At 39.0% G+C, this 72,089-nt stretch overlaps 1 protein-coding gene, 1 non-coding gene and 1 pseudogene across 2 annotated transcripts; all 3 read right to left on the bottom strand.

Moving 5' to 3' along the window:
• Positions 1–32,338: 32,338 nt before the first annotated feature.
• LOC112205073 (U6 spliceosomal RNA) lies at positions 32,339–32,445 on the bottom strand. The gene has a single exon (XR_002938937.3). It is a non-coding gene; the product is annotated as a U6 spliceosomal RNA (small nuclear RNA).
• Positions 32,446–39,705: 7,260 nt separating this feature from the next.
• On the bottom strand, positions 39,706–64,159 carry CLEC6A (C-type lectin domain containing 6A). Its single transcript, XM_063785365.1, is given in 7 exon segments — positions 39,706–39,872; positions 40,951–41,066; positions 53,181–53,326; positions 59,117–59,218; positions 60,828–61,000; positions 62,674–62,756; positions 64,133–64,159. Coding segments are annotated over 7 exon segments (792 nt in total). The 3' UTR covers positions 39,706–39,727.
• Positions 57,520–58,218, bottom strand: LOC735532 (large ribosomal subunit protein eL15-like; annotated as a pseudogene).
• Positions 64,160–72,089: the final 7,930 nt, after the last annotated feature.

Genomic DNA, 72,089 nt, shown 5'->3' with positions numbered 1-72,089 from the left:
GAAAAACTCAATTCAAGAATTTCATAACACAATTAGAACTATTAACAGCAGACTAGATCAAGTTGAGGAAAGAATTTCGGAGCACAAAGACCAATTCTTTGAATTAATTCAGTTAGGCAAAAATAAAGAAAAAAGAATTTACAAAATGAACAAAACCTCTGGGAAATACGGGATTATGTAAAGATACCAAATCTATAACTCATTGGTGTCTCAGACAGAGAAGGAAAAAGAGCATGCAATTGGGAAAAAATATTTGAGAATATTGCCCATGAAAATTGTAACTAGAGAGGTTGACATTCAAATCCAGGAAATTCAGAGAACCCCTGCAAGATACTATACAAGACAACTATCCCCAAGACACATAGTCATCAGATTCTCCCAGGTCAACATAAAAGAAAAAAATATTAAAGGCAGCTAGAGAGAAGGTGCAGGTAACATACAAAGGGAAACACTTCATGCTAAAAGTGAACCTTTCAGCAGAAACCCTACAAGCCAGAAGAGATTGGGGGCCTATATTCAACATTCCTAAAGTAGATAATTTTTAACCAAGAATTTCATATTCAGCCAAACTAAACTTCATAAGTGAAGGAAAAATAGAATCTTTTCAGACATGCAAATGCTAAGGGAATTTGTTACCATCAGCCCTGCCCTATCAGAGATCCTTAAGGGAGTGCTAAACATGGAAAGAAAAGACCATTACTGGTTGCCACAAAAACACATTCAAGAACATAGACCATTGGCACTATAAAGCAAATACACAGTGAAGTCTACATAACAACCAGCTAACAACATGATAACAGGATCAAATCTGCACATATCAATATTAACCTTGAATGTAAACAGGCCGAACACCCTATCAAAAGGCATAGAGCAGCAAGTTGGATAAAGAAGCAAGAACCAACTGGCTGCTGTCTTCAAGAGACACATCTCACATGCAATGACACCAATAGGCTCAAAGTAAAGAAACAGAGAAAAACCTACCAAGCAAACAGAAAACAAAAAAGAAGCAGGGGTTGCTATTCTTATTTCAGACAAAACAGACTTTAAACAAACAATGATCAAAAAGGACAAAGAAGAGCATTACATAATGCCCTAGATGATTCAACTCAATAAGAAAATTTAACTATCCTAAATATATATGTGGCCAACACTGGAACACCCAGATTCATCAAATAAATTGCTAGAGAGTTAAGAAGAGACTTAGATAATGACACAATAGTAGTGGGAGACAACAACACCCCACCGACACTATTGGACAGATCATCAATGCAGAAAACTAAAAAGGATATTCAGGTTGTGAACTCAACATTTGACCAAATGGACCTAACAGACATCTACAGAGCTCTTCATCCAAAAACAACATAATATACATTCTTCTCATCACCACATGGCACATACTGTAAAATCAACCACACACTCAGCCATTCTCCACAAATTCAAAAACACTGAAATCATACCATCCACACTCTCAGTCCACAGTGCAATAAAAATAGAAATAAATACTAAGAAGATTGCTCAGAACTATACAATTACATGGAAATTAAACAATTGGCTTCTGAATAACTTTTGGGTAAACAATAGAATTAAGGTAGAAGTCAAGAAATTTTTAAAAACTAATGAAAACAAAGATACAACATACCAGAATCACTGAGACAGCTAAAACAGTGTTAAGAGGAAAGCTTATGCCACTAAATGCTCACATTAAAAAGTTAGAATGAACTCAATTTAATAACTTAACATCGTGACTAAAAGAACCAGAGAAACAAGACCAAACCAACCCTAAAGCTAGCAAAATAAACACCATAAGCAAAGTCAGAGCTGAATTGAATAAAATGGAAATGAGAAAAACCATACAAAAGGTTAATGAAAGCAAAGGTTGGTTTTTTTGAAAGAATAAATAAGATTGGTATACCACCAGCTAGGCTAACAAAGAAAAAAAAGAGAAGATCCAAATAAATGCAATCAGAAATGACAAAGGGGGTGTTAACCACTGACGCCACAGAAATACAAAAAACTCTCAGAGGCTATTATGAACACCTCTATGCACACACACTAAAAAAACCTAGAAAAAATGGATAAATTCCTGAACACATAAAACCTCCAAAGATGAATCAGGAAGAGATTGGATCCCTAAACAGATCAATAACGAGTTCTGAAATTGAGTCAGTAAAAAAAGCCTACCAACAAGAAAAAGCGCAGGACCAGATGGATTCACAGCCAAATTCTACCAGATGTATAAGGAAGAGCTGATACCATTCCTATAGAAATATTCCACAAAATTGAGCAGGAAAAATTCTTTCCTAACTCATTCTATGAGGCCAGCATCATTCTGATACCAAAACCTGGCAGAGACACAACAAACAAAGAAAACATCAGGCCAATATTCTTGATCAACTTAATGCAGAAATTCTCAACAAAATACTAGCAAATTGAATCCAGCAGCACATCATAGAGCTAATCCACTGCGATCAAGTAGGCTTTATCTTTGGGATGCAAGGTTGGCTCAACATACATAAATCAATAAATGTAATTCATCATAAAAACAGAACTAAAACCAAAAACCACAGGATCATCACAATAAATAAACAAAAGGCTTTCAACAAAATTCAACATCCATTCATGTTAAAAACTCTCAACAAACTAGGCATTGAAGGAACATACCTCAAAAAATTAAGAGCCATCTATGACAAGTCCACAGCCAACATTATACTGAATGGACAAAAGCTGAAAGCATTGCCCTTGAAAAGTGGAATGAGACAAGGATGCCAACTCTCACCTCTCCTTTTTTTTTTTTTAGTTTTTCAAATAGTTTATATTTATAAAAATATGCCAAAATGACATTGAACCATTATCTTGCAATGTGTTTTGATGTCCCTATCACTCTTTTTTTAAAAAAAATTTTATTATTATTATACTTTAAGTTTTAGAGCACATGTGCACAACGTGCAGGTTTGTTACATATGCATACATGTGCCATGTTGGTTTGCTGCACCTATTAACTCCTCATTTACATTAGGTATATCTCCCAGTGCTATCCCTCCCCGCTCCCCCCACTCCACAACAGGCCCTGGTGTGTGATGTTCCCCTTCCTGTGTCCAAGTGTTCTCATTGTTCAATTCCCACCTGTGAGTGAGAACATGCGGTGTTTGGTTTTTTGTCCTTGTGACAGTTTTCTGAGAATGATGGTTTCCAGCTTCATCCCTGTCCCTACAAAGGACATGAACTCATCATTTTTTATGGCTGCATAGTATTCCATGGGCGAACTCTCACCTCTTCTATTCAACATAGTACTGGAAGTCCTAGCCAGAGCAATCAGGCAACAGAAGGAATTAAAAGGCACTCAAGTAAGAAGAGAGGAACTCAAATTATCTCTCTTCACAGATTGTATATCTGTTCTATACCTACCAATCCTCATAGTTTCTGCCCAACGTGTCCTAGATCTGATAAACAATTTCAACAAAGTTTTAGAATACAAAATCAATGTACAAAAATCAGTAGCATTTCTACACACCATTAATACCCAAGATGACAGCCAGGTCATGAACACAATCCAATTCACAATAGCCAGAAAAAGAATAAAATACCTGGGAATACAGCTTCCCCACTGCAGAAGTGAAATTTCTCTACAAAAATCACAAACCACTGCTCAAGGAAATCAGAGATGACACAAACAAATGGAAAAACATTCCATGCTCATGGATAGAAAGAACCAATATTGTTAAAGTGGCCACACTGCCCAAAGCAATTTACACATTAAATACTATTCCTATCAAGCTACCAATGATATTCTTCACAAAATTAGAAAAAAACTATTTAAAAAGTCATATGGAACAAAAAATGAGCCTGAATAGCCAAAGCAATCCTAACAAAAAGAACAGGTCTGGAGACTGGAGACATTGTGCTACCTGACTTCAAGCTATATTACAAGGCTACAGTAACCAAAAAGAGTGTGGTACTTGTACAGAAACAGACAGATAGACCAATGGAACAGGTTAGAGAACCAAGAAATAAAGCTGCACACCTACAACTATCTGATCTTCAACAAAGCTGACAGTAACAAGCAAAAGGGAAAGGATTCCCTATTCAATAAACGGTGCTGGGATAACTGGCTAGCCATGTGCAAAAGATTGAAACTGGACCCTTACCTTTCACTACATACAAAAATCAACCCAAGATGAATTAAAGTCTTAAATGTAAAATCTAAAACTATAAAAACCCTAGGAGAAAACTTAGGAAATACCATTCTGGACATCAGCCCTGGCAAAGGTATGACAAAGTCTCCAGGAGCAATTGCAACAAAAACAAAAATTGAAAAGTGGGAACTAATTAAACTAAAGAGTTTCTGAACAGCAAAAGAAACTAACAGAGTAAACAGACAACCTACAGAATGGGAGAAAATGTTTGCAAACTATGCATCTGACAAAGCTCTAATATGCAGAATCTGTAAGGAACTTAAACAAATCAACCAGCAAAAACACAAACAATCCCATTTAAGAAATGGGCAAAGGACATGAACAGATACATCTCAAGAGAAGACATAAATGGCCAACAGGCATATGAAAAAATGCTCAATATTACTAATCATTAGGGAAATGCAAATCAAAACCATAATGAGATATCTCACACCAGTCAGAATGACTTTTTATAGCCAAAAATAACAGATGGTGAGGTTGCTGAGAAAAGGGACTGCTGATACACTGTTGCTGTGAATATAAATTGGTTCAGGCATTAAGGAAAGAAGCCTGGCAATTTCTCAAAGAACTTAAAATAGAACTGCCATTTGATCTAGCAATCCCATTACTGGGTATATACCCAAAAGAATATAAATTATTCCATCATAAAGATACATGCATATATATGTTAATCACAACACTTTTCATAATTGCAAGGACATGGAATAAGCCTAGATGCCCATCAATAGTGGACTGAATAAATAACATGTGGCACATATACACCATGGAATACTATGCACCCATAAAGAAGAATGGAATTATGTCCTTTGCTACAATATGGATGGAGCTGAAGTTCATTATGCTATGCAAATTAACAAAGGAATGGAAAAACAAATATCAAATGTTCTCACTTATAAGTGGAAGCTAAACATTGCGTACACATGGACACAAAAAAGGACACAATAGACACTGGAGCCTACTTGAGGGTGGAGGATGGGAGGAGGGTGAGGATTCAAAAACCATCTGTCAAGTATTATGTTGCTTATCTGGATGGCAAAATTATCTGCACACCAAATCCCTATGACATGCAATTTACCCATGTAACTAACCTTCACATGTACCCCTTGAACCTAAAATAAAAGTCTTGGAAAGGAATCAAAATAATGTGACTGAAACATAATAAGATACAAAAGTACGTATTCCAATACCCACCAAGAATGCACTGAAAAGTTATGCTTCAGTGTAGGTATGTTGCCAAAATTTACTGTGTGGTTTCAGCTTACGGAGTATCAAAGATCTGAATGTCAACTTGAACTTTTTTCTAGCACCCGTGAACTTGACTGATCACTGATCATAGGATCACATTAACAATGGTAGTAATATAAGAACAACATGTTTTTCCAATTCCTTATTAATACCTGAGTATTTTATTTTAAATATTCATAAATATTCTAAATATAACTTTTGGTGAAAATTCTGTTGTGTATTTACATTTTGAATTATATTAAATTATATTTTGAATTATATTAAGCAGTTAAAGTGCACATTCATTTTTGCCAGAATAAACTGCCACCATAATAACAACTGTGAGAATTTCTAATTTTATATTAAAAATTACTGAGACTTTGAATATTTAAATAAGGAAATGAAACAGCAGTGAACTTAAAGTATAGTAATTTTAAAAAATTATACAGAACCATAGTGTAAATTAAAATATGTGCATATCTTTTTGGTTGTTTTAAAAATAAACAAAAACAAATCAAACACACAACAAAAAAAGAAACAGCAGTGAATATAAACACTAAAAGAGAGTGTAGTATACTTTAGGAAGACAACGATTTTTTGCAAATGGTTTTAAACTTTATAGAATACAACAAAGTAGAAAAATAGGAATTAGATTATTTCATAATTCTATTATTTGTAGAATTGTTTGGTAAGCTAGAATTTCTAATAGTAGTCATATATTCCATTTAAGGTATGTTTCTTTCCCACTTTGTAGATTCTTCACATCTTTTAAGGATTAAATCACACCCCACAATTCATAAGGAAAAATCATGTACAAGAATTATGATAAATTGTACAATCTAAGACATATTTAAGGCCAAGTAATATCAAGGAAAAAAGAAAGTGTTAGAGGAAAATGAGGTACCCGATAGATATTTTGGTCCTCCATAAATCTCTTTGAAAGTAAATATTTGTTGCAATCCAGAAGCTGAGAGTGTTATGTAATTATTGCTGCACTATATACTCAAGTTCTTGTGACTTAACTACTAAAAACTTAGCTGCAATAATTTTTGATAAGTTTATATTTATTCTTTTATCCCAAATAACTCATTCTATGATGTGAGATTTATTTTAGCTCGGCTTTCTCCAAATGTTTATTTTAACATTTAGCCATTCAGCATTCATTTATTCAACAATTTACCGATCACTGCTGTGGTTTAATTGTGCCCCCAAAGTTCACGTATTGGAAACTTAATCCCCAACACAACACTATTGGGAGCTGAGGCCTAATGGTAGGTGATTAGGTCCTAAGGGCTCTGCCTTTATGAATGGATTAATGCTACCATACAGTCAGTTTGTTATCATCAGAGTGGGCTTCTTAGAAAAGTGAGTTTGGCCCCTTTTGCTCTCTCTCTCTTTCATGCATGTGCTCTCTTGCCCTCCCACCTTTTTCCATGGGATGTCGCAGCAAGAAGATCCTCAACAGATGTGGGCCCCCCAGACCTTGGACTTCTCAGCTTCAGAATTGTAAGAAAGAAATCTCTGTTTTCTATAAATTACTTAATCTGTGGTATTCTGTTATAGCAGCATAAAGAAACTAGGCCAATTACCTGTTTTGTGACAGGCAGTGCTCTAGCCCTTCACAGTCTGATAGAACTGGCCGTGATGATGGATCAATATGGTAGCCATTAGCCTCAGGAGACTACTGAGCATTTGAAATGTGGCTAGTAAGACTGAGGAAATAGCTTTTTATTGTATTTAAGTTTGTTTAACTTCAATTGAAATAGCCAGAAGTGAACAGAGGCTACACTATAAAACGGCACAGCTCTAGACTCTTACGAAACAGGGAACAAAAGAGGCAAAAATCACCGCCCACATAAAACTTAAATTCTAGTAGGATGAGATAAAGTAATTAAAGATAATCATATATTAACTAAATTACATAGTATGTTAAAAGACGATATGTGTAGTAGGATAAAATAGAACAGGACAAATGGGATTGGAACTACTGAGAGTGGGACAGGTATAATTTGGATCTATTCATCTGGGAAAGTCTCACTGAGGTCACATTCAAGTAAGCACTTAAAGATGGTGAGAGTTAGTCGTGTGGATTTCAGAGAGAACAACCTTCCCGGGAGAGGGAGAGGAAACAGCTTGTGTAAAACCCTAAGGTGAAAGCTTATCTGACATTTTCAGGAAGAGGAAGTAGGCCAGTATAACCACGTAACTATATATTTGAGGCACCTTACTTAGACAGTTAGAAAAGTAAGTACATGTGTTTTGGAAAAAATAATGAAGAATATGGCCTTGATATTTTACAATACCTTTAAACATAGCACCAATTTCTGTAATCATTGCATTCGTATCTGCTGGAAGTTTTTGAAGTGTTCAAAAAATCAACCATATGAAATTGCTATTGTTGTTTAAGTATTTTTTAAGAAATTAATTTTCAAATATGTAGCTCATGTATCTAAGCTCAGGAAACACTGTGTTTTAAATTTTTGTTTGTTAACTATACACTGCGCACCAAATTGTGCCCAAGGCCCCACAGGTATTAGAGATATTGTCAATAATATCTATGTTATAATATGATTTCATTAGTGGATGCTGAAAGATACAACAATTTTTTCTTCTTACTCTCTTATTAACCAATGACTTCAATTTTTCTTTTTTTATACCTCTTCCCAGGTACTTGCTATTCAATTATTTTTGTTCATATCCGTATTTATATTTTCAACCCTAGATTCTAAATTCTTGACATCTTGCTATAGTGCTTTATTCCTAATAATTCATTCCTGGGTTGGCTATGATAGTAGGAATGTAAATGAAAACCCTTGATATGCATATTGGGTTCTGTTTTCTAGCTCTATATTAATACTCTAGCTCTCTATACTGTACCTAATACTTGTGTACTTGAGTTTTATTTAAAACTATATAATTTTCTCTTTTTATCAGGTAGAAACAGCCCTAGCAATTAACTCCTAGTAGCCACCTATAAACCTGGCATATGTATACAATTGTTTAGTGAAGATATAAGTAGGAAAAGATTAAACTTTTGAACAAAAAATATATATACCCAAGCACTGTCACTTGTAACAAGTAACAGTCCATCTATTCAACTTTATCAGGAAATCCAATGTTAAATGCGTTTTTGTGGAAACTTAACAGTTTGTGAAAGTTCAACAGTTTGCAGGAACTGAAGTAGATACACTTCAATTTAATCCCTCTTTGATAAAAAGCTGTCTTAAAGCACAAAACAGAGTCCACAAAATCATAAACAGAATTATTGATTTGGAGCATGTCACTTGGCTTCTCTGAAACAAAGTTGCCCCATCTGTAAAATGATGATTGCCTCCTGATCTCATAAAGTTGCTGCAAAAAGGTAGGTCTGTGTGAAAACATGCATTTTCTTAAATATTTTAACTTTAATTTTAAGTTCAGGGATACATGTGCAGGTTTTTTATATAGGTAAACTGGGTGTCACTGGGGTTTGGTGTACAGATTATTTCATCACTCAGGTAATAAGCGTACTGCCCAATAAGTAGTATTTGATCCTCTCCATCCTCCCACCTTTCACCCTCAAGTAGGCCCTGGCGTCTGTCATTCCCTTCTTTGTGTCCGTGTGTCCTCAATGGAACACATGTTCTAAAACTGTAAAGAACTGCATAAATAAGACACTATCATCTTTGTTAATGAAGATCCTTTAAACTTTACATCCTCAGTTTGAAGATCAGTGATTATACTGGATGCTCATGCCCTTACAACCAACTTCTGCTACTTTACATAAGGCCCCCCAACTATACTTATAGCATTTCTTAGTTTCCTTCTCTTCTTCACTGTCAGGCCACTAGTGTCACTTTTTGTCATTCTCAAGAAGAATCCACATGTCTACCTCTTGCAGTCAGCAGTTGATACCTCCTAATGCAATGGTTGTTAACAATTTCAGTCAACATGCTCTTTGTGAGTATTGCTCCTTTTATCATTCTTCCTCCAAAAAAATTAAACATACATTCATTTTGTGGGAGTTTTATCAAATCCGGGAGAATTCCATAACAACTCTGCATGGCCCTTGTCAGAATTAATTTAACTAGAAGATGGTCCTCTTTTTCTTTATCTGTCTTTTTTTACAACTCCAAAATAGGATGACAAATAAATAAAATGTTTCATTTTTTAAAGCTTATAATTTAGAGGAGAAACGAGATGAATTTAACTGCAGAGGAAGAAGGGAGAAGTTGCCCTCCTGTGGCTGCTACAGGTAAAACGACATTCAAGCTTCCCTCTGCACCACTTCTTTTGCAGGTTAAAATAAAGGAATCTCCTCTGAATAAACCAGAATTGAAACACAAGACCCACAGAGAAGAAAATGTCACGTTAGGGTACAGAATACAAGTTCTAACAAGCTCCCAAAAATGGATAGATCCACCCGAAACCCATGTTGAACAATGGGACAATCAGTGGTGATCCTGATACACTGCAGATTAAAAGCCCTTCTCCCTTTGTCCTGTCCTCCTGGACAACACATAACCTTCCTGGATTCTCATGCAATTGCAATGAGGAGAAAAGAGCTCCAAAATAACTGAGATTGAACTTCCTATGAGGCTGGCATAACAGGATCTTAGAACCAGATTTCCTTGCACACTCAGGTGTGTTGACAGTTATACCCAACACAACAAAGAGAAAGGCATAGTGTACAAGAAACAGTAGATCTAAACCAAACGAGCTGGGAAGGAAAGTCCTTGGATAACAACCATGAACAGGACTAAAGGATAGTGAGTCTAGTGTGGAGTAGCAGAAGGAGGATGCTGAGAAGAACAGATCAAAGCACAATGCTGTATAATAGAAAGATTGGGAGGATTGAAGATCAAGGGTATAACAGATAATTCAAGGAAAGGTAACTAGCAATATCAGAAAAAAATTAAAGTTGTACAAGAAAGGAGGATTTAAATAGGAATCAAATTGAAGTGTGGCTTGAGTTGAAATAATAGATGGAGTCTAAGTAAATAGAGGCCATGTGATCTGAGTGATGGAAGCAATCTCCTCTGGATAAATCGGAATTGAAACACAGTACCCACAGAGAAGAAAACATAATGTTAGCCCATATCTTGGCCCAAAAGAAATGTGATTATGTAAAAATTTATTGATTAGAGTTAGCCTTTGGACAAAGCATGGACATTCGGCCATGGTGTAGTATAGAATGTAAATGTCAACTGAAAAGAGCCGGGCACATTCCTCAGCCCCGGGCTCAAAACAAACAAGCCCAGTACAAACACATCCCATCCTCCCATCCCACCACATATCACCATATATCTCTTAAACTTCCCCCGGGCTCAAAACAAACAAGCCCAGTACAAACACCACCAGGAAAGTCTCCGATAAGGGGACAGATGAGGGGACAGCCGTTCAAAGTTTTACTGAAAGAGCGGGAACCAAAAGAATTCCTTTGTTCCCCTGTAACTTTCAGGCTATAAAAAGCAAACACTCGCATTGTTCAGGGCCCTCTTGTATGCTGTGGAATGGAGGGACCAGGTTCGAACTTGTAGTAAAGATCCTTGCCACTTGGCTTTGACTCTGGACTCTGGTGGTCTTCTTTGGGGAACAAACGGTCTGGGCATAACATCTGGGGGCTCGTCCGGGATTCCCCAAGCCCACCAGACCCCTGGTCAACGGATCTGCTAGGATTGATCTACTGATAGGTGAGCTGGCTCGTCTCCGTTTGTCTGTCCGTGTCTGTTCTGAATCCGAATCTGTGACTCGCGAGGTCTGAAACTGGAGCTGGCACAGTCCTGGTGGACGCGCTATAGGACGGCCAGCGGAGACCGGTGGGAGACGTCCCCTGGCTCTCATCTGATCTATATTGCGATCTGAACTGCCCCGGTTTGGCGGGCAGCAGCCGTATCTGAGCTGCCCCGTTGGGCGGGCAGCAGCTGTCTCTAATCTGGGCTGCCCCAGCGCGACCGCGATCCAGGCAGCTGACTCTGACCCGGGCTTCCGGTGCGCGCTTGCGATCTGAACTGCCCCGGTTTGGCGGGCAGCAGCCGTATCTGAGCTGCCTGGTTGGGCGGGACTCTGACCCGGGCTTCCGGTGCGCGCTTGCGATCTGAACTGCCCCGGTTTGGCGGGCAGCAGCCGTATCTGAGCTGCCTGGTTGGGCGGGATTCTGACCCGGGCTTCCGGATGCGAGGGCGCACTTCGCGGACCAGCCCCCCTCAGCCGCCTGACTCCACGGTGGCTTTACCCCTTCGGGAAATAGGACCCCCGGATGACACAGGAATCCCCAGGCTCCAGTACTGGCCATTCTCCACCAGTGATCTGTATAACTGGAAAACTCAGAGTGCTCAGTTTTCAGACAACCCCAAGGATTTACTGGCTTTACTAGATAGTGTCATGTTCACCCACCAGCCCACTTGGGATGATTGTCAGCAGCTCCTCCGAATTTTGTTCACCACGGAAGAGCGAGAGAGAATACAGATAGAAGCTAGAAAGCTGGTCCCAGGGGACGACGGTCAACCGACTGCCAACCCCAACCTCATAAACGCAACCTTTCCTCTGACCAGGCCGGCGTGGGACTACAACACAGCAGAAGGTAGGGGACGGCTACACCTTTATCGCCAGACTCTAATGGCAGGTCTCCGGGCAGCTGCTCGCAAACCCACTAATTTGGCCAAAGTATATTCTATTCTGCAGGGAAAGACAGAGAGCCCAGCTACCTACTTAGAAAGATTAATGGAAGCTTTTAGACAGTACACCCCCATAGATCCAGAGGCTCCAGGAAGTCAGGCAGCTATTGTAATGTCTTTCGTAAATCAGGCAGCCCCAGATATTAAGAGAAAACTCCAGAAATTAGAAGACTTGGAGGGAAAGCGGATTCAGGACCTCCTTCAGATAGCCCAGCGGGTTTACAATAACAGAGATACTCCAGAGGAAAAGCAATTTAAGGCCACTGAAAAAATGACCAAGGTCCTGGCAGCAGTGGTACAGAAAGAGCATCTACAGCCAGAGTACACCCAACCTAGGTGGCCCCCCCGGCATGATAATCTGAGCAAAGACCAATGTGCCTATTGTAAGGGGGCTGGCCACTGGGTAAGAGACTGCCCCAAAAAGAAACCACGAGGACAGGGACCTGGACCCCCTAGGTCTACACCCATACTAGTCACTCAAGACGAAGACTAGGGAAGACGGGGTTCGGACCCCCTCCCCGAACCTAGGGTAACTTTGCAAGTGGAGGGGTCCCCAGTCCAGTTCTTGGTCGATACAGGAGCACAGCACTCGGTCTTAGTTAAAACTAATGGGAAATTATCCTCCAAATCCTCGTGGGTACAAGGGGCCACAGGAGTTAAGAAATACCCATGGACAACACAAAGAACAGTAAACCTCGGAGCCAAGAATGTAACCCATTCTTTCCTGGTCATCCCTGAGAGCCCCTGTCCCCTATTGGGGAGAGACCTGCTAACTAAAATGGGAGCACAGATCCATTTCCTCCCTGAGGGGCCCGTCGTGACCAACCCCCACAATCAAACCGTGTCCATCCTGACTATAAACCTAGAAGATGAGTACCGGCTCCACCAGGAGAAAGCGGCCCCTGACCAGGACATAGCAACTTGGCTCCAGCAGTATCCAGAAGCGTGGGCGGAAACGGGGGGCTTAGGTCTAGCAAAACACCGTCCTGCCTTATTTATTGAACTTAAGCCTGGGACAGACCCCGTGCGGGTACGCCAATACCCGATGCCCCTAGAGGCCAAGAGAGGGATTGCCCCGCATATCCGCTGGCTCCTTGACCAAGGGGTCCTACGCCCATGTCACTCACCCTGGAATACTCCATTGTTGCTGGTACAAAAACCTAATAGTGGAGAATACAGACCTGTACAAGACTTAAGAGAAATCAACAAGAGGGTTGTGGACATATATCCAACTGTACCTAACCCGTATACCCTCCTAAGTACCTTAAACCCTAAACATCAATGGTACACTGTTTTAGATTTGAAAGATGCTTTCTTTAGTTTGCCTTTAGCCCCTCAGAGCCAAAAGCTCTTCGCCTTCGAGTGGAATGACCCTGATAGGGGCATAAGTGGCCAACTGACATGGACCAGGCTGCCGCAGGGATTCAAAAACTCTCCTACCCTGTTCGATGAGGCCCTCCATGAAGACCTGGGTGAGTACCGACGTAAACACCCTGAAATAATTTTACTCCAGTATGTTGATGACCTCCTGATTGCTGCTGAGACCCAAGAAGCTTGCATCCAAGGGACCAAGGGTTTCTTACAAGCTCTAGGGAATCTAGGCTACCGAGCCTCGGCAAAGAAAACTCAAATCTGTAAGCCAGAGGTAATATATCTAGGGTACCTGCTTAAGGGAGGGCAGCGCTGGCTAACAGACGCCCAGAAACAAACTGTTCTGCAGATCCCCAGGCCACAATCCACCCGACAAGTGAGAGAGTTCCTGGGGTCGGCAGGATTTTGCCGACTATGGATACCTGGGTTCGCAGAACTGGCTAAACCCTTGTATCAGGCAACACGGGGGCAACAACCATTTAATTGGACAGACGAAGCCGAGTTGGCCTTCCAACAGATTAAAACCGCCCTACTCTCCGCACCTGCACTAGGACTACCTGATGTTACCAAGCCCTTCCACTTATATGTGGATGAAAATAAGGGTGTCACCAAGGCGGTAATAACTCAGAACTTAGGCCCCTGGCGGAGGCCAGTTGCCTACCTGTCAAAGAAGTTAGACCCAGTAGCTGCCGGGTGGCCCCCTTGTCTCCGAATGATTGCAGCCACGGCTCTGATGGTGCAAGATGCTGATAAACTTGTCATGGGGCAAGAATTGCGGTTCGTTACTCCACATGCCATCAAAGATGTACTCAAACAGCCACCTAATCGATGGATGAGTAACGCCCGGCTCACCCACTACCAAGGACTACTACTAAATCCTCTCAGGATAATTTTCCTGCCCCCAACGACCTTAAACCCTGCCTCGCTGCTGCCCAACCCAGACCTGGACGCCCCACTCCATGACTGCACCGAGATACTAGCTCAGGTGCACGGAGTTCGAGAAGACCTGCAGGACCGCCCACTTCCTGACGCCGACCTCGTCTGGTTCACTGATGGGAGCAGCTTCATGCATCAAGGCCAGAGGTACGCTGGGGCGGCAGTAACTTCAGAGACTGAGGTAATCTGGGCGGAACCCCTGCCCCCGGGGACCTCGGCCCAGAAGGCCGAACTGATAGCGCTCACCCAAGCTCTTACCTTAGGGGCGGGGAAAAAGCTGACAGTATATACAGACAGCCGATATGCTTTTGCAACGGCACATATACATGGGGCCATTTACAGGGAGCGAGGGTTACTGACGGCTGAAGGAAAAGAGATAAAAAACAAGCAAGAGATCCTAGCCCTGCTAACAGCCCTATGGAGGCCAGAAAAATTAGCCATTGTACATTGCCCAGGGCATCAGAAACTAACTACTCCAACTGCTCAAGGCAACTTTCTGGCAGACCAAACTGCAAGAAATGTGGCGAAGGCTCCCAGCCAACTCCTTGCACTCCAGCTCCCTGACCCGGGCCCCCGGGACTTGCCATATTTCCCTGAATATTCAGAACAAGATCTCCAGTGGATTGACAAACTTCCCCTGAAACAAATCCAGAATGGGTGATGGACTGATACTAATGACCAAACCATCCTACCAGAAAAATTAGGACAACAGGTGTTAGAACACATCCACCGAACCACCCACCTGGGGGCCCGGCGGATGATAGACCTGATCAGACGCTCCAAGCTCAAAATCAGACATATAGCTGAGACGGCCAGCAGTATCGTGACAAGTTGCAAAGTCTGCCAGCTTAACAACGCATACCCCCAATCTCAAGCTGCAGCAGGAACAAGGCTCAGGGGAACCAGGCCCGGTATCTACTGGGAAGTAGATTTTACTGAAATAAAGCCAGGAAAGTACGGGTACCGGTACTTACTTGTCTTTGTAGATACTTTTTCAGGGTGGACTGAAGCATTCCCAACCAAAAGAGAAACTGCTCAGGTCGTAGCAAAGAAAATTCTGGAAGATATCCTCCCCAGGTATGGCTTCCCCATCCAGATAGGGTCAGATAATGGGCCCGCTTTCGTCGCTAAGGTAAGTCAGGACTTGGCTTCCATCCTTGGGGCAAATTGGAAACTACATTGCGCTTACAGGCCCCAGAGTTCAGGACAGGTAGAAAGGATGAATCGGACCTTAAAAGAGACCTTAACTAAATTGACTATAGAGACTGGCGCTGATTGGGTAGTCCTTCTCCCCTATGCTCTGTTCCGGGCCCGTAATACCCCTTACAAACTGGGCCTCACCCCTTACGAAATCATGTATGGCAGACCTCCACCCCTGGTTCCTAGCTTAAAAGATGACCTGCTTAAGTCTGAAACAGAAAATGTCTCTGAATTCTTATTTTCCTTACAAGCCTTACAGAAAATTCACCAAGAAATCTGGCCCAAGCTGAGAGAGCTATATGAGACCAGTCCCCCACCGACACCCCATCCGTACCAGCCGGGAGACTGGGTCCTGGTTAAGCGACACCGACAAGAGACCCTAGAGCCCAGGTGGAAAGGACCACTCCAAGTACTCCTGACCACACCCACCGCCCTGAAGGTAGAAGGCATTGCGTCGTGGATCCACTACACCCACGTCAAGCCAGTGGACCCAACCTCCGACCTTCTGGGGCCAATCACGGCGGCGGCGGCTGAAGCACCGGACACGTGGACTGTGGACAGAGCTAAGAACAACCCCTTAAAACTCACCCTGCGCCGGCAGCATAACTCACGGCAAACATGCAGTTAGGTAGTCTAACTCTAACATTAGTCGCCCTAGTGGCCGCTGGGGAAAACATAAAGCCAGCTCCTAATCCCTTTGTCTGGAGATTCTGGCTTTATGAAAACCAAACCCACCCTGGGCAACCTCATAAGCCCGGGAAATTAGTGGCCAGTGCAGATTGCCCCTCCTCAGGGTGCAACAGCCCAATTTTACTAAATTTTACCGATTTCCCAGTAGCCAAACCAGTGGCACCAATAATATGCTCCGAGTATGATCAGACTGAATACAATTGTAAGCACTATTGGTGGCACCAAAGTGCCGGCTGCCCTTATAACTATTGTAACATCCATAAATATCAATGGTGGGGTGGAGAAGAACAGATAGATCCCAGATGGCCCTTCCATCGCAGACGAGATAGAGACCTTTCATATACATGGATAGTTAGAGACCCCTGGAACTCCCACTGGACCACGCCTCAACATGGGGCTGTATATTACTCCTCTGCCTCCACATGGCCTAGCAGTCACCTCTATCTGTGGCGGGGTCTAGTGCAGGTACGGCCCCTGGTCCATGGAAATATCCAGCAACAAGAAAACCGCCTGACACAAGATTTACGTCCTTTTTCCTGGTTAAAATTATTGCAAGAAGGATTAGAACTTGCCAACCTTACAGGACTTCACAGCCTGTCTGGCTGCTTTCTATGTGCCACTCTAGGGTGTCCACCGCTAACCGCTGTCCCCCTGCCATGGGGATCATCCACCTCTGCCCAAGCTAACAACCACCAAAACCTCTCATATGCCCCTATCCCTAACGTGCCACTATACCTAAACCCCAGTCAAGAGAAGTTTCCCTACTGTTTCTCAGGAACTAATTCCAGCCTCTGCAACATCACTGCAACGCCCCCTAACATCACCTTAAGGGCTCCGTCAGGCATATTCTTCTGGTGTAATGGAACATTATCTAAAAACCTATCAAGCCCCTCTGTTACCAACCTACTGTGTCTTCCTGTCACATTAGTTCCCCAGTTAACTCTACTTACTGCTGGCGAGTTCCTAGGGTATACCGGTAACTGGACTAGTGCTGTTATTCACCCAGACCCTAGACCGAGACCTGCACGAGCCATATTTCTCCCCCTCATTGCAGGAATCTCCCTCACCGCATCCTTCATGGCGGCCGGACTGGCTGGGGGAGCCCTAGGTCACACCCTTATAGAAAGTAACAAGCTCTACCAACAATTTGCCGTTGCTATGGAGGAGTCAGCTGAGTCCCTTGCCTCCCTCCAGTGGCAGCTCACGTCCCTAGCACAGGTAACCTTGCAGAACCGGAGGGCCTTAGACCTACTCACTGCTGAAAAAGGGGGAACGTGTATGTTTCTAAAGGAAGACTGTTGTTTCTACATAAATGAATCAGGACTCGTGGAAGACCGAGTCCAACAGTTACGCAAGTTAAGCACAGAAGTAAGAACACGGCAGTTTGCTTCAGCTGCAGACCAATGGTGGAACTCATCTATGTTTTCTCTGTTAGCCCCCTTCCTTGGACCCCTGCTGAGTCTACTATTTCTGCTTACCGTAGGACCTTGTGTTGTTAACAGAATTTTGCGGTTCGTTAAAGAAAGTTTAACACTGTACAACTCATGGTCCTCAGAGCCCAATACCAACCTATAACCGCTGAAACAGAATCAGACTTATAAGACCCAAGATTGGCTCTAAAAAATACCTGAAAAGAAAGGGGGGAATGAAAAGAGCCGGGCGCATTCCTCAGCCCTGGGCTCAAAACAAACAAGCCCAGTACAAACACATCCCATCCTCCCATCCCACCACATATCACCATATATCTCTTAAACTTCCCCCGGGCTCAAAACAAACAAGCCCAGTACAAACACCACCAGGAAAGTCTCCGATAAGGGGACAGATGAGGGGACAGCCGTTCAAAGTTTTACTGAAAGAGCGGGAACCAAAAGAATTCCTTTGTTCCCCTGTAACTTTCAGGCTATAAAAAGCAAACACTCGCATTGTTCAGGGCCCTCTTGTATGCTGTGGAATGGAGGGACCAGGTTCGAACTTGTAGTAAAGATCCTTGCCACTTGGCTTTGACTCTGGACTCTGGTGGTCTTCTTTGGGGAACAAACGGTCTGGGCATAACACAACAACCTTGACAAGGTACAATTTAAAATGTGGCTGAAGTAAGAAGGAAAGGGATGAAGGAATATGAGGGGAGTATGGGAACAACTGTTGTCATTTTAATGAGATGAAACCAAAAATAGATGGCCAAGGATACTATTTAGACTTACAAAAGTAACCAACAAATTAATGAAAAGTAATAATATCATTACTTAATTATCAAAAGTCAAAGTAGAAAATGTAAAAATGAAAAGGAAAGTGGAAAAGAATTAGAGGAGCAGGGAGTACTGGATTGCAATTTGCAGAAATAGAAATATGAGTTTTATTTAGAATCATGGAAAAAATCACTAGAATTAACTTAAAAAAAAAAGCTGACCAGGCATGGTGGCTCACACTTGTAATCTCAGCATTTTGGGAGGCTGAGGCGGGCAGATCATGAGGTCAAGAGATCAAGACCATGCTGACTAACATGGTAAAACCCCGTCTGCACTAAAAACACAAAAATTAGCTGGGCATGGTGGCTCTTGCCTGTAGTCCCAGCTACTCAGGGGGCTGAGGCAGGAGAATCACTTGAACCCAGGAGGCAGAGGTTGCAGTGAGCCAAGATCAAGCCACTGCACTCCAGCCTGGTGACAGAGCGAGACTCCGTCTCAAAATTTAATTTAAAAAAAGCTTAAAGAACTTGCATCTGCACAGTAGTGCCAGGAAAGATTGGTTGCTTTTCATAATAAACTCTTTGGAACAATTTGAATTATCACCACATGCATATTTTATTTTGGTGTTAATTTTTAAAATTTATTATTGACCTGTATGATATCAGAGTTTGCATTCTTTTTATTATTTCATGCTGCCCAAACTGGTGATATAGGAATATAAATTATTGCAAGTAATTAAAGCATTACAACGGCAACAACGAATCCCCCTGAGTGTATCAGAGCACAGGAATAAGAATGGGGAATCTTTTATACAATGTCCAGAAATCATGTCTAACTCAGCCATGGTTGAAGATATTGTCAGTCTCTGAGGTAGTCTAACTCAGCTGCAGGAGAAAGTTCTAACCACTGCTCACACTTGAAATCAGAGAAGTAACAGCACTCAAAGTTTTAACAGATGCTTATGGGTACAGAGAATATGAAGGTGGGGTTAGAAAAGAGGATTGAGAGTTGATCAAGTAGTTTTCGGCAGAGATTCCAAAATTCATCAAGAAACAGGAGTCATGAACAAACTGAAGCAGACATCAAATCAATGGGTTAAAAATGGTTGTATTTTGGGAACAGTCTGAGGATAAGGTAAAGAATTTCTAAATTCATAAACTATGCTGGGTGGGGTGGCCCATGCTTGTAATCCCAGCGCTTTGGGAGGCCAAGGTGGGAAGATTTCTTAAGCTCAGGAATTGAGTCTAGCCTGGGCAACATAGTAAGACCTTGTCTTAATAATAAATAAATAAATAAAAATTATAGGCAATGTAAGTGTCTCACTATAGATATCAGATCCTATCAGGTACAATATTAATATCAGTCCTACTAATTAGAGGAACTGATGTCCTTTTTGAGTTCTCAGGTTAAACAGCAAAGCTGAGTTTGCAAAAAGACGATATTGGTGAATACAGCCAGAAGAGGCTGGAGTAAAGGGAGTGACTGACAGATACGGATGCTTTGGAAACGGATTCCTAATAAAGTGGTCTTACGGGTTGTGTCTGTGATTCATTATTTAGATCTTTTGTTGGATCTTTAATGTGTTTGTCCCCTGCCCTCCGACCATTGGCATTATATGTCAAGAGTTTATAACCCCTAAGGACATAATTGTGGCCTTTCTCTGCCCCATCTTCAATGAAAGGGGTTATAAAAATAAACTTATGTAAATTATTTTAAGGAATTTGGGCCACGCCAGTGTAGGTTCGGTACTGTATGAGTAGTCACGTCATTTTGTTATTGCGGTACAAGAAAATAGTTTTCTAGCTCAAATATTCTTAAACTGAAATCATGTAAATGAGACCAGAAAGTCCTTGATGGTAGTGGTGAAGGCAAATTCAGTCAAATTTTTTTGAAGCAAAAAGCCAACCAAGAGTAAAGTTTGAAAATCATGAATTGAGGCAATGCCAAAATTGTCAAATTAGCATGTCAATAGTACACGTCACTGGGTGGCTCAGTACATCTTCTAGAAAGAAGAAATAGGCTCCCCAGGGATTGGAAAAGGAGCAGAAATGTACATCGTGGGAAGGAGGACAACAGTTATTCACTGCAGACTGATGAGCTTCATTTTAATAATTGCCAATAAAGCAAAACAAAGCATAAGATATTTTGAAACTGGCTTTTAAGTAACATTCATCTTGGCTTAGAAAATTTAAATGAAGGCATCTTACTCGATCCTCTCTATTGATGAAAATAGCCACTATTAACAAGACAGTGAAGCTGCACCCACAGCCGCCCCTTCCCCCAGATGCTCTGACCCAGGAAGATGGGAGTTTTATCTACAAGCCCATGACTGGGGCTGCTGCCTTTCTTTCAGAGATGCCCTGCCCAGAGAGGAGGAATCTAGAGAAGCAGTCTGGCTACAGTGGCTTTGCCGTGCTGCAGTGGGCTCCACCGAGTCCGAACTTCCCAGGGGGCTTTGTTTACACTATGAGAGGAAAACCACCTACTCAAGCCTCAGTAATGGAGGAAGTCCCTCCCGCTACCAAGCTGTCCCAGGTCAACTTCAGGCTGCTGTGCTGGCAGCGATAATTTCAAGCCAGTGGATCTTAGCTTGCTGGGCTCTGTCGGGGTGGGATGCACTGAGCAAGACCACTTGGCTCCCTGGCTTCAGCCCCCTTTCCAGAGGAGTGAACAGCTCTGTCTCACTGGCGTTCCAAGTGCCACTGGGGTATGACAAAAAAACTCCTGCAGCTAGCTCGGTGTCTGCCCAAACAGCCACCCAGTTTTGTGCTTGAAACCCAGGGCCCTTGTGTGGTATAGGCATCACAGGGAATCTCCTGGTCTGTGGGTTGCAAAGACCGTGGGAGAAAAGCTTAGTATCTGGGCTGGATAGCACCATGCCTCACAGCAGGGTCTCTCATGGCTTTCCTTGGCTAGGGGAGGGAGTTCCCTGACTCCTTGCACTTCCTGGGTGAGGCAACACCCCACCCTGCTTCTGCTCGCCCTCTGTGGGCTGCATCCACTGTCTAACCAGTTCCAATGAGATGAACCAGGTACCTCAGTTGGAAATACAGAAATCACCCACCTGCATTGGTCTCACTGGGAGCTGCTGACCAGAGCTGTTCCTATTCAGCCATCCTGCTTATTACAAAAATTGACTCAAGATGGATTAAAGATTTAAATGTAAGATGTAAAACCGTAAAAACCCTAGAAGAAAACCTAGGCAATACCATTCAGGACATAGGCATGGGCAAAGACTTCATGACTAAAACACCAAAAGCAATGGCAACAAAAGACAAAATTGACAAATGGGATCTAATTAAACTAAAGAGCTTCTGCACAGCAAAAGAAACTATCATCAGAGTGAAGGGGCAACCTACAGAATGGGAGAAAATTTTTGCAATCTAGCCATCTGACAAAGGGCTAATTTCATGCATGTCCATGTGAAGAGACCACCAAACAGGCTTTGTGTGAGCAACAAGGCTGTTTATTTCACCTGGGTGCAGGTGGGCTGAATCAGAAAAGAGAGTCAGCAAAGGGTGGTGGGATTATCATTAGTTCTTATAGGTTTGGGATAGGTGTACAAAGTACATTCTTAAGGGCGGGGAAGAATATTACAAATTACCTTCTTAAAGGTTGGGGAGAATATTACAAAGTACCTTCTTAAGAGCGGGGGAGAATATATGTATCAGTTAGGGTGGGACAGGAACAAATCACAATGGTGGAATGTCATCAGTTAAGGCTATTTTCACTTCTTTTGTGGATCTTCAATTGCTTCAGGCCATCTGGATGTATACGTGCAGGTCACAGGGGATATGATGGCTTAGCTTAGGCTCAGAGGCCTGACAGCTAATATCCAGAATCTACAAGGAACTTAAACAAATTTACAAGAAAAAAACAAATCACCCCATCAAAAAGTAGGTGAAGGATATTAACAGACCCTTTTCAAAAGAAGACTTTTATGTGGCCAAAAAACATATGAAAAAAAGCTCATCATCACTGGTCATTAGAGAAATGCAAATCAAAACCACAGTAAGATACCATATCACACCAGTTAGAATGGCAATCATTAAAAAGTCAGGAAACAACAGATGCTGGGGAGAATGTGGAGAAATAGAAATGCTTTTACATTGTTGGTGGGAGTGTAAATTAGTTCAACCACTGTGAAAGACAGTGTTGCAATTCCTCAAGGATCTAGAACAAGAAATACCATTTGACCCAACAATCCCATTACTGGGTATATATTCAAAAGATTATAAATCATTCTGCTATAAAGACACATGCACATGTATGTTTATTGTGGCACTATTCACAATAGCAAAGACTTGGAACCAACCCAAATGCCCATCAATGTTAGACTGAATAAAGAAAATGTGGCACATATACACCATGGAATACTATGCAACCATAAAAAAGAATGGGTTCATGTTCTTTGCAGGGATATGGATGAAGCTGGAAACCATCATTGTCAGCAAACTAACATGGTAACAGAAAACCAAACACCACATGTTCTCACTCATAAGTGGGAGTTGAACAATGAGAACATATGGATATAGGGAGGGGAAAAACACTTACTGGGGCCTGTTGGGGGAGGATAAGAGGGGGTACACCTTTGGGGAAAAGAGCTAATGCGTGCTGGGCTAATACCTAGGTGATGGGTTGATAAGTGCAACAAACTACCATGGTACACATTTACCTATGCAACAAACCTGCACATCCTGCACCTGTACTCCAGAACGTAAAAGATAAAGTATAAAAAATAAAAATAACAAAGATTCAGTCTGCTAGAGAAAATCTCTGAGCATTGTTTAATTTAAATATTGGTGTTTTCACAGAGAATTCATGGAGAAGGACAAAAAAAGAATTTCCTTGGTTAAAAAAAAAAACCAACTTAATACAAGTATCCTAAGTAATATACCAATAAAAAGATGAGTTCCAGCTGACGCTAGCTCTAATCTTGGAGCATTATGAAAGATGTACCTCTAAAGCAATGATAGGTAACGTATGTTGATATGTCAGGCACTGCTCTAAGCATTGAATGGTAATTAACTTGTTTAATTTTCACAAAATGAGGTAAATGCTATTACTGCCATTTTACAAATAACATACCCAACACTTTAAAATTTAAAAACTTGCCTGAGCTCCTGAAGAGTGCTGGAATATGCTAGAACTGGAATTCAGATTTAGGCTTCATAACACTCAAGCCCATATTGGTAACCTCTAGGTTAAAATCCTCTGAGAAAAAAAGGACATCTTACCAGTTAAAAAACCACCAATAAACACTAACAGATAAATTAAAAACATCAGAAAATATCTAGCAATCAAATGTTGGGATTCATGACGAGAGTAACTAGAAAAGGAGACTGCGTAAGAAGCAGAGGAAGGAACAGATGTATACCAAGGGTCGTGGTGATGAAACTGGTATCAGCAAGCCAGATGGAAACCACAGCAGCAGTTCAGTGACTCAAAAGGGACCCACAGCTTCCTCTTTGGGTGGAAAACGTAAAGAATAGTGATCTGGGGTAATAAGCTTCTCAGCCAGGGTAACTCAGAAATGTTTACAAGTGAGTATGTCTAGACTTACAGTAAAGATCCATTTTTCTTTCCAAAAGTACTTCTGACACATTCTAGAGGGCAGACTGCAGTCAGAGACATTTTAAATAGAAGAAATGTCTTCAAGTAGTGAGACAGCATCCATACTTCCAGGCTACTGATGGGGTATATATGTAGGAGATGAACTCCTTAGGAAACACAGATTACACATTTACATCTCTAGTTCTTTTATAGTCAGGGGCATACTTAACTTTCCTTTCAAGGTTACAGTCGTTTCCCCAAACCACTATAATTTTATATTTCATTCTAATCCATCTCAGGTTATCATTTCCCTACTTCTTGTTATTTAGATAATTTGTGTATTGTGTTATATTTTCATTTGTAAGTGATAGAAATAAGCTTGTGGGCCAGGCATGGTAGCTCAGTGCTGTAATCTCAGCACTTTGGGAAGCCCAGGTAAGCAAATTGTTTGAGCCCAGGAGTTCCAGACCAGCCTGGAAAACATGGCAAAATCTCATCTCTGCTGAAGATACAAAAAATTAGCTGGGCGTAGTGGTGCTTGCCTGTAATTCCAACTACTCGGGAGGCTGAGGTGGAAGGATCACCTGAGCCCAGGAGGTTGTGCTGTGATCCATGGTCATGCCGCTTCACTTCAGCCTGGGCAACGGTGAGATCCTGTCTCAAAAAAAAAAAAAAAAAAAAAGAAAAGAAAAGAAAGAAGCTTGCTAAAAACTACTAATGAAAAATGAATGTATAGGAAGGCTGCTTGTGCATTTCCCAGAATCCGTAGAGCAGAACAACCAGGCCCCACAAGCATAGGGTTGATGTAGCTTGGGGAATCTCAGACACAAAAGCATTTGTGGATCTTAAACCTAGAGCTCTGCCATCAGCAAGATTTGGTTCCCCAAATCGTGGACTCACATTTCTCAGCTTTCATTCGGAATCTATGTGAGGGAGAATTTAATTTTGATAGCCTAGAGCAAGTGTAGCCAAAAGGTGGACTCATGTAACTACAAACATGGTTACCAAGCTCTCTGGGGACAAACCTCAAAGGAAATAAAATTGTCAAAAAGTGGAAATGATAGCCCCAAACCTCCTACTTCATCCCAGTGTTTCTGCTTATGCAAAAATTTTTCTTAGAAAATGTGTACACATTACAACCAGCTCATTTACTTAGATATAGGGCACATTGGTCAGAGCTCTGAGATGACATACAATGGAGTGGAATGATCTCCTATGATCAGAATCAGTAGTCAAAATCTCAAAAGGTTAGATAGGTTGACCAAAAGTAATAAGAAACAACTGAACATGCATAAACATTAAGAGTCATGCTTGTGTCCAGAGATGTAATTGTATGGTCAGTAGTGGTTCGGGGAAAAACCCTCCACACACTGGAAGATCTGCTGTTATTTCCTACCCACAATTGAGCAGACTCCATTACATTTCGGAAGTACTCTGGAGATGGAGTTTATGTGTAAAGATTGTTTCATACAAAAATTACAAAACAAAGTTGTTTTCACTATTCAATAAACATGTTATATTTACATTTTCAAAGTATATTCCTTACTATAAAAGGGGAAGCTGGTTGGATCACTGAGAAGCCTTACCTTAAACCTATCACAGCCTTGTTATTAGCCGGTTGGGCAAAGGATAACATGAAGTGTTTTAGGCATTAACTAGATACCAGGTCATACATTTCCTTAATTTATTACAATTCCAATAAATTCCAAGAGAAATGGTCAGCAGAGAATGATTTATGACAGGCAGTATTTATGACAGGAGTTTGAGACCAGTGTAGGCAACATGGTGAAACCCTGTTTCTACTTAAAAATACAAAAATTACCTGGGTGTGGTTGTGCATGCCTGTAGTCCCAGTTACTTGAGGAGCTGAGGTGGGAGAATTGCTTGAAGGTCAAAGATGTAGTGAGTCAAGATTGCACCAATCCCAGAAAGTAATGACTTTTAACTCTTGAAATAGGGAAAATGAGGGTGGATGCACCCTTTTTGCTGCCCCACCTCTCCTCTCCCTATATGTACTATTGACAATTATTGGCCCACTCACTGGAATAAATTTTCAGTGTCAGATTACATTAGCAGTTGAATGCATGACTGAGAACTTCTATAGTTCCCACTGCCTCTCAGACCATTAATATGAAATACTAGAAAATAAATTGATTATATATTTGTAGCTGGGAATGGTAACAGGGTTGAGGTGCAAATCAATTTTAGCCTTTTGTAAAATGTATTAATTTTGCATGAGGAAATGTATGTTTGTAGTTGTTGACTTTAAAATAATTTAAAATAATCAAAAACAAGGTAAAATTTCATTGTGATTAAATTCTGATCTTATCACAGATTAAATAAGCAGATTATTTGAAGAAGCCAATATGCTGCCTTTTTTAATTTGTAATTTTTTTTGAGACAAGGTTTCATCAATTGCCCAAGCTGGAGTGCAGTGGTGCAATCTTGACTCTCTACATCCTTGACCTTCTGAGTTCAAGCAATTCTCCCACCTCAGCTCCTCAAGTAACTGGGACTACAGGCATGCACCACCACACCCAGGTAATTTTTGTATTTTTAAGTAGAAACAGGGTTTCACCATGTTGCCTACGCTGGTCTCAAACTCCTAGATTCAAGTGACCTGCCTGCCTCAGCTTCCCAAAATGCTGGGATTACAGACGTGAGCCACTATGCCAGGCTTCAATTTTTAATTTTTTAAAATTTCATTTTATTGTGGTAAGAACATTTAACATGAGATCTACCATCTTAATAAATTTTTAAGTATACAATACAGTGTCATTGACTACAGGGACAATGTTGTACAACAGATCGCTGGAACTTATGCATCGTGCTTAACTGAAATTTCATGTTTGTTAATTAACAATGACCCATTTTTCCACACTGACAGTCCCTGGCAACCATCATTCCACTCATTCTATTCTTTGATGTTATGAATTTGACTATTTTAGATTGCTTATAAAGGTAAAATTATGCAATCTTTGTCTTTCTGTCACTAGCTCATTTCACTTAAAATAATGTCCTCAAGGCCCATCCATGTTGTCACATCGGATTGTCTTCTTTTTGTTGTAATATTCCATTGTATGTACCACAAACCACATTTTCTTTAGCCTTTCATCTGTCCAAGTATACTTGGGCTGTTTCTGTGTCTTGCGTATTGTAAATAATGCTGTAATGAACATAGAACTGCTAATATCTCTTTAAGATCCTGATTTTGATTCTTTTGGATAAATACCCAGAAATGAAATTTCTGGATCACATTATAGTTCTACATTTAATTTTTAAAGGAATCTCCATACTGTTTGTCATAGCATCTGCACCACATCGTTATTTCATTTTGTTTCATTTGGCTTCACTATTTTGCATTCCCACCAACAGTATACAAGCATTTCAATTTCTCCACATCATCAATACTTGGAGTCATTTGTTTCTGTGAGAATAGCCATCCTGACAAATCTGAGAGGATTTCTCACTGTGATTTTGATTTGCATTTCCCTGATGATTAGTGATGTTCAGCATTTTTTCATAAAGCTATTGTTATTTGTGTGTCTTCTTTGTAGAAATGGCTACTCAAGTACTTTGTCCACCTTTTACTATTATTATTTTTTGACACAAGATCTTGCTCTGTTGCCCAGGCTGGAGTTCAGTGGCACAATCACGGCTCACTGTATCCTCTACCTCTCTGGCTCAAGTAATCCTCCAGCCTCAACCCCCAAGTAACCATGCCTGGCTAACTTTTGTATTTTTTGTAGAGACAGGGCTCCACTATGTTGCCTAGGCTGGTCTGCAACTCCTGAGCTCAAACAATCCATCTGCCTTGGCCTCCCAGAGTGCTGGGATTATAGGCATGAGCCACCGTGCCTGGCCCTTTCTCCATTTTTAAAATCAAGTTATTAGCTTTTCTGCTATTGAGTTGTAGGAGCTCCCTATATATTTTGGATATTAATCTCTTATCATATACATGGTTTGCAAAAGAATCTGTAGATTGCCTTTTCACTCTGTGATTGTCTCATTTACTAGGCTGAAACTTTTGGTTTGATGTAGTTTCATTTGTTTATTTTTGGTTTTGTTGCTTGTGCTTTCAGTGTTGTGTCCATGAAATCACCTCCAAGACCAATGTCACGAAACTTTTCCTCGAAATTTTCTTTTAGAAGTTTTACAGTTTCTGGTCATAGATTTAATCCTTTTCTATTTTTGTGTTTGGTGTAAGATAAGCGTCCAATTTCATTCTTTTGCCTGTGGATATTCAGTATTTCCTACACCATTTGTTGAAGATACTATCTTTTCCCCATTGTGTATTCTTGGCACCATTGTTAAAGATCAGTTGACCATATATATGAGGGTTTATTTCTAGACACTCAATTCTATTCTATTTGTCTATATGTCTATCTTTATACAAGTACCAAATTGTTTGATTACTGTAGCTTTGTAATATATGTTGAAATTATGAAGTGTGATGCCTCCAGCTTTGTTTTTCTTGTTCAAGAATTATTTGACTATTTGAAGTCATATAAATTGTAGAATTGTTTCATATAAATTATAGAATTGTTTTTAATATTTCTGTAAAAATGTCATTAGGATTTTATTAGGGAGAGGGTGAATCTGTAGGCCACTTTTGTAGCATGGACATTGTAATGACATTAATTCTTCCAATCCATGAACACAGGATGTCTTTCCATTTATCTCCACCAGCTTTAATTTCTTTCTTCAGTGTTTTATGCCTTTCAGTACATAAGTCTTTCACCTCCTTGGTTAGGTTTATTCATAAGTATCGTATTCTTTTTGATGCTACTGTAAATGGGGTAGTTTTCTTAATTTCCTTTTCAGATAATTTGTTGTTAGTGCATAGAAATACAACTGAATTCTGTATGTTTATTTTGCATCTTGCAACTATGATGAAATTGTTCATTAGTTCTAATAGTCTTTGTGAAGTTTTTAGGATTTTCTATATGTAAGGTCGTTTTATCTGTAAACAGATAAATTAACTTATTCCTCCTGTATTTGGATGCTTTTTATTTATTTTTCTTGCCTAATTGCTCAGGCTGGAACATTCAATACTATGTTGAAATGATGAGAGAGGCATCCTTGTCTTGATCCAGATTTTAGAGAAAAATCTTTCAGTTTTTCACCATTGAATATGATAGTAGATATGATGCTTTTCAAATATGGTCTTCATTGATTAAGTTAAATTCTTTCTACACCTAATTTGTTGAGGGTTTTATAATAAAAGGGTATGAAATTTTGTCAAATACTCTTCTTCATCTATTTAGATGATCATATAATTTTTATGCTTCATTTTGTTGATATACTGTATCACATTGATTAAGTATATTGAATGATACTTGCATACTAGGGCTAAATGTCACTTGTTCATGTTGTATTATACTTTTTATGTGCTTTTTAAGTTCATTAGTTGCAAACTAAGTTAATTAGGGATATTGAGCTATAATTTTCTTTTTTTGCAGTGTCTTTATGTGGCTTTGGTATCAGGGTGATACTGATTTCATAGAATGAGTTGATAACTTTCTTTGCCTCCATGATCCAATCACCTCCCACCTTGCACCACCTCCAACATTAGAGATTACATTTCAACATGAGGTTTGGAGGAAACATCCAAACTATATCAGATGCCACAGAAATAAAAAGAACCATAAGGAACTATTATAAAAAATTTTATGCCAACAAATTAGATAACTTAGAGGAAATGGATAAATCCCCAGAAACATACAAACTACTAAGACTGAATCAAGAAGAAACAGCCTAAACATTCCAATAACAAATAAGGAGATTGACTCATAATCAAACTATCCAAAAAAGAAAACTCTAGGATCAGACAGCTTCACTGGTGAACTCTAATAAATATCTAAAAAATAACTAACATCAATTCCCATCAAAGTATTACAAACAACAGAAGAGGGAACACTTATCAATTTTGCCTTTCGTGACAGATATTGACTTAAAGTCTGTTTTGTCTAATGTAATTATAAACACAACTACTCTAAATTTTTGTTTGTTTTATGTGATTTTTTTTTGTTATACTTTAAGTTCTAGGGTACATGGGCACAATATGCAGGTTTCTTACATATGTATACATGCGCCATGCTGGTGTGCTGCACCCATTAACTCATCATTTATATTAGGTATATCTCCTAATGCTATCCCTCCCCACTCCCGCAACCCCACAACAGTCCTCAGTGTGTGGTGTTCCCCATCCTGTGTCCAAGTGTTCTCATTGTTCAATTCCCACCTATGAGTGAGAACATGTGGTGTTTCATTTTCTGTCCTTGTGACAGTTTGCTCAGAATGATGGTTTCCAGCCTCATCCATGTCCCTACAAAGGACATGAACTCATCCTTTTTTATGGCTGCATAGTATTCCATGGTGAATATGTGCCACATTTTCTTAATCCATTGTATCACTGATGGACATTTGGGTTGGTTCCAAGTCTTTGCTATTGTGAATAGTGCTGCAATAAACATACATGTGCCTGTATCTTTATAGCAGCATGATTTATAATCCTTTGGGTATATACCCAGTAATGGGATGACTGGGTCAAATGATATTTCTAGTTCTAAATCCTTGAGGAATCACCACACTGTCTTCCACAATGGTTGAACTAGTTTACAGTCCCATCAACAGTGTAAAAGTGTTCCTATTTCTCCACATCCTCTCCAGCACCTGTTGTTTCCTGACTTTTTAATGATTGCCATTTTAACTGGTGTGAGATGGTATCTCATTGTGGTTTTGATTTGCATTTCTCTGATGGCCAGTGATGATGAACTGCTCTAAATTATTGATATACTTCAATTTCAAAGAGAAAAAAATCAGAATTTTGCCTCATTAATGGAAATCCAATAAAAGGGGTCGATTTCAGAGAACATTAAGTGTTCTGAAGATTCAAAAGCACAAATTTTTGTGCTTTTGAAATAATTAATTCATTACTAGAAAAAATTGTAGTCCCAGTAATAGGACAGATGTTGGGAATATGAAGATTAATACCATATGTCTTAGTCCATTTAGGACTAAGTCTATTAAGACTTTTTATTCCATAGCAATCCATCACTGTAAAGAAATACATGAGGCTGGGTAATTTATAAAGATGTAAGGTTTATTTGGTTCATGATACTGGATGGCTTGAAAGTTCGAGATTAGGCATCTGCATTTGATGACGGCCTCAGGCTACTCCCACTCCTAGCAGAAAGTGAAGGGAAATTGGCTTATGCAAAGATCGTATGGCAAGAGAGGAGTCAAAAGGGAAAAGGGAGTTGCCAGGCTGTGTTTATCAACCAGATCTTGAGGGAACTAATGAGTGAGAACTCACTCACTTTTGAGAGAAAGCACTAATCTATTTATGAGGGATTCACCCCATGACCCAAACACCTCTCATTAGGTCCCACGTCTAACATTCAGATGAAATTTCAACATAAGTTTTGGAGAAGACACATATCCAAATCATAGCACCATAAAATCATTACCATCAAGGGTCTACCATCGGTAGACAAAAAAAATGGAATTCCACTTGGAATTATTGCATTCCAATGTCTCTGATCAGGAACAGGGGCAGGCTTCAACTAATTGTCAATAATGGCCATATTTTTTACTCCAAAATGTTTATATCCACACCATTCCTCCCCTTGAGCAAAGTGCCATATATGCTATGATTTAAAATAACTTTAACATTTTAAAGACAGAAATAATATTTGCCTATCCATTCATTCTAGAAAAACAGATTGAGTTGTTATTTTCCAAGGCAGAGCATTGTCTTAATTTTCTAAGAATAGTGTCTTCACATCCCTCTCAAAAGCATCACAGAGATTTCAAACTTGGAATGTGCAAAAACAAAAACAAAAAAGAAAACAAAAACCTCTGAGTTCCCCTCCCCCACCCCATGTAAAACATTCTCATGCCCCAGGATTCTGTGTCTGTGGAATTTCTTTATTTTAAAGTGAATTGAAATCATGTCATTCTTCACCTCAAAGCCTATAAAGGCTCCTTATCTTGCTCAGAATAAAATTTAAAACTCTTTATCATGACCTAGAAAGCACTATGTGACCAAATTTCTCTACTTCACTGAGCTTCTCTTCCAAAACACACCTCCATTCACGCTTATTTTTATTTTAAGGATTGGCAAGTTTTGGAGCCTTGGAACTCGTAATTCAACCGAAAACTTTTCCTCAGCTATCTCTCTGGTAGAATTTTTCTCTTCCTTGAAGCAATTGCTCAAATGTCACCTTAACAGAGAGGCTTCCCTAAATACCTTAAGTAAATTAGTACCCCACTGTCACTCCCTTTTCCTCCATTCTGCTTCTGTGCATTAAAAATTTGTTTTGTTTTTTGTATGGAATATTTCATAAATTTGCATATTATTCTTGCACAGCAGCCATGCTAATCTTCTCTGTATCGTTCCAATTTTAATATATGTGCTGCTGAAGAAAGCACTGCTTCTATGCATCTTTAAAGCACATATATTATATATGATGTATTTTTTATTTATTTGTTGCATCTTTCCACTAGAACACTAGCATGCAATCTATATAAGAACAAGAACTCTTTTTTTTACTTCCTTATTCCTATCTAGGAAATATCTTGTCACAAAATAAACCTGCTGTATATATTTTCTGAATAAATAGAAAATAAGTCATTGGGTCTACATAGTCTGTATTGACAATATTTGTTTTATGAATTACACACTATATTATGCATTGCCATATGTGCCTAGACCTCTAAATTCTACAGCCTACAGCACTGATTCCCCAACAGATATGTCGCAGAATACTATTTGGTGACATATTTATAAGTATTCCATAAAAAATTAATTGAAAAACCCTTTGGGCTGGGTGTGGTGGCTCATGCCTGTAATCCCAGCACTTTGGGAGGCTGAGGCAGGTGGATGGCTTGAGCTCAGGAGTTTGAGACCGGCAGGCAAAATGGTGAAACCTGTCTCTATCAAAAATACAAAAATTAGCTGAGTGTGGTAGTGGGTGCCTGTAATCCTAACTATTACGATGGCTGAGGCACGAGAAACGCTTGAACTCAGGAGGTGGAGGTTGTAGTGAGCCGAGGTCACATCTCTGCATTCCAGCCTGGGTGACAAAGCAAGACCCTGTCTCAAAAAAAAAAAAAAAAAAAAGAAAAGAAAAACCCTTTATATCTCTACATCCTACTTTGAAGATTTATGATGCATATTGTCATGTAAAAAAAAATTCTGAAACTCCTACAAAAATAAATCTACTTAAATTTGCTTAAGACAAGGGAGTGATGTCAGCAAAATAGCAGAGTAGGAGATACCATCCCTCATCCCCCCCCTCAACCTACACACAAAAACACACACAACTGGACAGATATCGAACACTGAAGAGAGCGTTGGGAGGGTTGAAGGTTTCAATCAAGAACCTGAAGCAACACAGTGGAGTAAAAAAAAAAAAAAAAAAGGAGAATAATCGCAAACAGAAAAGGTCACTGAGGAGACTGGCATACCCAAGACATCTGGAGATGGCTAGGAAAAAAGAAGAAAGCAGGGGCTATCAGTATCAGACACATGGTGGACGTCAATGCAGTCCTTTGCGGAGGATGCTGGTAGCTTTCACCACTGAGGCAACACACAGACATTGTCCCCATGCAAATGCCCTGAATAGGAAGACACTGCTGTGCCCTTAATCCCAAAATGGAGCCACTCTTGTGCCATCGCTGGACTAGGGCCAAAACCCATTCCTGTGTGGACCCCAGACCCTGAAGCTGCAGCTACTCCATGCCTATGCTGTAGACCTCAACTCCATGGCCACATCATGTACACCCACACTTCAGACATGGGAGCCACCATCACTGAAGGCTGACTCCACAACACACCCTGAGCCATGACCAGTCTGAGCACATCCATGTGACCCAGGCTCTGCCACCACCCCATAAGTGCCCATATTTGGGCATCTAAGCCACTGCCACAGTAAGTCAGCCCACATCCTGGAGTGGAGCAACTATCACTTTGTAGATTTCTGTACTCCAGACCCTGACTCCATGGCCACACTATGTGTACCTATGCCTCAGTCACCAGACCCACCACTGCTGCAGGCTAGCCCCACCCCTGGCCTTGAAGCTATAGTCACTCTTCACACACCTAAGCTTTGGACCCTGGCTCCATCATAACTTTATGAGTGCCATGCCTCAGACATCAAAGCCACTGCCGCAGCAAATTAGCCCACATGTCAGCTCCTGGAGTCACTGTGGCTCTCAGGCCACTCCACCAGCACCTGCACTGCAAACACCAGAGCCAATGCTGCAGCAGGTGTGCCCATGCCCCAGTCTGAGTTTGACAGAGCTGCACAGAGACTACACTGCTGTGCCCTCACCAAAGCAGGAAGGGCAACATCCCACCCAGCCAGTGTTTTTGCACTCACTCATAGTTGAAAGTTTTCCCCCTCTAAAACCAGTCTATAAAGTCTGTAACATGTAACTGTTTCATCAGATGCACAGACATCAATGCACAGCAAAAAGAAACATCAAAAACAAAGGAAACACGTTGCCAGCAAAAGAACACAATAAGCTCTGCAAGGCCTGCTGCCTCTGTAGATCCCAGCTCTGTGGGCAGGGCATAGCTGAACAAAAGGCAGCAGAAACTTCTGCAGACTTAAACATCCCTGTCTGACAGCTCTGAAGAGACCAGTGGTTCTCCCAGCACAGTGCTTGAGCTCTGAGAACAGACAGACTGCCTCCTCAAGTGGGTCCCTGACCCCTGTGTAGCCTGACTGGGAGATATCTCCCAGTAGGGGCTGACCGACACCTCATATGGGTGTGTGCCCCTCTGGGACGAAGCTTCCAGAGGAAGGATCAGACAGCAATATTTGCTGTTCTGCAATATTTGCTGTTCTGCAGCCTCTGCTGGTGATACCCAGGCAAACAGGGTCTGGAGTGAACCTCCAGCAAACACCAACAGACCTGCAGTTGAGGGATCTGACTCTTAGAACGAAAACTAACAAACAGAAAGGAATAGCATCAACATCAACAAAAAGGACATCCACACCAAAACTCCATCTGTAGGTCACCAACATCAAAGACCAAAGGTAGATAAAACCACAAAGATGGGGAGAAACCAGACCAGAAAAGCTGAAAATTCTAAAAACCAGAGTTCCTCTTCTCCTCCAAAGGATTGCAGCTCCACGCCAGCAATGGAACAAAGCTGGATGGAGAATGACTCTGACGAGCTGACAGAGTAGGCTTCAGAAGGTCAGTAATAACAAACTTCTCTGAGCTAAAGAGGATGTTCAAACCCATTGCAAAGAAGCTAAAAACTTTGAAAAAAGATAAGAAAAATGGTTAACTAGAACAGTGTAAAGAAGACCTTATATGACCTGATGGAGCTGAAAACCATGACACAAAAACTACGTAAGCATGCACAAGCTTCAATAGCCGATTTGATCAAGTGGAAGAAAGGGTATCAGTGATTGAAGATCAAATTAATGAAATAAAGTAAGAGGAGAAGTTTAGAGAAAAAAGAGTAAAAAGAAAGGAACAAAGCCTCCAAGAAATATGAGACTATGTGAAGAGACCAAATCTACTATTAATTGGTGTACCCAAAAGTGATGGGGAGAATGGAACCAAGTTGGAAAACACTCTTCAGGATATTATCCAGGAGAACTTCCCCAACCTAGCAAGCCAGGCCAACATTCAAATTCAGGAAATACAGAGAACACCACAAAGATACTCCTTGAGAAGAGCAATCCCAAGACACATAATTGTCAGATTCACCAAGGTTGAAACGAAGGAAAAAATGTTAAGGGCAGCCAGAGAGAAAGGTTGGGTTACCCATAAAGGGAAGCCCATCAGACTAACAGTGGATCTCAGCAGAAACCCAATAAGCTAGAAGAGAGTGGGGGCCCATATTCAAAATTCTTACAGAAAACAATTTTCAACCCAGAATTTCATATCCAGCCAAACTAAACTTCATAAGTGAAGGAGAAATAAAATCCTTTACAGACAAGCAAATGCTGAGAGATTTTGTCACCACCAGGCCTGCCTTATTAGAGCACCTGAAGGAAGCACTAAACATGGAAAGGAACAACCAGTATCAGGCACTGCAAAAACATGACAAATTGTAAAGACCATCAAGGCTAGGAAGAAACTTCATCAACTAACGGGCAAAATAACCATCTAACATCATAATGACAGGATCAAATTCACACATAACAATATTAACCTTAAATGTAAATGGGCTAAATTCCCCTGTTAAAACACACAGACTGGCAAATTGGATATGGAGTCAAGACCCATCAGTGTGCTCCATTCAGGAGACCCATCTCACATGCAGAGACACACATTGGCTCAAAATAAGGGGATGGAGGAAGATCTACCAGACAAAAGGAAAGCAAAAAAAAAAAAAAAAAAAAAAAGCAGGAGGGGTTGCAATCCCAGTCTCTGATAAAACAGACTTAAAACCAACAAAGATTAAAAGAGACAAAGAAGGCCATCGCATAATGGCAAAGGGATCAGTTCAACAAGAAGAGCTAAGTATCCTAAATACATATGCACCCAATACAGGAGCACCCAGATTCATAAAGCAAGTCCTTAGAGACCTACAAAGAGACTTAGACTCCCACACAATAATAATGGGAGACTTTAACACCCAACTGTCAACATTAGACAGATCAACGATACAGAAAGTTAACAAGGATATCCAGGAATTGAACTCAGCTCTGCGCCAAGCAGACCTAATAGACATCTGCAGAACTCTCCACCCCAAATCAACAGAATATACATTTTTTTTAGCACCACACCACACCTATTCCAAAATTGACCACATAGTTGGAAGTAAAGCTCTCCTCAGCAAATGTAAAATAACAGAAATTATAACAAACTGTCTCTCAGACCACAGTGCAATCAAACTAGAACTCAGGATTAAGAAACTCACTCAAAACCGCTCAACTACATGGAAACTGAACAACCTGCTCCTGAATGAATACTGGGTACAAAACGAAATGAAGGCAGAAATAAAGATGTTCTTTGAAACCAATGAGAACAAAGACACAACATACCAGAATCTCTGGGACACATTCAAAGCAGTGATAAGTGTGATGAGCAGAAATAGGCTTCATTAGAGTAGAGTGACTATTAAAAAATATAACTTTCTAGGAGCTATAAATCAAAGCTTTAAAAAGATGTTTGGATATATTTGAGTATTCAGATCATGAAAATAGAAACTGCCCTGCCTACTGTAAGAACAGACTGATGGGAAATTATACACCTGGTCAACTTAACCTTTAAACAGACAATGCTGTAAAAGCTAATGGTTTCTCTGATATTTATTATAAGTTTTAGTACTGATTTCCTTTTCCACTGCTGCAGACTCCTGTGTTTGGAACTTTAACAGATTTGCAACAAAATCCTATATCCAGCTTCCTATAATTTAATTAAAGAAAAACACATCCAGATAAAGGCTTTATTATGTTCTATTATTATTATACTTTAAATTCTGGGGTATATGTGTAGAACATGGAGATTTGTTACATAGGTATTCATGTGTGAAATCTTTGTTATTAACAGAGCAGATAGCATCAGAAATCATGTGACTATTATGATTCTCAGAATATGTCTTAACTTTCAGGGCAAAATTAACACTGAAAGCTCTAGCTTAAGTGTTGGCACCTTTGTGGGAAAAAAATCACTTTTGAAACTCAGACTTCAATAATTTAAAATTATGTGAAATGTTTTAAATTTGTGAACTCCTAATTACTGTCTTAATGATTCATTTTCTTGAGAGCGATAATTGTATAAAAAGCTATTGCAGCTTTATTTTCAATATGACATGCCTGTAAACCATGGAGTTTTCCCTGTTTGTAAATAGACATTGTAGATAATTGAATGTTTGATTTTAGAAAGGTCATTAGTTTCTTGTTACACATTTTGTTAGTCTGGTTTTTGTTGCTTATTGGGTTCTTGAAAATAGTTGATGCTGTGTTATGTATAACTTTTCTAATAAAAGTTGTGTTATAAGCTGTAAAAAAAATATTTTGGAGCAGAGGAAATGGAAATCACCTAGTAAGATGATAGATTTAGAACCATATATATGTCGAATTGTCACAAATGTAAATGGATTAAATTTTTAACCTAAAAGGTGATTGCCATATTGGATTTTTTAAAATTTAACTATATGCTACTTATTAAGAGCACATGTGGAAATACAAAGATAAAAATGCTCAAAAATAGAAGATGGAAAAAAAATTTTTACAGCACTAACATAATGAAAGTTACTGTATCTATTTTAATATCAGGAGAAAAATTAAAGCCAAAGGCATTACTAAATTTAAAGAAAGTGACTCCACAATGATAAAAGAATTAATTTGCCATGTACAAGTAATAATTATAACATTGTATATACCTCGTCATGGCTTCAATATACAGGTATCTCTTTCTATAGGAAGCTTTAATATCCAAATATTTGCTAAATTAATTTAAAAAATTGTTGTGACAAATTTCTATTCAAGGGGGAAAAATATGTTAGAATCTACATATGCATCACAGTTACAACTATTCAAGTTGCTCATGAGTCCAGGTGAGAAGATGTTCGGTACTACCAACTTCCCAATCCTTTCCCAATTGCTTATCCCTTTATAGGCTCCTACTGCTAGATTCTTCTGAGTATCAGTCAATATAGGCTCGATTTGGATGATGGGATTCTTCTTTACATTATGGTATTTTCAGTGCAATGGAAAAGAATAACATAATTTGTATCATATATCATGCAACTTTTGCATATAGTCATGCCCACTAATAAGTTTAATACGCACTAAATAATTAGATAATTTGTTTTAAAGTATGTTATGCAGAAATCCTTTGTGGATACATATTAATGACCATTTTGGTAGTTGTTTAGAAAATTTGTTGAGGTTTTTATATAAAATAAAAATATACTATCATTATCATTGCCATTGAAAATGATGGATTACAGGCTCTAGTTATCTCAAACTTTGCTAACCATCATATTTTCAGGAATAGATTAGATTTGGGTAACAAGAAATGCTTGCAAGCAAAGAAAGATTTGACAAAATTTAAATGAGAAATAGACAAATTCCCAATCAGCGAGAGATCTTAACACATATTTCTCAGAAATAAAACAAGTAAACCAAGAATACAGGATATAGCAGTATCAAACACCCTGCTTGCCAAACTTGATTGAATCAACATATATAAAATGCCAAATCCCTAACTGCAGAATAAAATTTATTTCCAGGATACGTTAATAGCCAACACCAAGTTGCCAGCCATGTGAGTGAGCCATCTAGAAAACATGTCTTTCAACTCTTGTCAGGCCTTCAGATGATTGTAGTTCCAACTACCATCTTGACCAAAAAGATTTCTTTATGGTATATTGAGGAAGGAAAGTCATAATTTTCAAAAGATACTGCCTTATAAATCTTCTAACAAACAAAATAGTACAGTCTCTGAAACAATAAATATTTGTGTAATGAAGTGTGAAGAAAGAAAAAAATGAATAACAAGTGAAAGAATGGAACAAAGAGAGGAAGGGTGCATTCTATGATTAATGGAAAAGAGGAAACGAGAAGATTGATTAAAGGGAAACAGGTATCTTTCCATTTCTGTGAACCTCTATAACATAAGGATTATGTGTAAATTACAGGAAGAAATTATCATTTCATGATAGGTTTCAATTTTAAAGACGTCAGTGAAAAAATTACGTCAGTAATTCTTCTCTTCTTTCCAATTAAGCTTCTACTCATAGGTAAATCTTATTCATCTCACATATTGAATTCCTTCTAGTTTCACAGATAACATCATTCCAGCCCCATCCTGTAGGTTTCCAGAAGACTATTGAAGCACATTGCTCTGCAGAATGATTGGGCTCACCTAGGTGCCAAAATCTAAAGGAAAACAAAAAGGTAGTACACATCTTCAAAGAATGCATGGTGAATGATTAGAAAGTATAAAAGTCTGGGGTGAACAAAGTGGGATTTAGGAAGAGAGAACGTTGCAATGATTGTTCCTTCTTCTCATACTACCCTCCTCAAATCCTCAAGTATGGACACATACTTTTACACTTGCTCTTTAACATTCTGCTGGCAAAATTTTATGAGATGGTTTATTCCTAGATCTTTCCGCTGCAATCATCTTCCTCTTTACAGAGCCTTTATGCTGGCAGGGTTATTAAATAATTTCCTTCTTACTGACATGAAATAAAGAGGCTATCTCCTTACATCTATGTATTCTTATCACCTTCCTAAGCTTCTTTATTCTCATGGATCTGCCTTAAGTGAATCTTAGGATGCCTGAATCTGGATGTAAAAGTTACCCTGCCTCCAGGGAATACGTTCTGGGTAAAGACTGGGAGGTTGGACATAACTTTTGGAATTACAAGACCTGGTTTTGATACTCACTCATTTTGATCATGGGGAAGTAATTCAATCTCCCCAGGTATTAGATTCCTCATCTTTAAAAATGGGAATTATAATAAGGTCCCTAACTAACTCACAAGATTTTGGAAGAATCAAATAAGATAATGTATAACTGAATTCTTTTTTAAAGCCACAAGTAAATAGTATTATTATGTAATTTTTCTACTAAAATTGTACATAGTTCTGACCCAGATATTTTAAGTTTTATTAATTAGAGATCAGTTTAAGTGTCTACTTGTGTTTAGAAACAGCAAAATATAATAGTTTAGAGCACCATCTCTGGAATCAGATAGACATGGAGTTGACATCCAGTTTCTCATCTTATTAGTTTATTGATTTGGGGCAAGTTATTTAATTTTTTATCTGTAAAATTAGTTCATAAAAAGAGAAGTTTTCATGAAGTTTAAGTGAGATAATGCATATCCTTAGTAATGCTTAATAATTGTTAGATCCTGTTATCATAATTACCAATATTAACATTATTAGTAACTCCTAACAAAATTTCCCTAGATTTTCTATGTAAACAAGGCCCCAGAACTGCACTCACCTGACATTTTTCTCATAAGGTGTCTTATCAATCCATTGCCAATTATTATTACCTTGTGGGTCTGAAAGCCCCAGAAAATAAGAAAATTACTCGTTCAGCTGCTGGACAATGAAATTCTGCATGAAGGAAAAAAAAGGAGTCAAAGACTTTGGTATTTCCAGATTGAACAGAGTAAAGGTTGCTTATAGCCTTCAGAGCTATTCTTTAGAAGAAAACACAAGGTGCAAGGAGCAGTCACATGATGGCCTACTGACCAGGAGTACAGGCCAAAAGTAACAATATCATTACAGGGAAGAAACAGTCCTAATACAGGAATTCTTGTCTCAGAATTTCATTCTTTTCTTTACCAAGAAACAGAATTGTCTTTAAATGTACATAAATTTAGTTTTGTGTTTTCAATCTTTTTTTTATTTTATATGTTGAGATGGTGTAATGGCTAATTCTATGCATCAACCTGACTGGGCCAAGGGGTGACCAGATGAGAGTTAGGGTGTTTTCAGATGAGATTAGCATTTGAATTGGTAAGCTCAGTAGTAGATTGCCCTCCCCAATGTGGGTATGCATTAGCCAATCTGTTCAGGACCTGAATAGAACAAAAGGCAGAGGAAGGAGGAATTCATCCATATTTTTATTTCTTCCTGCCTGCCCGCTGCTTGACCTAAGACATCGATCTTTTACTACCCTTGGACTAGATTTACACCATTGGTTCCCCTGAATTTCAGGCCTTTGAACTCAAACTGGACCTACACCACCAGCTTTTCTAGGTCTCCTACTTCCAGATGGCAGACTGCAGGACTTCTTAGCCTACATAATCATGTGAGCCTATTTTTTCATATAAATCTTTTCATATATACATATGTGTGTGTGTATAGACACACACACACACACATACATATACATATATATATAGAGAGAGAGAGAGTTTTTCTGGAGCACGTTGACTGCTAAGATGTGTTCCATATTAATTTCCTACTGTTTTTCAGTGAAATTGCATTGGGGTTCTTAAAATACAAATTTGTTTCTCTACTCCCCTGAGTACTTCTTCCCTAGAAAGTAGCAAATTACTAACCATCATTCTCAGCAAACTATCACAAGGACAGAAAATCAAACACCACATGTTCTCACTCATAGGTAGGAACTGAACAATGAGAACACTTAGACACAGGGCAGGGAACATCACACACTGGGGCCTGCGTAGGGTAGGGGGCTGGGGGAGGGATAGCATTAGGAGAAATACCTAATATAAATGATGAGTTAATGGGTGCAGCAAACCAACATGGCACATGTATACCTATGTAACAAACCTGCACGTTGTGCACATGTACCCTAGAACTTAAAGTATAATTTAAAAAAAAAGAAAGAAAGTAGCAAATTACTTGGAAAAGTTAAACATAATAGAGAGCTCACTAGGTTTTAACTATAGTCGATTTATTTATTTCATAAAAAATAATTCTTCTCATCTTTCCAATTAAGCTTCTAAAATACCTTTAGCTATGTCCAGATTGTTTTCCTATAAGTAACTTTATCAAGGCAAATGGAAATTAATTTTGAATTGAACCTGAAGGCTTAACAAGTATTTGTTGTGTATTGCCCCGAGGCTTCCTGACATAACCTAATATTCCAGGGTGGGGAGTAGTGCTTCTCAGCCAAAAATGTTACATACTAAATAAGAAAGTTTTCCTGGTATTAATTTGTATTTTTAAAAGTACCTGCTCAAAAGAACAAAGCCAGACACATCACATTACCCAACTTCAAACTATACTATAAGGCTACAGTAACCAAAACATTAGAGTACTGCTACAAATATAGACACATAGACCAATGGGACAAAATAGAGAATCTAGAAATCAAGCCAAACATCTGTAGCCATCTGATCTTTGACAAAGTTGACAATAGAAAGCAGTAGAGAAAGAATTCCCTATTCAATAAATGGTGCTGGATAGCTGGGTAATCATATGCAGAAGAATAAATCTGAACCCCTACCTTTCACCATAGACAAAAATTAACTCAAAATGGATTAAAAGTTTAAGTATATGACCTCAAATATAAGAATCCTAGAAGAAACCCTAGGAACCACCATGCCGGACATCAGCCTCGGGAAAGAATTTATGACTAAGTCCTCAAAAGCATTTGCAATGAAAACAAAAATTCTCAAGTGGGACCTAATTAAACTAAAATGCTTCTTAGCAAAAGAAACTATCAATGGAGCAAACAGGCAACCTACAAAATATGAGAAATATTCACAAATTACACATCCAGCAAAGGTCTAACATCCAGAATCTATCTGGAACTTGAACAATTGAACAAACAAGAAACAAACAACCCCATTAAAAAATGGGCAAAAGACATAAACAGACACTTCTCAAAAGAAGATATATAAGCAGCCAACAAACATAAGAAAAAATGCACATCTCTAATCATGAAAAAAATGCAAACAAAAAGCACAATGAGATACCATCTCACAGCAGTCAGTATGGCTATTACTTAAAAGTCAAAAACAGCACATGCTGGAGAGGCTGTAGAGAAAAGGGAACACTTACATACATTGTTGGTGGGAATGCGAATTAGTTCAGCCTCCATGGAAAGCAATTTGGAGATTTCTCAAAAAACATAAAACAGAAGTACCATTCAACCCAGAAATCCCATTACTAGGTATATATCCAGCAGCAAATGAACCATTTCACCAAAAAAAGTATGTACTCATATGTTCATTGCAATAGTATTTCCAATAGTAAAAACGTGGAATTGACCTAGGTGCCTATCAATGGTGAATTGGATAAAGAAAATATAATACATATACACCATGGAATACTATATAGTCATTAAAATGATTTAAATCATGTCCTTTGCAGCAACATGGATGCAGCTGGAGGCCATTATCCTAAGTGAATTCACACAGGAACAGAAAACCAAATACCACATGTTCTCACTTATAAGAAGTAGGAGCTAAACACTGAGTACTCATAGATATAAACTTAGCAAAAATAGATACTGGGGACTAGTAGAGGAGGAAGGGAGAGGGAATGGAATGGGGTAATGGTTGAAATACTAACTATTGGGTACTACACTTAGTACCTGGGTAACAGGATCAGTTGTACCCCAAACCTCAGCATTGTGCAATATACCCATATAACAAACATGAACATGTACTTTCTAAATCTGAGACAGAAGTTGAAATTAATTTTTAAAAGTACATGTTCCACTGATGTCAGTAAGATGGCAGAATATAAAGCCCCATGCCCTAGTTCCCCCATGAAGACACTGACTTAATATATGAACCAAATTGCCTTTGTAAACTTCAGAAAATAGTTAAAAGTTTACAGCACCACTGGTAAGACCAAAGCCAAGAAAACTGGCATTGAAGCAGGTAAGAAAGTTTGCTGCATTTACTTGCCATAATCCTTCCTCATACTGGGGCACAATGCAATAGAGAAAAAACTCCCATCTCTAAGCATCTCTCTTGGAAGGGAAAGAGAAGAGTGAAACATGCGTCAGTTTTCTGGCTTTCCAGGGGACCACCTTAGGGACTGGTTTCTATCACACCTAATTCAGACTGCTAATAGGAAACACAACATATTTGGGATACTTGGTGGTGGCTGAGAACGAAAGCAAGCATGGCAGCTTATTACTGCTCTAGAGAGACTGGTACTGCATATAGACACCAGGTAAAGCAAGAGAATACAAGCTCCTAAAAATGAAACCTGTGTAAATTACTTTATCTGGAAAAGTACACACACAGATCCAGAGAAGATGCATCACCAGAAAAAGTTTGAGAGACTCCTGGAACCTATACCCAGGCTGATTGGTGAAGGTGTGTATGAAGCCAGACAATAAACACTAGAATAGGTGTTTTTTTGATGCCTAAATGTAAACAAAAGATCTCAAGATGTACAATGAAACAAAAAAAAAGGCTAAATTAAAGGAACAAAATAAATCTCTAGACACTGTCTTAATCAAACTGTCAAAAGTCAGAGAGAAAGAATGTTAAAAGCAGCAAGAGAAAAGTGCTCATCATGTACAACCAAGCTCCTATAACTGTCAGCAGATTTCTCAGTGAAACCTTGCAGGACAGAAGGGACTGTTATGATACATTCAAAATACTGAAAAAAATAAAATCAGCCAACTAAGAAAATTGTATCTGGGAAAACTATCATTCAAAAGTGAAGAAGAGGCTGGGTGCAGTGACTCACATCTGTAATCCCAGCACTTTAAGAAGCTGAGGCAGGTGAATCACTTGAGGCCAGGGGTTCGAGATCAGCCTGGCCAATATGGTAAAACCACATTTCTACTAAAAATACAAAAATCAGCCGAGTGTGGTGGCCCAGGCCTGTAATCTCAGCTACTCAGGAGGCTGAGGCACAAGAATCTCTTGAGCCTGGGAGGCAGAGGTTGTAGTAAGCTGAGATGACACCACTACACTCCTGCCCAGGTGGCAGAGGGAGACCCTGTTTCAAAAAAAAAAAAAAAAAACACAAAAGTGAAGAAATTAAGAATTTCCCAGATAAACAAAAGCTGAGAGAATTCATTGCCACTAAAACCTAAAACAAATGCTAAAGGGAATCCTTTAAGTTGAAGTGAAAGACTCATAGATAGAACCATGAAAGCATATGCAAGATTTCTGGTAAAAGTAAATATATACATAAATACAGAACTCTGTAATATTGTAATGTTAGTGCATAAATCACTTTTAATTCTGGTACAGAATTCAATTGACTTGTCCTCAAGTTCACTGATTCTTTCTTACATTCTTTTAATACATTTCTTTAAAAATATATTAAAATAGCTGTAAAATCTTTGTTGTGGAAGTCAGTGTGGCAATTCCTCAGGGATCTAGAACTAGAAATACCATTTGACCCAGCCATCCCATTACTGGGTATATACCCAAAGGAGTATAAATCATGCTGCTATAAAGACACATGCACACGTATGTTTATTGCGGCACTATTCACAATAGCAAAGACTTGGAACCAACCCAAATGTCCAACAATGATAGACTGGATTAAGAAAATGTGGTACATATACACCATGGAATACTATGCAGCCATAAAAAAGGATAAGTTCATGTCCTTTGTAGGGACATGGATGAAGCTGGAAGCCATAATTCTCAGCAAACTATCGCAAGGACAAAAAACCAAACACCGCATGTTCTCACTCATAGGTGGGAATTGAACAATAAGAACACTTGGACACAGGAAGGGGAACATCACACCCCAGGGCCTGTTGTGGGGTGGCGGGAGTGGGGAGGGATAGCATTAAGAGATATACCGAATGTAAATGACGATTTAATGGGTGCAGCACACCAACATGGCACATGTATACATATGTAACAAACCTGCACATTGTGCACATGTACCCTAAAACTTAAAGTATAATAAAAAATAAAAAAAATAAAAAATCTATGTTAACGGATGCATGATGTAAAAATAAGTAATTTGGGGCACCAGTGACATAAATGGAGAGGGGGGGATATCTGAAGGAATAGAGGGCTTTTTGTATACAATTGAAGTTAAGTTGTTATCATCTTAAAATGGTTATAATTTTAATATCTTTAGTATGTTTTATGTAATCCTCATAAAGATAACAACAAAGAAATACTTATAGAAGATACACAAAAGGAAATGAGAAAGGAATCAAAACATACCACTCCAGAAAATCAATGAAACACAAGAGATAGCAGCAAGAGAGGAACAAAATGACAAAATACACAAGATATACGAAATACTGAGGAAAACGGCAATATTAACTCCTTCTCTATAAAGAATTGCTTTAAATGCAAATGGATTAAACTTCCCAAGACCTAGATTGGTGCAATTATTAATAAAAAACAAGATTCAACTATATACTGTATATAAAAGTCTTATGTTATCTCAAAAGCACTCACAGGCTGAAGTGAAAAGAAAGAAAAAGATATTCCTTGCAAATGTTAACAAAGAAAGAGCATGGGTCACCATATTTATATCAGACAGATAAAATCTAACTCAAAAGCTGCCCCAAGAGAGAAAGAAGGAAGATATGGCAATTATAAATATATATGCACCCAATATTAGAGCACCTAGATATGTAAGACAAACATTACAGAAGTGAAGGGAGAAATAGACACCACCATAATAAGTGGGAGCTAAGCTATGAGTAGGAGACATTGACAAATGCTTATCTAGACTAAGTAAGAAAAAGGAAAGAAGATTCAAATGACTAAAATGAGATGTGAAATAGAAGATATTACAAAATATCTGCAGAAATAAAAGGGATTATAAGAGACTACTGAGAACAATTATATGCCAATAAATTAGGTAACAGAAGAAATTCATAGAATTCTAGAAACATACCACCTGCCAAGAGTGAATGATAAAGAAATAAAAATCTGAATAGATCAATAACTAGTAGGGAAATTAATCTGTAATCAAAACCTCCCAACAAAAAAAAGCCCAGAATCAGAAGGCTTCACTGGTGAATTCTACCATATATTTAAAGAAGAATTAACACTAATCCTCCTGAAACAATATCAAAAAATCGAAGAGGAGGAAATATTTCTGAACTCATTTGATGAGATCAGCATTTTCCTGGTATCAAAACTAGAAAAAGATACTACGAAAAAACAACAGACTAATGTGCCTGATGAATATTGATATAAAAACTCTCAGCAGAATACTACAAACCACTCCAATAATATACTAAAAGGGTTACACACAATGACAAACTGGGATTTATTTCTGGAATGTAAAAATTGTTCAACACATGAAAATCAATGTAATAAACCACATTATGAAAATTAAGAACAAAAACCACCTGATTACCTCAATTGGTGCATAAAACCCATTTGACAAAATACAACATCCTTTACTAATAAAAACACTCAGCAAACAAGGAACAGAAGGAAAGTATCTCAACATGATAAAAGTCATATATATAAATCCCATGACTAACATCATACTCAATTTTTTAAATTTCAATATGTTTTGGGGGAACAGATGGTGTTTGGTTACATGAATAAGTTCTTTAGTGGTGATTTCTGATATTTTGGTGCACCCATACCTAAGCAGTGTACACTGTACCCAATGTGTAGTCTTTTATCCCTCACCCATTTCTCACACTTTCCCCTGACTCCCCAAAGTCCATTATATTATTCTTATGCCTTTGCATCCTCATAGCTTAGCTCCCACTTATGAGTGAGAATATACGATGTTTGGTTTTCCATTCCTGAGTTACTTCACTTAGAATAATGGTCTTTAATTCCATCCAAGTTGCTGCCAATGCCATTATTTCATTTCTTTTTATGGCTGAGTAGTATTATAGACAAATGACAGGCATTTGGGCTGGTTTCACATTTTTTCAATTGTGAATTGTGCTGCTATAAACATGCATGTACAAGTATCTTTTTCATATAATGACTTATTTTCCTCTGGGTAGATACCCAGTAGTGGGATTGCTGGATCAAAGGTAGTTCTGCTTTTAGTTCTTTAAGGAATCCCCACAATGCTTTCCACAGTGGTTGTACTAGTTTACATTCCCACCAACAGTGTAAAAGTATTCCCTTTTCAGCACCTCTATACCAACATCTATTTTATTTTGATGTTTTGATTATGGCCATTCTTGCAGGAGTAAGGTGGTATCATATTGTGGTTTTGATTTACATTTCCCTGATCATTAGTGATGTTGAGCATTTTTTCATAAGTTGGTTGGTCATTTGTATATCTTCTTTAGAGAATTGTCTATTCATGTCCTTAGCCCACTTTTTGATGGGATTGTTTGTATTTTTCTTGCTGATTTGTTCAAGTTCATTGAAGATTCTGGATATTAGTCTTTTGTTGAATGTAGAGATTGCAAAGATTTTCTCCTACTTTGTGTGTTGTCTGTTTACTCTGCTGATTATTTCTTTTGCTGTGCAAAAGCTTTTTAGTTTAATTAAGTCTCAGCTATTTATCTTTGTTTAGGTTGCATTTGCTTTTGGGTTCTTGGTCATGAAGTCTTTGCCTAAGCCAATGTCTAGAAGGGTTTTTCCAATGTTATCTTCTAGAATTTTTATGGTTCCAAGTCTTAGATTTAAGTCCTTGATCCACCTTGAGTTGATTTTTGTATAAGATGAGAAATCAGGAGCCAGTTTCATTCTTCTACATGTGGCTTGCCAATTATCCCACCACGGTTTGTTGAATAGGGTGTCCTTTTCCCACTTTATGTTTTTGTTTGCTTTGTTGAAGATGTTGACTGTAAATATTTGGCTTTATTTCTGGGTTCTCTATTCTGTTCCATTGGTCCATGTGTCTCTTTTTATACCAGTACCATGTTGTTTTGGTGAATATGGCCTTATAGTATAGTTTAGAGTTAGGTAATGTAATGCCTCCAGATCTGTTCTTTTTGCTTAGTCTTACTTTGGCTATGCAGCATCTTTTTTGATTCCATATGAATTTTAGGGTTTTTTTTTTCTAGTTCTGAGAGGAATGATGGTGGTACTTTTATGGAAATTACATTGAATTTGTAGACTGCTTTTGGCAATATGGTCATTTTAACAATATTGATTCTAATCATCCATGAGGATGTGTTTCCATTTGCTTGTGTCATCTGTGATTTCTTTCAGCAGTGTTTTGTAGTTTTCCTTAGAGAGGTCTTTCACCTCCTTGGTTAAGTAAATTCCTAAATGTTTTTGTTTTGCAGCTACTGTAAAAGGGGTTGAGTTCTTGATTTGATTCTCCACATGGCCACTGATAGTATATAGCAGAGCTACCGATTTGTGTACATTAATTTTGTATCCTGAAACTTTGCTGAACTCATTTATCAGTTTTAGGAACTTTTTGGATGAGTCTTTAGGGTTTTCTAGGTATAACCATGTCATCAGCAAACAGCAATTGTTCAACTTCCTTATTACCAATTTGGATGCCCTTTGGTTTTTTTCTCTTGTCTGATTGCTCTGGCTAGGACTTCCAGTACTATGTTGAATAAAAATGGTAAGAGTGGGCATCCTTGTCTTGTTCCAGTTCTCAGGGGGAATGATTTTAACTTTTCCTTGTTGAGTATAATGTTGGCTGTAGGTTTGTCATAGATGACTTTTATTACCTCAAGCTATGTCCCTTCTATGCTGATTTTACTGAGGGTTTTAATAATAAAGATATGCTGGATTTTGTCAAATGGTTTTTCTGGGTCTATCGAGATGATAATATAATTTTTGTTTTTAATTCTGTTTATATGGTGTATCACGTTAATTGACTTGCAGATATTAAACCATCCTTGCATCCCTGGATCATACTAAATTTTGAGAAATTAAAAGCTTTTCCTCTAAGATTCAGAACAAGGCAAGAATGCCTATTCTCATCACTTCTTTTCAACATAGTACTGGAAGTCCTAGCCAGAGCAACTTGGCAAGGAAGAGAAAAAAATTATCCAAATAAGAAAGGAAGAAGTAAAATTGTCTCTGTTCACAGATGACATAATCTTATATGTAACAAACCCTGAATATTCAACAAAAAATCTGTTAGAACTCATAAGCAAATTCAGCAGTTTCAGAATGCAAAATCAATGTAGAAAAAATAGTATCATTTCTAAACACTAAAAATAAACAATCTAAAAAGAAAATTGAGAAAATAATCCCATTTAAAGTAGCATCAAGGCCACATGTGGTGGCTCATGCCTGTAATCCCAGCCCTTTGGGAGGCTGAGGTGGGTGGATCACTTGAAATCAGGAGTTCAAGACCAGCCTGGCCAACATGGTGAAACCCTATCTCTACTAAAAATACAAAACATTAGCTGGGCATAGTGGCTCATGCCTGTAATCCTAGCTACTTGGGAGGCTGAGGCTGGAGAATCGTTTGAACCTGGGAGGCAGAGGTCACAGTGAGCCAAGATCAAACCACTGCACTCCAGCCTAGTGACAGAGCAAAACTCCGTCTTGGGGAAAAAAAAAAAAAGCAAAATAAATAAAGTAGCATCAAAAATAATAAAATACTTAGAAATAATCTTAACCAAGGAGGCAAAGCACTTGCACTATAAAAACTACAAAACATTGATAAAGGAAACCAAAGAGGACACAAATCAATGGAAATACATCTCATGTTTAATGATTGGTAGGCTTAATATAGTTAAAATGCAATCTAAAGAGTCAACGTGATCCCTACCAAAATCCCAATGTTATTTTTTGCAGAAAGAAAGAAAATTCTAAAGGTCATATGGAATATCAAGAAATCCCTAATAGCCAAAATAACCTTGAAAAAGAACAAAGTTGGATGCCTCACACTTCCTGATTTCAAAATATCTTCCAAAGCTACAGTAATCGAAGCAGTGTGGTGCTGGCATAAAGACAGACATAGAGACCAATGGAACAGAATAGAGAGTCCAGAAATAAACACTCACATATATGGTCAAATAGTCTCCAACAAGGTGCCAACACCACACAATGGGGAAAGACAATCTCTCTTTAACAAATGGAGCTAGAAATACTGGATATCCATAGGCAAAATAATCAAGTTGAATCCTTATCTTATGTCATATAAGAAATTAACTCAAAATGTTTTAAAGACCTAAACAAAGGCCTAAAACTGTAAAACTCCAGGAAGAAAACATAAGCAAAAAGATTCATGACATTGAAATTAGCAATGTATTGGATATGAAACCAAAATCATGGGGAGCAAAAGCAAAAAAATAGACAAATGGAACTCCGTCAAACTAAGAACTTCTACAAAGCAAAGGAAACAATCAACTAAGGAAAAGACAGCCTAAGGAATAAAAGAAAATACTTGCAAACCATATATCTGGTAAGGGGTTAATATCAAGAATATATAAGGAACACCTCCAACTCAACAACAATAAAACAAATAACACAGTTAAAAAGAGGGCAAAGGACTTGAATAGACATTTCTCCAAAGAAGATATACACATTGTCAACAGTATATTTTAAAAGTTGCCAGTCGGGTGAGGTGGCTCACACCTGTAACCCCAGCACTTTGGGAGGCCAAGGCAGGTGGATCATGAGGTCAGGAGTTCAAGACCAGCCTGACCAAGATGGTGAAACCCCATCTTTACTAAAAATACAAAAATTAGCCAATCATGGTGGCAGGCACCTGTAAGCCCAGCTACTCAGGAGGTTGAGGCAGAGAATTGCTTGAACCCGGGAGGCGGATGTTGCAGTGAGCTGAGATTGCGCCACTGCACTCCAGCCTGGGTGACAGAGCGACACTCTGTCTCAAAAAAACAAAACAAAACAAAAAAAACCCAAAACAACACTTGCTCAACATCACTAATCATTAAAGGAATACAAATCAAAATCACAATGAGATATTACCTCACATCCATTAGGACTGTCACTATTCAAAAAGCAAAACAGAAAATAACAAGTGTTGACCAGAATGTGAAGTGAGACCCTTGGGTACTCTTGCTGGTGATGTTAAATGGCACAGTCATCATGAAAACAGTATGAAGATTCCTCAAAAAATTAAAAATAGAACTAACTTGTGATCCAGCAATCCCACTTGTGGGTATATATCCAAAGAATTAAAAGCAGAAACTCTAAAAGATTATTTGCACACCCACATTCATTGCACAATTATTCACCATAGCTGCAAAGTGGAAGCAACCTAAGTGACAACTGACAAGTAAATGAATGGAAATGTAGCATCTTATGTGTTCTCACCACAAAAAAGGAGAAAAAGAAGGCTAAATATATGAGGTAATAGATATATTAATTATCTTGATTGTGGTAACCATTTCACAATATATTTGTATATCAAATCATCACAGTGTACACCTTAAATATATACTACTTTTGGTGGTCAGTCACACTTCAATAAACCTGGAAAATAAGAAATCAAATAAAACAAAGAAACAAAAAACAAGTGTTAGATACACATACAATGGAATGTTATTCAGCCCTAAAGTGAAAGAAAGTCCTGTCATATATGAGAACATGGACGAATCTTGTGGATATTATACTAAATGAAGTAGGTTATTCAAAAAATGACAAATACTATATAATTTCACTTATATAAAGTATTTAAAATAGTCAAACTCATAGAAACAGAAAGTAGAGGAGTGATTGCCAGGGCTTTCAGGGATGGGGAAATGGGTAGTTGTTGTTCAATGGACGGGGAGTTCCAGTTTTGCAAGATGAAAAAGTTCTAGAGATCTGTTACCCAGTAATGTGAAAATAGTAAAGGCTACTGAACAGTACACTGAAAAATGGTTATGACAGTAAATTTTATATTATGTGTTTTCTCTACAATTAAATAAATTTTAAATGGAAACAGTACCTGCTCTGCTTCTGTGTTGAACACAACGAAATGTGCTCCCATCTCAACACAGTTCTGCTCACTCTTAGACCAAACCTTCTCTTCACTGGAAATGAAGTAGCAACTGGAACCAAATGACTTCCAAGAAGCTGGGCAACATCCCCAGGCTATTTTTGTGTTACATGAAAAAAAAGAGTGAGTGCAAGATAAGATAAATGAGATTAATGATCTGCAATTGCTTTGTAGAGACAGTTTCTTAATTCATGTTTTTACTGTTTCCTGAATTATAGAATTTGGGTTCCTAGAATTGATTTCACATAAACATTCTTTAGCATTAAGTCCTCAATATTTACTAAAATTTACCTGCAGAATTTCTCCCAATTTTCTTTTTTGCAAAAAAAAAAAAAAAGTCACTATTGAGTTTCGTTTTTCATGTCCCTTATACATTATCAGCACCAAGTCCTCTTAGAATTTTAAATGACTAACACAGACGAACCTAGAAACCCAGTTCTGCTCAGTAATCTCTGGCAAGCCACAGAGCCTTAGGTTTTCAAAATGGTAACTATTCACAAGTTGGTTATGAGAATTAGAATTATGCCTCATTAGAATTCCATTTATCATGTATGTCTTTGAGCAAATTCATAACCTTCTTGAGCCTCAATGATTCCATCTCTAAAATGGAAATAATAATAGTGCCAACCTCACAGGGGGACTTAATCACATAAAATGTGTAAAGCATTTTAAAAGGTGCTTAACATAGAATAATTGCTCAACAAATGTTACCTATTACTAATTTTCACACAGTATTAAATGCTTTAAGCATCTTAAACAATTAGCAGTTCTCTTCCCTTACAAGTACCAGTTTGCCACTCTTCTAGGATTAAAGAAATCCATAGCTAGCCATATACAAATCCACTGATATATTTTATATCAATATGATTTTGATTAAGTATAATTTAAACAAATATATATGTATACCTAAATAGTAAATTGTTTAGGTTTGTTTTGTTATGAAATTTTAGGCCAGGTGCAGTGGCTCACACCTGTAATCCCAGCACTTTGGGAGGCCGAGGCGGGCGGATCACGAGGTCAGGAGATCAAGACCATCCTGGCTAACAAGATGAAACCCCGATCTCTACTAAAAATACAAAAAGAAATTAGCCAGGTGTGGTGGCGGGCGCCTTTAGTCCCAGCACTCTGGAGGCTGAGGCAGGAGAATGGCGTGAACCCGGGAGGCGGAGCTTACAGTGAGCCGAGATTGCACCACCGCACTCCAGCCTGGGCGACAGAGCGAGACTCCGTCTCAAAAAAAAAAAAAAAAGAAAAAGAAAGAAATTTTAAACAGCAATTATAAGATATGTGATCTTCTTGGGCTTATTTTTTTATTTTGCATTACTAATATTCATCCATGTTATTACATATAGTTCTATTTTATTCATTTTTTTACATAACTATATCATTACATATTAAGTGATTAAAAACCAAAAATCTTATTCTTCCTTTTATAATGTTATAAAATGAATAAAATAGATTAACCATACCTATATTATTTGCATATTGGCTGCTTTTAGAAATATACCTTCATTGTGCATTCTGCTCATTATTAATGATTGCTTTAATATGTCTCAAAGTATGTATTAACATACGATTTGAATTTTGAAAGTCAAATTTGACTGACTTTGCCAGTTGAGCTGTGTACACCAAACATTTTTTGTAAGTTGAACATGTGAAATTGCCAGCTCCAAGGCTGACAAAAAATATTGACAGCTGTGATCAATAAAAGCATCTGTCAAAAGGGTATGCTAACATTAATAATATTTTATTTTCTCAATTTATGCTGAGAATAATGAGCTGATCAAGTTACTTTGCAAGTGTAGAAAGTAGCAGGTGTAAATCATAATCATTTGATAAGCCTTATTAGAACACTTTTTGGTATACCTTTGAGAAAGCAAATAACTACTGACCGAGAAATAAATCTTTTGCAAAATTATTCTATAATATTTCTTTTTCTTTACTTTCAATAACATTGGGAGTAACCTGATCAAATTCTCAGTTTACGAACCATTATAAATAATTTTTGACAACAGATCACTATATCGTCGTAAGCAGATAATGCTGAAAGAATATCCAAAATTGAGTGACATTCAAACAAAGCCTTTTTCATTCTAATTTACTGACTTAGGTGAGCAAGATTTTTCAGTTAATGTCATTAAATTGGAAAATAGGAGATGAATTGGTGTTGAATATGTTAGCAACAATAATTACATTCGATAGCATTTTTTCAAAGTTCCACTCATCTCATTAAGATTTAGACTTCCAATAGTTTTACTGAATTATTAATGATTTATCAAAATCTATAATAACTTTGTGATGTTTTGATATTGTGTCCTGATAATAATTATGATAGTAAATCAATGCAGAACACATTTTATACCACTCGAAGCCTAATGGGCCACAGGAAATTAAAATATTAGGCATGTTTATCTACATATTTTGACAGATGAGAAAAGTATCATGTAAATTTTAGTTCAAGGGGATAGAAAAATGATGTAAAACATCCAACTGTTAAACAATACATGTTTCTGATTGTTTTAATGGATGATAGGGGTTAACACTTTGTAATAGTATTTACACACAAGTAAATACATTTTAAAAGAGAAATAACATTTTTGTTTTTTAAAGTCAATATTTACAATGTTCCAGAAATTAAAGCTTTTGCTTCTATAGCATGATAAAAATCTGATGTCAGATTATGAAGGGGTGGGTTGCCCCTCCACACCTGTGGGTGTTTCTCGTTAGGTGGAACGAGAGACTTAGAAAAGAAAAAGACACAGAGACAAAGTATAGAGAAAGAAATAAGGGGACCCAGGGAACCAGCGTTCAGCATATGGAGGATCCCGCCAGCCTCTGAGTTCCCTTAGTATTTATTGATCATTTTTGGGTGTTTCTCAGAGAGGGGGATGTGGCAGGGTCATAAGATAATAGTGGAGAGAAGGTCAGCAGATAAACACGTGAACAAAGGTCTCTGCATCATAGACAAGGTAAAGAATTAAGTGCTGTGCTTTAGATATGCATACACATAAACATCTCAATGCCTTACAGAGCAGTATTGCTGCCCGCATGTCCCACCTCCAGCCCTAAGGCGGTTTTCCCCTATCTCAGTAGATGGAACATACAATCGGGTTTTACGCGAGACATTCCATTGCCCAGGGACAGGCAGGAGACAGATGCCTTCCTCTTGTCTCAGCTGCAAAGAGGCATGCCTTCCTCTTTTACTAATCCTCCTCAGCACAGACCCTTTACGGGTGTCAGGCTGGGGGACGGTCAGGTCTTTCCCTTCCCACGAGGCCATATTTCAGACTATCACATGGGGAGAATCCGTGGACAATACCTGGCTTTCCTAGGCAGAGGTCCCTGCGGCCTTCCGCAGTGTTTGTGTACCTGGGTACTTGAGATTAGGGAGTGGTGATGACTCTTAACGAGCATGCTGCCTTCAAGCATCTGTTTAACAAAGCACATCCTGCACAGCCCTTAATCCATTTAACCCTGAGTTGACACAGCACGTGTTTCAGAGAGCACGGGGATGGGGGTAAGGTTACAGATTAACAGCATCTCAAGGCAGAAGAATTTTTCTTAGTACGGAACAAAATGGAGTCTCCTATGTCTACTTCTTTCTACACAGACACAGTAACAATCTGATCTCTCTTTCTTTTCCCCACAAAATTAAACTGTATTGGAGGGTATATATGTTTTCAAAATCCTTTTTGGGGGTTGACAAGCAAAACAGTCAAAACTGGCCTAGGCCGAGTGCAGGTGGATTGAAGGAACTCTAGCTCTTCGTATGCAGCTGAAAGTCTCCACACTCTGATTAAAACTGAGTGGGAAACAAACTGAAGAAGATACAATGTGGATTTCAATTATTTTTTAACGTTAATCAAAATGGAAATTTTGTGTATGGACTTTTATTTTTACTTTTCATTGTAATGATCATTTGAAAGGATGTTGTTAAAATTGGAGCACTTTTATTTGCTGACATGGTATTATACAAAATAATTGTATTTTATCACATAAGCTTTTCTGTAACTTTAAGTAGTTGTATTGAACAGCTTGGCTGGTCATTTACATTGGATATACTTAGGGGGCAAATGAACAGTCTCTTATGCCAGATGGATATGGAGTTAATTTAATTAATATCCATCTCTGTCCCATTTCAGGGCATTCTGAAGGCAAAAGCTAAGGTGCCCATTGTTGCTTCCAGGAAAATATTCATTCAAATGCTAGTTGTTGAAACAATGTTCCACATAGGTGAGAAGAAAACTATGCACTTTACTTCTCTTTCCCTTTTTCTTTTCTTTTCTTTTTTTTTTTTTTTTGACTGTCCTAAATTGGTTATTAGGTATGAATTTTACAAACTTTACTTATATTAGCGGTAACGGTGGAGCTGGAGAGTATTGCACATTCTCCAATCTGCCAGATGAGAACCACAAATAGTGTGGTGGAACTTATGGCCCTTTCCAAGGCCACGGCTCTTTCAGCCTGCAGATGTCAGCCCACACATCTCCCTGTGCTTGTGGACTGGTTTGGTGATCCACTGGGTGTCAGGATTTCTTCTGATAGCTTTATAAAATGGATCGATGAGGATAACCCCCAAAAATTTTTATGTGGAATCTTCACCAACGCAGTAAGAATTTGGGACTCTTAGAGCCCCACAGTGGCATCCAGCTCGCTCCTCTGCAACAGACTGAAGGTTTGGAGCAAACTTTGGCTGGTTAACACCGTGATAGACAGGCTTGCGGTAAGTTGTACCCTTAGGAACTGGGCGTTTTTGGCCACCAGGGCGAACACGAATCCTATATATAAGGTAACCTTGTTTGGCCTTGTAGCCCAGTCGGCCCGCTTTATCAGGCCAGGTGGGGTGGGGAGCCCTGTGGAGAGCAGAGAGCTGGCGGTACTGTCAGCAGTGGACCCTCAGAAGAAAGCTCATGACATCAGACTGCTTCTTTCTCCATAGCTCCTGGATGTACTTGTATGCACCCATCTTGACTTACGTGATGGCTTCCACCAGACAGAAAGGCTCTTCCCCTTTTCCATGAAGCTGACTGATATGGTTTGGTTCTCTGTCTCCACCCAAATCTCACCTTGAATTGTACTCCCATAATTCCCACGTGCTGTGAGAGGGACCCTGTGGGAGATAATTGAATCTTGGGGGTGGTTTCCCCCTTACTGTTCTCCCGGTAGTGAATAAGTCTCACAAGATCTGATGGTTTGATAAGAGGAAACCCATCTCACTTGGCTCTCATTCTCTCTTCTCTTGTCTGCTGCCATGTGAGACGCGACTTTCACCTTCCACCATGATTGTGAGGTCTCCCCAACCACGTGGAGCTGTGAGTCCAATAAACCTCTTTCTTTTGTAAATTGCCCAGTCTCAGGTATGTCTTTACCAGCAGCATGAAAACTGACTAATACACCAACCATAATCCTAAATTCAACTCTGCCAACTCTCCGCATATGAAGTTAACAACAGTATATTTTGGACAGGCATCAGTCGCATCCTGAACCAATTTGACCAGGAATAAAGCTAGTATTTGGGATGGAGATGGGTAGTATTAATTGGAAACCTTAAATATCAAAGAAATTATTTTATGATGGAGGGTGAGGGGAATGTAAGAACTGTAAGAATTGTTATAAATAATTTCCAGGGTTGGCCTGAGCAAATTACATGCATGTAGGTTTATAATATTTACCAAGCTCAAGAAGTGTGATGAAGGAAGTATTCTGGAGGCATGTCTAGAGCCTGATATGAACATGTATGTTTAGAGAAATTATGAAAATATCCAAGCAGAGGCTTTAATAAAACATACACACACAAATGCACAATAGAATACACCAATCTTGATCTCAACCCTGATTTCTCCCTGAGAAAAAAGAAAGTCTATTTCAGTATTTTAAAGATTTACCTGGCACCTTTGTCCCTTCACTGAAGCAGGTGAGACTTGAATGATATGAGTGTAGTTCAGACAGCCTTTTGCCATTTTCACCATATGTAAAATGGTAAGTTACTGTAAAGGAAGAAGAAGCATTAGTGTCCATCTATTATTTTGCTATAAAGCCTTAGGCTCTATATCTGTACAGTGCTGGCTTACCTCTGACCCCCACTGCTGTTTCTCTAGGCAAGCCCCATAAAAACCATGCCAAATTATTATTTGCTTGTATTCATTTATCTTATTTTTTTATATATATCCCTCATTTAATTTTTTGGTCTTTTCACCACTAGAATTTAGGCTCCATGCTCTTGGACAGAGATTCTGCCTGTTTCCCACAACAATTAATCACAAACACAACTTAAAGGTATCAAAACATCTCATGTACCCCGTAAATATATACACCTACTATGTACCCACAATTTTAAATAATAATTTAAAAATATTTTATTATGAAAAAAGAAGGAAGTCTGAAGGTGAAAACTGATAATTTTTTTTAATCGCAAACACCTACAAGGGTAACTGTCACAAAGTCATCAATAAATATTTATGGACTCACTGGATGTCTGCTTCTCCTTAGCCTTAATAACCTTGATGCAAGCACACAGGTTATTTTGATGTTTTCTAGATAATTCTAGCTGCAGGTAGCCACACATAAACATATGGGCTAAGTAACCACCAAGGGGAAACTTTAAACGTTTATAAAAATATTTTTAATGTCTCAAATGAACATTAACTTTTATGTTAATGTTCACTTTCAGCAAGACCTTTTATCTCTCAGGATCTGATCTGATTCTTCACTCATTTCTTTTTTGTCCTTCTATAACTAGAGCTCAATACAGTCAAATCTTTCTGCCCCGCTCTTAGTTCATGTTTTGAGATCCTGAATTTGTGTTTCTTTTTATGAAATAACTATTCTTAAACCCCCTTCTCTCTTGCACTTGATTATGAAAAGTAAAACAGATTCTAACTTTGGTGATAATTATTTGTATTTTACTAAATATTGTGAGATTTATTTAAATCTCTGAGGGAACTATAGCTACAACCTGATTGACAGGGGAAGTCACTTTCACTCCCTCCCAGACTATTCAATAACCATTTTTAATCACCTTATCAATGAATAGAAATGCAAATTGTGAATCGGAGAGGAAAAAGGTCTTTAAGACTTCTCACACAATGAACTTGAGACATGTATTTGGAGGCAAGCAGAACAGGGAAGAAATATTTTATCCTCTTTATCTCCATCATTTCATTTGAATACTTTTTCCTCTCACATTGGAAAGGATCTGCACATGAATCAAAGAATCTAATATAGAATATGACAATTATGACAGCAATTAGAGTTGCACTCCCAATACAAGAGTTTTGTCACCAGGGAACACACGATTACTAGTGAATCCAGTCCTGAAAGATGGTGTCTTAGATGATGGCTACAATGGACAACATGGATATGTGAGGCCATGATTCAGAAAATGCTAATAAAACCAGGTAAAGTACATCTACAAGAATTCAGTTTTCAAAAGATAGGGGGAGAAAAACAAAGCGAAAAGGAGAAATCAAGGAAAGTGTGGCATTCCAAGTAAGAGCTGATGTATTAATGGGGCCAAGGAGAATATATCCTAGAAAACCTGTATGGAATATTCAAGGGAAAGGAAGCAAGGAAAATGCACCTCAGTGAAGAACTTACCTACACAGCTCACAATGAAGCAAGCACTGAGGAGTGCAATGGAAATCCCAGCCACAGACCAGAGTCTCAGGGACCACCAGCCTCTTTTCTCTGTCCAATCAGGAAGACAACAAATGCAGTTACCAGGGGGCCAGGGAGCCAAAATCCCCAGGAAGCTTACAACAATGAACAAACTAGATGAAGAACCTCAGAGCAGTTAAAAACTTAAAGCAAGAAGACAGCTTACAAACTCCCTCAGAATAAATAACCAGGTAGTAGCTCTGTGGCCCAAAAGAATACAGGTAAAACATACGCTCAACGGACTGGAATTTCCATATCTTTATTCTTTCTTCTAAACTATTACATGTTTCCATTGATTTCCTTTCTCAAAACATCACTTTTGTCTCCCATTTCTCATATCTCTGTATTGATATTTGGTTTCTTCAGTATATCCAAGAGATATCTGCACTCCCATGTTTATTGTAGCACTATTCACAGTAGCCAAGATATGAAATCAACCTAAGTGTCCATCAACAGATGAATGGATAAAGAAAATGTAGTATAATATATACAATGGCATATTATTCCACCATAAAAAAGAATAAAATCCTGCCATTTGCAACAGCACAGATGGAACCAGAGGACATCGTGTTAAGTGAAATGAGCCAGGCACAGAAAGGCAAACATTGCATATTCTGACTCATATGTGGGAGTTAAAAAAATTGATCTCATGGAGGTAGCGAATAGAATGGTGGTTACCAGAGGCCAGGAAGGTTAATTGGGAAGAGAAGATAGAGAAGGGTTGTTTCGTACCTACAAAAATACAATTAGCTAGAAGAAATAAAATCTAGTGTCCCTTAGCACAGCAGGATAACTGTAGTTAACTTTTTTTTTTTTTTTGACATGGAGTCTCACTCTGTCACCCAGGCTGGAGCACAATGAGGCAATCTTGGCACCCTGCAACCTCCACCTCCTGGGTTCAAGTGATTCTCCTGCCTCAGCCTCCTGAGTGGCTAGGATTACGGGTGCATGCCACCATGCCCAGCTAAGTTTTGTCTTTTTATTAGAGACAGGATTTCACCATGTTGGCCAGGCTGGTCTCTAACTCCTGACCTCAAGTGATCCACCCGCCTCAGCCTCCCAAAGTGCTGAGATTACAGGTGTGGGCCACTGAGCCTAACCCAACAATAATTTATTGCATATGTCAAAATAGCTAGAAGAGTAGATTTGGAATGTTCCAAACGCAAAGACATGATAAATATTTGAGGTGATGGATAATGTAATTTTCCAGACTTTACCATTACGCATCATATTCTTGTGTCAAAATACCACATGGAGCCCATAAACATGCACAACTATTTTGTATCCATAAAAAATTTTAATAAAAAATTTTTAAAACATTATTGATGGACATGCAAAGAGTTGAAGCTAAAGTCAAATTTTCATGCATTAAAAATGGGAAGCTTTTTTCTTACAAAAAAATTAGAAAAGCAAGAACAAAAAAAACCTAGGGTAATTGGAAAGAGTACTGCTTCCTGGATTTCAAAATTAGTCAAAAGACTTCTAAGAGCAGACATCCAATAATCAGTTATTTCCCTGTTTACCTTCTATCATGTAAATCTTTTCTGTCTCCCTAAACTATCAATAAAATCTGGTACAAACCTCCCAAAAAATATTTGCTTTCTTATTCTTTCAAGTGCTTATGGCTCTGGCTCTGAAGACTTACTCTTTCTTTCAAATTCCTTTGAGTCTACTATATTGGTCCAATCACTAGCTCTTCAATCTGTTCTTTGGCTACTTCTTCTCTCCAGGTGATCTCATTTCACCATACACTTCCACTTTCCTCTGAAACTGAGGAAATACTCACCTGTACTTTGAGGTTGCTGCTCTTGCATCATTATGCAGGCTCCCTGTGTTGAGAAGGTCCAGGAACCTTTTGTACCTCTCTCCCTAAAGATGTTGCCCAGAGACACAGCTTCATTTAAAGAAGCTAGAGCTCAGGGACAAACTGCTACACACTCTCATAGGACTAAGAGACTTCCAACATTAAGTGTACCTCAAAAAAAGAAGTCACAATTACAACTAAAGTTTCCAGTGATTTCGATACGTGGGGTAAAAAAAAAAAACAAAAGAGGAATTGAGAAACATATTGAAAACCATTCATGAGAACTTTGACAAGAATACTTGGATCATTTCTTCAGTTTCTAACATAAAATTTCTCTGTCTAATTCCTATTCATTCTGGCATGCAAAATAGAAAATTTTGTATCTCCTAAAAGACAACTATTTAGAGAACTTGGTTAAATTAAGTGCTCCCTAACTAACCTTTACATTGGCTGCTTATTTTATGCAAGCCTTAATCCATGTGTTGAACAGTGTCCTAGGAAGTAAGCAAAAGTTTGATTGGATGGATATGATTTAGATATGAAGGGTAACATAGTAAATAACAAAACCCATGAACATTGCTAAGGAATGTGACTGCAAAATGAAACATTCTGAAATCAGTCTGCAAAGGTGATGAAACATTCTTACTGCATCCAGACTAATATTGGGCAGATGTCAGTGATATTTTGTAATCTCCCTGATTAGGCAAAAGGGAACCTGAAGTGATATAAAATCAGAAACAGGCTTCATGAATTTTATATTGTAGCACAGAAAATATATGATGTTTTCTTGTCCTCATAGATTCTTAGTAGAGACACTCTCCTGAAAACAAAAGGCAGAGAAACAAGAGAAAAAGCAGCAGTTTATCAATGTGTGTTATACCCATCACTCAGGAGAGAACTCAGTTCAAATATATTTATCTCTTTCATGGCAGTGGCTTACAGGCCTTGCTTAAATAGTATGTTAACAAACAGCCATAAATCTTATGGAGTGCTGAGAACGAAAAAAAAAAAAAAAAAAAACTGTTATTTGAGGAATGTGAGTGCCTTGAAACTATCAAGTCCAGAGTGGACTCATGAGAGAGATATGACAGAAGTCATGCCTCACTCCCACCTTGCATGAAATTTACCTCTTGAAGCCATTTGCTATGTAGGTTCTAGACTAACTGAACCCTAAAATTTAACAGTATACAGCTAATTACTAATCAATGTGGTTTCTGTAAACCAGTGATAATTTACTGATGAGTAACTTTTTAATTCACTCCCTCTCCTGATTCATTCTTTTTTTAATTTTTATTTTTCCATAAGTTATTGAGGTACAGGTGGTATTTGGTTACATGAGTAAGGTTTTTAGTGGTGATTTGTGAGATTTTTGTGCACCCATCACCCAAGCAGCATACCCTGCACCATATTTGTAATATTTTATCCCTCGTCCCCCTCCCACTCTTCCCCCCAAGTCCCCAAAGTCCATTGTACCATTCTTATACATTTTGTGTCATAGCAGCTTAGCTCCCCATATCACTGAGAACATATGATGTTTGGTTTTCCATTCCTGAGTTACTTCACTTAGGATAATAGTCTCCAATCTCATCCAGGTCAGTGCAAGTGCTATTAATACATTGCTTCTTATGACTGAGTAGTAGTCCATTGTATATCTATACCACAGTTTCTTTATCCACTCATTGATTGATGAGCATTTGGGATGGTTCCATGATTTTTCAGATTCATTCTTTTTTCTTTAAAATCTTCAGTCTTTCCTTTGTTCTCTAGACCACTTCCCAAGGCAACCTAGAAGTGTTTTCCTGGGTAGCTGTCCTCATCCTTTGCCCAAATAAACTCTCTATATTAATGTGGCTTCAGCTACTTCCTTTAGGATGATAGTGAAAAGACAAAGAAGAGAGTATCTTCACGATTCCAAAAGGAAATGAAATACAGGAAGGTATTTTAACAGGAAGAGTAAAATCTGCTTCTAAATCCTTTTACAAGTATCATAAAGGAGTTAATCCTTAGCTGGGAAAAGTAGAAAGGAAGGCAGGAAGACCTTTGTCTTTGTAAATTGTTGTTCTGCCAACAGGCAAGAAGAAGGAGGGGAAGAATGTTCTCCTACATTGCCACCTTTTTCAGCTCAACAATTTGCAGTTATCTTAGAAAAGGTTATTTTGGTTTCCTCCAATCATTACCTAAGGGCTTTGAAATACTTAATCATTCACATGCAGTCTCTAAAATGTAGATCATTCTATTAACATCACAAACAGCTCCACATTCTCAAGTGAGCAATCTTGTATACAAGAGAATCTACTATGAATATTGAACTTGTGATATTATAAGAAACATGTATATTTCATTTTTGTTTATCACAGAGCTTCTGAAACCCTAAAACTTCCTGGTTGATAGAAATGATAAGAGCATCTTTGGTTACAATGTTTGGGTTTTGTCCTCAGCTTCTCAACCATGTTCTAGAGTAATAAAGGTGTAAGAAAAATCTTATGTTATCTATTTGTTTTTTGTTCCAAGTTTCTGAAATAGCTCCAGGGCAATAAAAGATGAAAGAAAAAAATTAACAATAGTTACCTAACTGAACATTAAAAAAAATTTTAAGATGAAAAGAGAGTCTTTTATGATTCACAACAAGTTTAACCAAGCCTGGTGTCTATGCTCGTGAGGTAACTCTTAATGTTCCCCAAGACTGCTTCAGGATGGGGGCTGGTTGCCAGAGGAACCAACCATGTGACTAGAGGATGGAAACTTTCAGCCCCACTCCTCCGGGGAAGAAAAAGGCCTGGAGATTGAGTTCAGTCACTAATGGCTAATGATGTAACCAACCATGCCTTCATAATAGAGCCTCCATAAAAACTCTCAACAATGGTTTTAAACTGAACAGGGATTTTTAAAGTGACGAGATAGTTACAGCTATAGCGAATGATGAAATAGACATTGAGTCACAGGATAAAAGCTCAGAAAACTTCCCCAATGGTTAATTTGAGATGCATTTGATCATAAAAGGACAAGGGAGAAGTGGTTATAAGATGTCAACATTTGTTTCCAGTTCCCGTCAGAGACAAAGAAACACAAACCCAAGGATTGAATCACTTGGTGGTCCAGTAAAAGAATGCATTCTCCTCAGCTATCTGGAGGTAAAGTAGTTTAAACACTTCTTTGGTTCTCATCTGTCTCCTATTATGCTCCCCTAATCACGTTCTGGTCTTGACCATTAGCAACCCTATGCTCCATTCTCTTTGCTTCTTTCTATTTATTTGTCCTGTATAAATTTCTAGATTACAGTGACATGCCTTTGAATCAAGAGTGCTGAAATGGTAGGAGCAAAGGCAAAAAGAAGAGATGCACCAATATAAAATATAATATAATATAAAACAAAATCAAGAGAGAGAATGCTAAATCAGAGCAAAAGCAGAATTGTGGGCAGGCTCAGGCCACATCTCCAAACAAACATTAAGTTCTTTGAGCCTGTCCAGGGAGTAATGCAAAAACAAGCAATGGAGAAGATGGGAACTACTAGAGATGGAAAATAAAAGCATATACTAGTATACCAGTAGACAAAGTGAAAATTGTTGTTTTGGCTTGATCTCTTTTAAATGAGATGTGAGAGGTGAACTAACAATATGAACTAAATCCTTTTCCTAAAAAGAGTATTGGGTTGTTCTTTTGAAAACTGGTATCCATGATTGGATCTATCCATGATTGAACTAAGCAGGCACAACTTGATTCTCTTGTATCTGAATTAAGATAAAAACAATTACATCGATTGCTGGTGACAAACATTGCCCCTGGGAGATATTTAGACTCAGATATGAGGTCCACACAAATTAATATAAAATGTCCTCAAATACCTGCCCGGCCGACCCACTGTCTGGGAAGTGAGGGGCGGAGGTGAGGAGAGCCTCTGCCCCACGGCCGTGCAACCCTCCAGATGTGAAGTGGCAGCCTTGTTTGTGATCTTTCCGCCCTCCCCAAGTTTGCATTTTTGACAGTAAAGTTTATTTTTAAATTTAAATATACATATATCCTCAAATACACAAGACATATAGCATTTCATTATTTTCAATGTATTAGGTTTTTTGTTATTGTTGATTCCTATTACCACTGGATAATAAGAAATTCTTTGGAAGTCATTCTTGGGACTATCCTCTGTCCCTGGGATTATATCAAGATTCTAGAGATTATGTAGATCCAGAAATTGAAGGAGGGAAAAGTGGCAGTTTATTGTTCATGGATCCACACTGGTCACACCTGTACCCTCATGTGCCCCAGCCCTCAGTGCCATGATACCTCCCCAATGCTTTGAAGCCGACTTTGTTCTGTTAGTTGTTCTTCGTGCAAGAGTTGGTCTACAACAAGCTAGTTCACCATTACTGGAATTGGGACAGCTCATTTGGGTAACCCTAAATGATTTTGTTTTCCCTTAACCCTTATCAGGGGTTTGGAGTAGTGGAGTTGAGTTGTTGGGAAGTTGAAACCAATCTAGATGAATAATGATTAAACTCTTATGGGCCAATGACCCATGTGAGATTCTGATTAAAGCTTTGACTCTATAACAGGTTATTATTTTCATAAATACATAACAAAAATTATATATATTTTTATCAAAAATTAACTTCGTTAACATCAACAGCATAAGCTATTTTTACCAAAAAAAGTGTCTCTTTTTAATTTTTATATAACTATTAAGGTCCTTTCTTTTTACTGTATATTTTGGCTTTTATTTTAGATACAGGGGGTACATGTGTAGGATTGCTCATTGAGTATATTGGACCCAGCTAGTGAGCACAGTACCCAAAAGATAGTTTTTCAAACCTTGCCCCATCCTCCCTCTCCCAACTAGTAATCCACCGCGTCTATTGTTTTCATATTTATATCCATGTGTGCTCAGTGTTTAACTCCCACTCGTAAGTGAGGACGTGCAGTATTTGGTTTCCTGTTCTGATGTTAATTCCCTTAAGATTATGGTCTCCAGCTCCATCCATGTTACTACAAAGGACATGATTCCTTTTTTTTCATGGCTATGTAGCGTTCCATGTTGCATATATACCACATTTTTTTATACAATCCACCACTGATGGGCACCTAGGTTGATTCCATGTCTTTGCAATGGTGACTAGCACAGCAATGAAAATATGAGTGCATGTGTCTTTTTGATGTAATAATCCATATTCCTTTGGATATGTACTCTAATGGAATTTCTGCATTGAATGGTAGCTCTGTTTTAAGTTCTTTGAGAACCTCCAAACTGTTTTCCACAGTGGCTTAAATAATTTACATTCCCTCCAGCAGTGTATAAACACTTACTTTTCTCCACAGCCTTGCCAGCATCTGTCATTTCTTGACATTTTAATTATAGCCAAAATGTGTACTTTTTACATTCAAACTAGTTTTCAAGGAAAAAAAAAAAATACAAGCCTAAGTTAGTGTTCCCAAGTAAAGAACTTATCAGCAGCTCATCTTCTAAAAGAACGTAATTCATTACAGGAAAAAGCCGTTGGTTCTAATTCTTTTTCCCTTTCTTTCTTACAGAAGTTCAAGATTGTCTTTGATAAAAGAATATTTACCAGGTGTCTGAAAATACCAAGCTGGAGAATTAGTCTATGGTGATTAAAAAGTCTCAAAGTATGTCTTACCCACTGGAGAATTTTTCCTATGTCAAAAAAGGGGTAAGTCTGCTACATTTTTCCTGGTAACAAATTGCTGTCAATGCTGGGAAAAGCGAGCATTACACTATTCAAATAATTCCTGGTCAACAGTTTCCTCAGTCTGTGATACAAGTACTAAAAAGCTAGGCTTTAGAACTGCATACATTGTATTTGAGTGACTCCTTTGCAGCTGAAAACACTGAATTCGATTTATAGTTTTCAAAAATAATATTGTCAGTAGAAAAAAACTGAGTGCACAGAAATAAATCTCACTAGAAGATCCTTTAATTTCTTCCTCAGTTTATATCCAGGGGATCTAAATGCACTCAGGTGCTATCTCCTGCATTTGTCCACTTGATATCGTCTAACTGAAATCACATTAGTGATTTTTAGTGACTTCCTTTATTAAACTCACTTTCCCTTGTGAAGTAGTAATATGAAATGAGCTGCTGTACTGATGGGAAGAGAGAGACCCTCTCATATTGTTTTATACTCAGTACCTGTTTTAAGAAAAAACAACAAGGAAGTAAAACCAAAACAGGCAGCCCCGCGCCAGGCTCAAAACGAGGCCTGGGCCTGCCGGTCCTAAACCCAGTAGTTAAAAATCAACTCATAACTTACAAACCAATGTTATTCATAGATTCCAGACATTGTATAGAAGAACATTTTGAAACACCCTGCCCTATTCTGTTTCACACTGACTACTGGAGCATGCAGCCCCTATCATGTACCACCTGTTTGCTCAAATCAATCACGACCCTTTCTTGTGAAATCTTTAGTGTTGTGAGCCACTAAAAGAGACAGAAATTGAGCATTCAGGGAGCTCCGATTTTGAGGCAGTAGCTTGCCGATGCTCCCAGCTGAATAAAGCCCTTCCTCCTACAACTTGGTGTCTGAGAGGTTTTGTCTGCAGCTAGTCCTGCTACATTTTTTCATTCCCTGACCAGGAAATGAGGTAACTGACCAATAGCTGAGGCAGCCCCTTAGGCAGCTAAGCCCTGTCCTGTGGAACATCGCTGCGGGCGACTGCGGCCACCCTGAGTGACGCGATTCAAAGCGGAGTAAGAGCCAGCCCCTCTTCCCCCCACTGGCTCTTAGGACCCCCATCGCAGGGGGGCGAGGCGCCCCCCGCTATGCGGGGAGTAAAAGCCAGCCCCTCTTCCCCCCCTGGTTTATAGGATCCGCGGTGGACTCACAGCCTGTTTACCGTATTGTGAGTAATATCATCTCCTCTCTGGAAATTATGAACTATTTCACAGACGGGTGTACACCCGTCTGTATTGGGAGTAATATCATCCTCTTCTTCCCTGAATATTCAGAACAGTATCACAGGGGTGTTTCTACTCCCTGCGATATTGGGTGTCATATCCTCCTCTCCCACGTTGCAATTAGAAACAATATCAGTGGGGGCGTGTCCACCTTCTGTGATATTTAAAGTAATATCATCCTCTTCCCTCCAGGATCATGGGAACAATATTCCTGGGGGGTGTACACTTTCTGCGACATATGTAGTCATATCACCCCCTACACCTTGGAATATTATGAAGGACCATCTCACACGGGGGTGTACACTTCCTGCGATATTGGGAGTAATATCAACCTCTCGGCCTCTGAATATTAGGAAGAATATCACAGGGTGGGTGTCCACCTCCTGCTCTATTATGGGGAGTAATATCTATCTATTATGGGGAGTAATAGCATCCCCTCCCTTTCAGGATATTAGTAACAATATCACAGGGTGGGTGAACACAGCCTGCGATGCTGGAATTATTATTATCCTCTCCCCATCGGGATACTAGGAACAATATCACAGAAGAAGTGTGCACTCCCTGCGATATTGGGAGTAATATCATACGCTTCTTCCGTGAATATTAGGAGCAATATCACCGGGTGGCTGTACATTCATTGCTATGTTGGCAGTCATGTCATACTCCACCCGCTGGATATTAGGATCACTGTCACAGGGTGAGTGTACACCTACTGCGATATTAAAACTAATAGCATGCTCTCCATTCCTGGATATTAGGAACAATGTCACAGGTAGGTGTACACCCCCTGCGGTATTAGGAATAATAATATTATGAATTATTAAACATCAGTCTCATTAATGATTATCAATGGTAATATTAATTAATAGTATAAAGTTATTAATCATTAATGATTATTTTAAAGATATGATTATGCATGATTAAAATTAATTCTTACTATTAATGTCATTTTAAATAATATTAGTTATTAATATTAATATTAATCATTGTTTTATTATCAACATCACTTATGATGGATTTAAGTAACATTAATAACTGATAGCATTATTTTAATATTAATATTGATATTGCTATTAATTGTTAATTGTAGTCATTAATATTTTTAATCCGCATTACGTTTTAATGTCCGCACTGTAGTTATTAATATCGATGATTACTATTAATTGGTATTATATTTATTAATAATTAATAAAACTGTTCCCGATATCCGTGGGGGAGAGGACATTACTCCCAATATCGCAGAAAGTGTACACCCCTCTATGATGTTACTCCTAATAGCCAGGGGGTAGAGGATGACATTATGCAAAATATCGCAGTGGGTGTACATCCCTTCGGTCATCTTGTTCCTAATATCCTGGGTGGGAGCGGATTTTATGACTCCCAAAATCGCAGTGGGCGGAGACCTCCCCCGTGATACTGTCCCTAACATCCATAGGTGGAGAGGATGATATTTCTTCCAGTTTCGCCGGGGGTGCACACCACCCCTGTGATATTGATCCTAATATCCAGGGGGCGAGAGGATGATATTAGTCTGAATATTGCCGGAGGTGTACATTCCCTAGGGATGTTGTTCCTAATATCCAGGGACAGAGAGGATGATATCACTGCCAACAGAGCAGGGGGTGTACACCTCTTCTGTGACATTGTTCATAATAGGCAACGGGGGAGAGGAAGATATCACCCCCAATATCGCAGGGGATGTACACCCCGTTGTGACATTGTCGCTTCTATCCTGGGAGGGAGAGGAAGATACCAGCGGCAATGTCGCAGTGGCTGTACACACACATTGTGATATTGTTCCGAATATACGGAGGGGGAGAAAATGATGTTAATTCCAATATCGCGGGGGTATACATGCCACTGCGATATTGTTTCTTATGTTCAGGGGGCGACGATGATATCACTCTCAATATCGCAGGGGTTGCACACACCACTTGCAATGCGGGGAGTGAGAGCCAGCCCCTCTTCCCCCCTTGGCTCTTAGGACCCCCATCGCAGGGGGGGCGAGGCGCCCCCCGCGATGATGCGGGGAGTAAGAGCCAGCCCCTCTTGCCCCCCTGGCTCTTAGGACCCCCATCGCAGGGGGGCGAGGCGCTCCCCGCGATGATGCGGGGAGTAAGAGCCAGCCCCTCTTCCCCCCCTGGCTCTTAGGACCCCCATCGCAGGAGGGCGAGGCGCCCCACGCGATGATGCGGGGAGTAAGAGCCAGCCCCTCTTGCCCCCCTGGCTCTTAGGACCCCCATCGCAGGGGGGCGAGGCGCTCCCCGCGATGATGCGGGGAGTAAGAGCCAGCCCCTCTTCCCCCCCTGGCTCTTAGGACCCCCATCGCAGGAGGGCGAGGCGCCCCACGCGATGATGCGGGGAGTAGGAGCCAGCCCCTCTTCCCCCCCTGGCTCTTAGGACCCCCATCGCAGGGGGGCGAGGCGCCCCCCGCGATGATGCGGGGAGTAGGAACCAGCCCCTCTTCCCCCCCGGCTCTTAGGACCCC

Source organism: Pan troglodytes, chromosome 10 (genome assembly GCF_028858775.2).
Source record: "Pan troglodytes isolate AG18354 chromosome 10, NHGRI_mPanTro3-v2.0_pri, whole genome shotgun sequence".
In the NCBI taxonomy this organism is placed as follows: Eukaryota; Metazoa; Chordata; class Mammalia; order Primates; family Hominidae; genus Pan; species Pan troglodytes.
Note: the sequence above shows the minus strand (reverse complement) of the source record. Positions and strands in the feature narration are given on the sequence as shown.